The 72,089-nt window shown below is 37.2% G+C and overlaps 2 protein-coding genes across 3 annotated transcripts; one reads left to right on the top strand and one right to left on the bottom strand.

Moving 5' to 3' along the window:
* Positions 1–20,592: 20,592 nt before the first annotated feature.
* Positions 20,593–36,800, bottom strand: LOC133288098 (protein PAT1 homolog). 2 transcript variants are annotated; one of them, XM_061485796.1, is made up of 5 exons: positions 36,439–36,800; positions 35,695–35,837; positions 35,470–35,526; positions 26,478–26,541; positions 20,593–23,435 (listed from the first exon to the last, which is right to left on the bottom strand). In XM_061485796.1, exons 1-5 carry the CDS (start codon positions 36,527–36,529, stop codon positions 21,154–21,156), a joined length of 2,637 nt encoding a protein of 878 aa, XP_061341780.1. In that variant the 5' UTR covers positions 36,530–36,800; the 3' UTR covers positions 20,593–21,153. The 2 variants fall into 2 exon arrangements, with proteins under 2 accessions (XP_061341780.1, XP_061341781.1); XM_061485797.1 differs by lacking the exon at positions 26,478–26,541.
* Positions 36,801–41,998: 5,198 nt separating this feature from the next.
* LOC133288097 (uncharacterized) lies at positions 41,999–42,697 on the top strand. The gene is made up of 2 exons (XM_061485795.1): positions 41,999–42,156; positions 42,268–42,697. The coding sequence occupies exons 1-2, from the start codon at positions 41,999–42,001 to the stop codon at positions 42,695–42,697; spliced, it is 588 nt and encodes a 195-aa protein (XP_061341779.1).
* Positions 42,698–72,089: the final 29,392 nt, after the last annotated feature.

Raw genomic sequence — 72,089 nt, 5'->3', positions numbered from 1 at the left:
TACCATTACTCAGGAGACAAGCTTTTGTTAAATGGTGGATAGAATTTGATGCTTCAAGAGCTTACCCAGAAAATGTCAAGCTCTGGTTTAAAAAACATCCAAAAAGCATCAAGCCAGCTGATCCAGAAACCTCCCTTTTCTTGAATCAAAAGGCTCAGATCACAGCAGCATTAGCAGCATCAACCAGCAAAGAAAATTTTGCAAAGAATTTGCAAGGTATTCTTCAATTACTCCAAGAAGAAGCTGAGAGTTCTAAACAGAAGACAGGTTCTTCATCTCCTTCTATCTCTTCTTCAACAGAAGACTTCTACCAAAATGAGGATGATTGTTTTGGAATCAACTTAGCAGAAGACTGTTGAAGAAAACCACTGTAGTAACGCTGATGGCAAAATGACATGAGCATGATGTCAGCATAAGGTGACGCATACAGTGACGTAATCAAAGTGTCGGCAGAAACTGTAGCATCACGAGTCAGTTACTGTTCACTTAACCTACACTGTTCAAACAGTACCGGTCATGTAACTTGTACTGTAGCAATAGTGATTTTTCAATCTATTTAAAGGGTTGCTTCAGTATGTTGAAGGCATCCTTTTATTAGCTGAGTTTAGAGAGATAGTCTAGAGAGAGAGACTGCGAGGTACTTCTGAGTTTTCTCTTCTTCTCTGTTTTCTCTTTAATCTTTCAATCTGTAACTGTAATCTCAATCTTTATGTTTTGAATAAAAGTTTTATTTCATATCTGCTTATGTAATGAACTCTTCTCTTCTCCATCCTTCCACCCAAGTTTGACTTCGGCCTACCGTATACAGCTTGGGTTCTCACCTTAAATTTATTTTATGTTTTAATTTCTGCATTTTAATTTCAGTCATTTATTTCATATAGTAGTCCGTCTACTTTCCTGCTTTCCATTTCTGCTCTAGTTACTTTCATTTCCCTCCTCACACTTCCGGAACCCACTGGTATCAAAGCCTGATGGGGAAATATATTGGATATTTTGCTAAAGTAAATTAACCATGAATGTTTGTTTTCTTTGGTCCATCATAGCATTTTTTATATATGTTTTGAATATTCTATACAGCATTTTTAAATTTTTTATTTTTGTTAATTTCTGCATTTTAATTTCAGTCATTTATTTCATATAGTAGTCCGTCTACTTTCCTGCTTTCCATTTCTGCTCTAGTTTACTTCATTTCCCTCCTCACACTTCCGGAACCCACTGGTATCAGAGCCTGATGGGGAAGTAGGAATATATGGATAGATCTAAATTATCTGTTATTTATCTGAGCTTTATGTTAACATTTTAACATGTGTTAGAAGCATGTATGATTGTAGGATGAGAAATGAAAGTCTTGAGAACTTGTTCAGCTGTTGCAGTAAGTCCCATATGAAGGGCAGTAAGTCAAATTTGCCGATGTTGAACAAAGGATCAAGAAGATCTCTGACAATCTGTTGTTTATTTACGTTAAAATCTTAATCTAATGCTCAGTTGATAAAAGTTAATTTACATCTATCTCTGTATTACTATGGATCCAAATGATGGTTCAGATATCTGGGAAATACATCTGTTTTATTATCATGTTTAAATCTTTCTCTTCTAAGCTCTCTTTCAAATCATCTCAGCCATCTTCTTCTTCCATCCATAAAGATCAAGTTAAAAATCATACAAAAAATATTTTTAAAGAAGAAATCTCCTTTGAAGATATCAATCAAGATCTGGATAACTGGGAAATTCCCAGAATTCCAACTAATGAACCGTACAAACCCGAAGGAAACTTCTTTCGGAAATCTGACTATATCATCAGAACAGTTGAAAGAAATATCCCTTTAAATAAGGAATTTGAAGAATTTCAACTACTTTCAAAATCGTCTATACAAACTCATAAACAAAGTTATAACTATCTGCACATCGGATGTGTCCAAGTGGCTATTAAACCTCTTGGAATTGAAGGTCTAAATGCTTCTGTTCTTCTATGCCTTCGTGATACAAGGCATAACAAATTTACAGATTCTATACTTGGAACTGTTGAAACAAGCCTAAGCAATGGACCAATCTTTTTCAATTGTTATCCTGATCGTATGGTTAGTCTTCAAGATAAAAATATCTTGGATGTCTTAACTTTGAACATTGAGACAAGTGGTCTGGACATGAAATCCGGATCTATTCCAGCAGCTTTGCTTTTTAGGATTCAATATAAAGTATTGAATTCTTCCATCTCTAGGGTTCTTAAACCCAAGAAAACTGGGGAAACTACTTTGTTCCTTACTGACATGTCTAGAGCAAATGTCACTGTTCCCAAAACCATCCGTTGGACTGACATAGTCCTACCAGATAAATGGAGACTTGAGAAGGCAACACCTGCTCAACCTAGAGATACTCCAAACTTTAGAGAAATCAAGCAGTTCCCAAGTGGTGCTGTTGAAATAATCTTCGATAGAAGAAACTCTTTCAGTTCTGCAAGTTCTTCCAGGTCTGTTCAAACTCAAGATTTTCGTTCTGAAGATTTTCAATCTGCTCTTTCAAGGAGATCTTTCTCTACAATCTCTGAACCTAGTAGGTTCAATCTCCATCTCCAAGGTTTGGACACTTCTTCTTCTATTCCTAAACCTTCATATACCCAAAAAGAAGAAGAAAATGAACAAAGTATCATCCAATCCCCAAAATCTATTCAATCTCCAACCTATTCCTCTATGCATAATTCTTATGATGTTATATAAGTTCATTATAGATAAGGAAACCCTTAGGAAAGACTTTAATTCTGAGGAACGGTCTCCTCAAAAAGAATGGTTCTTCCAAAATTATAAGGGAATTAAAAGACAACTAATTCAAGAAGAATTTTATAACTTTCTTGACAAGGTAGAGTTAAATATTCCTTTCTTTGATTGGTTTCAAGCTTATTCTGTCCAACAGGACATTGATTATCCATTCAAGACTCCTCAATCTGCTAATGTCATCACTGATTGGCACCTGAAAGAAGGAGAGATTATCAAGTCTGAATTTCCTCCCACAACTTCTTTCTATCTCCCAAAAGTTTGTGATAACAAAAGTAGGTCTGTTCTTGCTTCACCTTTTAAATTAAAAGATGAAAATGAACAAGTCTCTCCAATGGATTTTAAAAATCTTATTGAGCAATCTAATTACACCAACAAATATCTTCAAGTTTTGGGTGAAAAACTTATCAAAACTATTGAACCTTCATCCTCTGCATCTTCTTCTAAAAACTTAGAAAAACCTTTGTTCAAACCTTTCAAAATGAATGATCAACTTAGAAAAGAGTTTGCAAAGTTAAAACCTGCTCAATCTCAGTCTCAGGATGAATTTCTTAAAAAAATTGATGAGAAGTTAAGTACATTAACCATTCCTGATACCCCACAACATTCTGATCAAGAGACTCAACAGTCATATGGTGCATTATATTGAGTATGTTATAATGCACCATATGACTATTGAGTCTCTTGATCAGAATGTTGTGGGGTATCAGGAATGGTTAATGTACTTAACTTCTCATCAATTTTTTTAAGAAATTCATCCTGAGACTGAGATTGAGCAGGTTTTAACTTTGCAAACTCTTTTCTAAGTTGATCATTCATTTTGAAAGGTTTGAACAAAGGTTTTTCTAAGTTTTTAGAAGAAGATGCAGAGGATGAAGGTTCAATAGTTTTGATAAGTTTTTCACCCAAAACTTGAAGATATTTGTTTGTGTAATTAGATTGCTCAATAAGATTTTTAAAATCCATTGGAGAGACTTGTTCATTTTCATCTTTTAATTTAAAAGGTGAAGCAAGAACAGACCTACTTTTGAGATAGAAAGAAGTTGTGGGAGGAAATTCAGACTTGATAATCTCTCCTTCTTTCAGGTGCCAATCCGTGATGACATTAGCAGATTGAGGAATCTTGAATGGATAATCAATGTCCTGTTGGACAGAATAAGCTTGAAACCAATCAAAGAAAGGAATATTTAACTCTACCTTGTCAAGAAAGTTATAAAATTCTTCTTGAATTAGTTGTCTTTTAATTCCCTTATAATTTTGGAAGAACCATTCTTTTTGAGGAGACCGTTCCTCAGAATTAAAGTCTTTCCTAAGGGTTTCCTTATCTATAATGAACTTATATAACATCATAAGAATTATGCATAGAGGAATAGGTTGGAGATTGAATAGATTTTGGGGATTGGATGATACTTTGTTCATTTTCTTCTTCCTTTTGGGTATATGAAGGTTTAGGAATAGAAGAAGAAGTGTCCAAACCTTGGAGATGGAGATTGAACCTACTAGGTTCAGAGATTGTAGAGAAAGATCTCCTTGAAAGAGCAGATTGAAAATCTTCAGAACGAAAATCTTGAGTTTGAACAGACCTGGAAGAACTTGCAGAACTGAAAGAGTTTCTTCTATCGAAGATTATTTCAACAGCACCACTTGGGAACTGCTTGATTTCTCTAAAGTTTGGAGTATCTCTAGGTTGAGCAGGTGTTGCCTTCTCAAGCCTCCATTTATCTGGTAGGACTATGTCAGTCCAACGGATGGTTTTGGGAACAGTGACATTTGCTCTAGACATGTCAGTAAGGAACAAAGTAGTTTCCCCAGTTTTCTTGGGTTTAAGAACCCTAGAGATGGAAGAATAACTTATCATAATATATATATATATATATATATATATATAGTATTTAAACTTTTTTTTATACAAGATTTAAACTTTTCTTCTTTTAAGATTTTAAAAAAATTATACATGTTATTTTTTCAAGAAGTATAATAAAAATCAACTTGCTTTTAAATAAATATTATTCAACTTGATATACAAAGATGAATTAATTCTTACATTATATTTGGATTTTTTTTGGGATATTATTAAGTTTGGATTAAAATAAGTAGAGATGGACTATAAATGAAAGAAATAGAATGGGATAAATCACATTTCAGCTTGTTCTAAAATTTAATAAAGAAATCGAATGAAATTCCACTAGTCTTATTTATTTATTTATCGGTAAATTCCACTATTCTTATTTAAAAGTTTAATTGTAAAGGAATGAAACCTAATTATAACTTTTACATTTTTAAATGGTTTTTAATTTATCAATTTTTATATTATATTAAAATTTACTCTATTAAGATTAATTAAATTTTTAGTCCATTCTTCTTTTAAAATGAAATTTATTATTTTAAACTTAAAATTCAATTTTTTTGAATTATTATGCATATTTTTTTATAATATTAAACTTTTTCTAGTAATGTTACTTTTTAGATATTATTTGAATTATTATTATTATTGTTTATACTCTTTATGGTAATTAACCACAACATTAGATGTTAATAATTGTTACAAGAACTTTTTAATTTGTCACTTACACTTAGTGACTTAGCAAATTGTTAATAATACAAAAGTGTAAGTTAACATTTTATTTTTTCCTTAGAATGGTATTTCACAATTAACTCAAGCTTGAAAGCATTAGATATTAAGTTTAATTAGGTTGGAAGACCATACAATTGTTTCCTCCACTAATCTAAGTAGTTCATACTAGTTTGTAGATGGAATAAGGGGGGATGAGACTGTTTCCATCATACTCCTTTTTACCAAACTATAATTTGGGTTATTTTATTCACCATATGCTTTAACAATCTAACAATCATTCAATACAATAACCACCACTCTAAAGAAGTATGGTGGAACAATAAGTAAGACTAATCCTAAGGTCCAAGAGTTTATCTCTTGATGTAAAGCTCTCGAACACTTTTTCTTTGTCCACACAAGCCAACAAATAAAACTTTAACCAACAATCACCTATTATGGGTATAAAAACCCAAAATATATTTTCATGAAAGGGATATTATAGGTTATTTGGAAGGCTAAATTATGTGAAAAATCTAATTTTTAGTAAAATCCTAATTAGGGACAAAAGTGCAAATATTAAAAGTTTATGGGCAAAAATACAATTATGCAAAAGTTGTCAGGACCCTAGGATTAATTAAGATATACTCCACTTAAGTCATAGCACCTATGGAATTACAATTAAGTGATCTAAGTTGGTTTAAGTTCATGTACTGCAGAAGAAGGAAAATTATAAAGGGGCAAAATGGTCATTTTGTTAGGGTTAAACATTTCTAAACCCTAAGATCTCTCCCCACCACTCATTTTCTTCCCCTTCCAGCCGCACAAGCTCTCTTTCCCTCTTCCTCTGATTTTCGCCCAGTCCCTCACCAAGCCCCACCCCCACATCTATTCCCATCAAAACCCCATGAAAACTCAAGCTTACATTCCCCTCTAACACTTGCCTAGTCTTAGGATTTTGGGAGAAACATGAAGATGCACTCTCCAACCTTTGGGGTGCCACTTTTGGAGAAGCCAAGGACCCTCCTCTAAGCTTTCATTTTTGTGGTTCTCATCCTTTTGGTGGTCTTGATTTATAGTTTTTTTTGGAGAAACATAAAGGGTTAGGGTTAAGGTTTCGGTTTAAAAAGAGAGATTTTATGTTTTAGTGTGTGGATATTGTTGTTAATGCCTTATTATTATGGAAATAATGTAAGTGTGTGGTTGATTGTGAGGTGAGACCACCATTGGAGCCACTTTAGAGCTAGTATTGCTCTTAAGGAAATCAACATTTGAGGGTAAGTTGTTTAACCCTAACTTTTAATAAATTGGAGCCTTTGATGTGTTGAATCTATGTTAGGGATTGATTGTGAATTGTTGTTTTGCCTTTACATAGGGTATCAATGTAGGAATCGTATATTATTGGCTTGATTGGACAAAGGAAAGGTTAGAGAAGCTTTTCTCCAAGCAAGGTAATTCCTTGGAACCTTGAGACTTATCCTTAATTGGATTCCACCATGATTTAGAGAAATTATGATTTGTATCTTGCATTTAAAGTGGTTATGTCATTTGTGAAAGGAGTTTCATTATGTATGTATGCATGAGCAAAGAGCAAGATGGTAAGTAATGCATTACACCATGAAAGTAAAGCATGATATGCCATGAAGGCAAAGTATATGAGATATGACACTTTCATTATGTGAGTTTTATGAGCAATCATTTACTTATTATGACTCATTGTGATTACAAAGAGACCTTGGCCAAGGTGCGGGGCTTCTCTTGGGGGATTAAGCCTAAGAGCGACGACTTTTGGAAGTCCTGGGTTAAATTATGAAATTCTCTGAAGAGTTGGGCTCTGGGAGTTATCTGGGGTTGAGACACCCTTAAGATGTGATGTTTGCCATTTGTTTGTGATTGGCATGAGATATATGTAAATATTGCATAATGGTATTTGTTTCAAGAAATACTTAATTCTTTTATGTAGGAAAGTGAACCAAGGTAAGGAAAGGTCCTCAAGAGCCTTGGAATTATGGAGATTGTTATCTCACCGTATTTAGGGATATATTTTCAGGTCCTCAAGAAGAAGGAGGAATTAGCCCCTCAAGGGAAGGAGCATTATAACTCATGAGAAGATTATTTACATAGAATGATAGCTTTTTGACATGCCAGTATCTGAAGGCTTGTAATCTTTGTAGAAGCATTGGAAATGCTATTATGATGTACTTATGCCACTTTGTCTTAGTATGGCTAATTTTGGAGCATGTTGTAATCAATTATTGTTAATGAACCTGTTTGGATTGTATGCTAAGTTAGGGATGTATTGATTATAGATTTAATGGTATAGACGCCTAAACTTGTTAATTCATGAATGAATTTCACATAGAATGCTAGAAGATGAAAGAATATATGTGTGAGCTATGGTCAATTAGGTACCAAAGGAGAACATTGGAAGCACCCAAGTAGCTTTATGAAAGCATTTAGTTGTCATAAATATTGTCATAGGTTGCTAGTGTAGCATGCTAAAATGCGCTAATTAGCACCCTAGACCAGTAGGGAACGCCCTATACTATTGTAGGAGCGCGTTAATAATCCCCTGGGATAGCAACAGGGTGTTGTTCTGCGCACTATAGTGTACTATGTGGTATTCTAGCACGCGTTTCTAAAACCATTTCCCTCTTAATTCACCTCTAAACAAGTTTGAATCACACAGACTAAGTGAAAAAACAAGGTTATAAACTTCTGACCTTAATAATACTAAGTTTCCATGTTTGTAAACCCAAGTTAAGAGCATGACATCAATGTAAAGGAAAGTGAAAATTTACTTACATCTTTTGTATCTTCAACAACCAGCTAAGTCCTTAATTAGAAGTGGTGAGGTTAAAGAGTTAGTGTCACTAATTAACTAAATGTAAGTGGCGAGTATTAAGAATTGATGTATCAATCTTTAATTAATCTAAGCTACGCTAAAGTACCATAATGAATAAACGCACCAGATGCAAATGAGGTGTTACAATGAGCAATTAAATCAATCAATAAAATATTCATTACATGCATTCACCAAATCAATACTTCAATTCCTCAATACACAAGGAATAGACATTTATCCCTAAATCTTAAAATATCAAGATTGGAACCCTAGCTCAATGTTGAGTCCAATAGTTGTTCCAACACAATCCCTTACCAACAACACTTCTTGCACACATTTTCTAAAGAAACAAAGCATTAATTTTAGATAACCAAGCACTATAACACAAAGCCCTCTTTCACAGCACAAACCTTAACTCAATAAACTCATGAAACCTAAAAGTATTCATGATTTCTTACCTCAAATGCCCCAAAGACAAGTAGAAGGTAGAGTTGCTAAGCTTCAAAGGCAAAAGAATCTCACCTCTTCTCAAGCCCTAGGTGGCGCCTCAATGGGTTCTAAGAGACGAGATGGTTTTCTCCAACTCCTTAGCTCCTAGTTTGCCTTTAATGGTGAAAAGGCTTGGGTTTCCATGAAGGTTTGAGTGTAGAAGATGAAGAATGGTGGCTTTCTTAGGTGTTTGGTTGAAAGGTTCTTTGGAGAGGAAGAAAGGGGAAAGTTTCGTGAGAACGAGAAGAGAGAGGAGAGTGAACAGATGAAAAAAGAGAAATGAAGAGAGAGTGTCTTGGGCGTAGATATTTTCTAAATCTATATATAAAGACCCTTTTGCCCCTGAAGTTTCCATCTTCTTTAACTATTAACTCAAATCGCTTAGTTATGATTTTTGAGCTAAATGAACTTAGGTGGAATGTATCATATAATTAATTCTAGGGTCTTAACAATTTTTTTATAATTCCAATTTTGCCCTAAAACTTATAAAATTTACAATTATGTCCTAAATTGAAACTTAAATAAAATTAGATTCTTTTAACCTAATTTAGTCTCTTAATTAACTCATTAATTCCTTTTTTACCATAATATAATTCAAATTATTAAAGGAAGAAAGTCATCTAAAATTCTTTTGATTGATTTAACTAAAGCGAGATTGATTGACTTTTAGTGATTCTATAACAATGTAAATCATAATTTTGGTGTTAATAAGGTAAGTTGATTTAATATAAACTTTCTTGATAATGTGGTTCTAAGTAAAATGCATATAGGGAAATAAATCCTTTAAAATTTTAAATAATTTTATCACGTAAAAATTTATGTTTATTTATTTCTTCATATATATTCACAATTAAAAATTTTGTTTGTTTCATTCTATATATATATATATATATATATATATATATATATATATATATATAAGAAAAATATTTCTACAGCCACTTTAGATAAGGTTATCTACAGTTATCCCAAAATCTACGTCATTTTTGATTAATGAAGGGTGTTTCTGTAATTTTAGGTGAATTAATGAAGGGTGTTTCAGTAAAATATATATGATAAAAAATAAACAAAATTACGGAAATACCCTTCATTAATTCACCTAAAATTACAGAAACACCCTTCATTAATCAAAACGACGTAGTTTTTAGGATAGCTGGAGATAACCTTATCTAAAGTGGCTGTAGAAATATATATATATATATATATATATATATATAATTTTATAAGACACCACATATCAAGGTTTAATATATTTGAGCTATGGACTTGTGTAAGATTAGGTGTAGATTCCATTAATTTGGAAGGGAGCTCTTTCAATTTCCATTGGATGAACATCAGCTTCTAATAGAAGGAAAGGATCCTGACACAACACAATGTCTAGAAACTTCATTTCATAAAAATCCAAAGTCATATTGTTCTGTCACAAAGATAGAGATGTCTAGTCAAGAGACTAGTATGTTAATATTGAATCTAAGTGCCTTATCAAATATCTATGAATTGGATATCTTTGAGTGTAGCAGATCACTGTGCACGAATAATAATAACTTTAGCCAAAGGGTGGTGTGTGTACACAGTGACAACATAACAGTAGAGAGGGGAAAAAGGGGTCACATACTTGTATGCTTTACCTCTTATTTATAGGATTTACCTGTGGGTAGTGGAATTTTGGAACTTTGAAAGCTCGTGTCCAGGTTCATTGCTGTCGTATTAGGATTAATATCTTAGATTAATACTTTCCTTTAATTATATTAATTTCCTCTTTCTATTGCCTATTGTTGGGCTTTATACAACATGGGCTTCTTATATGGGTCCATAACAATTTCCCTTAGCCCGATAGTCTGGGTGTCCGGGCTACCATGGTGTATTTTATGTTATATCTACGACTTTAAGATCCCGAATTAGGCTCCAGACTATTGATGAGACTGATTGGGTATCCATGTTGTTGTTGTTTGCTGCAAACTTTACTATAATATTGTCTTCTTTCATTTAAATTTGGCTATTGTTATTATATCTCGGCCATATTGACTTCTTTATCTTATGTTGGTTCCGAGAAATAATTTATTTGCCTTCATCCTGGTAGGTTAAGAATCCAAACTACCGAGGTGCAATACATTTTAATTTCTTAAATGTCTGGAATTTTCTTCAATTCAAGTTATAATAAACATCAGTTCTTGACCGTTACGGGGTCTCTGACTCCCTGGCCTGTGTAAACTGGGTGATTAACCCATCATAATATTTTATCATACTTCATTTCTACCCGAGATCATGTATATGGCGTATAATTTTGTGTTCTTTATACTTCCTGTATGGTGATGGAACCTTTATAAATGGTGGTTTTTGATTGGTGGGTCGTGCTTAAGACAATCGTATGTCGTCTTTGCACTCCGTGCGCATTAAATGTGCATGTCCTATCAATTTCAATTTTCAAATCATTATATGAATAATAAATTTACTTTTTTGCCCCGGTCTCTTGCACTTTACACGATTTGGCCGTTACATTTCATTTTTGCTTTACCTCTTGTTCATTTTGCATTTCTCCATCAGTCTCAGTTTTTCTCTCTTCCAACGTCTCTAAAATTCGCGAGTCCTATTGCTTCATCTTCTTCGTTCAAATTTTCTCTATCCAGGTACCTCTTCTGATCCTTTAAACCTGGATTCTTTTTCATTTTTGTCATGCTTTGAGTATTTCAAGTATTATATTTTTCGTTCTTGAATCTACGCATTTAGCAATATCGCTTAGGGCTTCGATCTTGAATCTTATGATTCTCTTTACCCACTGCTTGTTCTGTACTCTTTGGATTTGTTAAATTTCTTTGACATTTCTGTATAAATAAATCATATTCTCCTTCCATCCTTTTTATCAAACACTTGAGAGTTTGTTATATTCAAGTTTCTGTTGACGATGAGAGGGAAAGAGAATCCACGTCATACTGGCCGTGATGATGAGGCAGAAGAAGATGAGGCCAAATTCCTTCAAAATATTCCCCCTAGACCTAAGTATTGGTTTTGGAGGATACCTCTGTCAGAAGAGGAGAAACAAAAAGCATCTCTCCGAGGTTACCACAACGTGAGTAACAAAAAGAGACTAGTATGTTAATATTGGATCTAAGTGCCCTCTTAGATATATATGGATTGGATATGTTTGAGTATAGCAGATCACTGTGCACGGATAATAACAGCTTTAGCCAAAAGGGAAGTATGTATGTACATTGACAACATAACAATACATAGGGAAAAAAAGCAATGGTTCATTTTTTAAAGTAGTTGCTGAAGTCGGGGAATGACCATGGTTTGTTTCTGAGGATGGGGAAGGACGATTTTCACTTTACTGGTCCTAAGAGCATCATCTGCTTAGATCAGCCGAATTCAAACTAAAGTTGTCTAAGGAAGATAAATTACTGCCAAAGCTCTGCTTAACCATGTGAATTCCCACGGCCATGTTAGCGCTGCTTCTCTTGTAGCTAGGCTGCAAGCCAGCTCGGACCAACCCTATAGTATGCTTAGCTATTTTTCTTTGTTGTTACATGATTTATCTGATATACATTGAATTTTACTAACCTTCTGGTTTTTTGCAGATTCAGAGATGGATGACGAGCCGAGTTACATATTGGCCTTAAAGAAGAAGTCGACTGCCCGCTTTGACAGAAGGCCAAAAGGCAAAAGACTTCAGCTACCCCTGCTGCCACTACCTCTTCTATCCCCATATCAATCATGGATCTCACAGATGATCCTGAAAATTTAATGGAGTCTAATTTCAACCCTATTTCCCAAACCAAGATTTCAGTTGGGACCACAAGAGCAGTGGTGTCAGTGGATAGAGGAACAACTATTCTCCCTCTTCTAGTAGGGTTAAGGAGAGGGGCTCTATGGGAGACTGGCGTTGCCACTGAATTACGTGGTGTAACCCACTCTCCTCATTCTATTTTCGATATCGGGGTCATGACCAAAGTTGAAATTGAGGAGCTCCAAAAATTGAGTTGTATGCGTACAAGGCGGTAAGGTATCTCTGTTGACGGTGTATTCACTTTTGCTGAAAAAGCATACAGAGCTCCAGGCTGAATGTGACGCTCTTCGTGCTGATCATGACAAGGCGGTAGGAGAGAGTTAAGATTTAATCAATTCTGCTACTGAGCTAAAATCAAGCTTAGAGTAATCCAAGGATGAATTGAAATTTGTAGCTGACACCTTCAATCTTGAAGTTGACAAGGATGTTATAGTTAACTACTTCAAAGAGAGGTCAGCGGTGATCAATAAGAAAGAGTCGGCAATGAATAACTTGACTTTGGAGAATGGAAAACTAAAATCTGATCTCCATAATTTACAAGCTGATTATGACTATAGTCAAGCCGTATTGGAGAAGGCGGTAAATAGCGCATTTACAAATGCTGTGAATCATATGAAAATTTTCAACCCAGATGTAATGTTGAAGACTGATCAACTTAATTAATTCAGTTACATCCGGAATGGAGCTTATGACCCTACCAGAATCAATGAAGATCTGGATACGAATGAAGATGTAGAAATTACCCGGGAGGCTGAGGCTATTGGTCAAAACTTTTTTGCCGAGGTAACAGAGATGTTGCGGGATGATCATTCATGACTTGCATTCTTGAAGGACCAGGATGTCGGTTTTTTTTTTGTAATTTCAATTCTTTTTCTTGGGGCCTACGAGCCTCTTTTGGTATTGTAATGAATATTTCCGAGTTTTATTCTCGGTCTTTAAAATTTGTTTTTAACTTCAACCTTTCTTTTAGGTCGACTTAATATTCATGCTCTGCTGTAAATCCATTCATTGTTTTTATCCCGGCTTACATAGCGGGGTATTCGGATTTTTTAATCCAAACGTGACCTTTGCCTATATACAAAGGTATTAGAACTTTTTCATAGTCCAAATGTTGACTTGGACAAGGTCTTTTTGTGTGGATTCCGCTATGTTAGCAACCCGGCTTTCTTTAACCCGGTTTATATATTTTTAGGGCAGCATATTGACCTGATCAAGGATGTTTCAATTCACCCTTTTTAATTTTACAAGCCTGATTTCTTTTATAAGAGCTCGCATTTTATGTTGCATTTTTAACAACGATTGGATTCCAAGGGCGTCCCCCCATTTTCCAATGCCTCGGTTAGGAGCCACTGCCTTACATTGTGGTAACCCATTTATTATCTGCGTTTACCACTTTGTCGAGCGGGTTCCAATACCTCAGTTTCTTTTAATTCAAATGATAAGCACAATGAGTAACTCTTCTTTTACTGAAAATTGAAGAATCTTTACATAGCTCTATCATAGTAAGCTTTGAAATTACAATGAAGACAAGATGACTTTTAATTGTAGTATTTCTTCAATTTATCTGTATTCTAAGTTCTTTTTACAATCTTTTCATCCAAAGTTTCCAGCATGTTAGCTCATTTCTCAAGTTTTTCTTTCATTCGATATGGTCCTTCCCATTTCCAGGATAATTTTCCTTCTCTTGCATTTCGTCCTCCAACATCTACTCGTCGGAGAACCAAGTCATTTATTTCAAATGATCGGGGTTTCACTTTCTTATTATACCGGTTTACTACTAGTTATTTTGCCGCAATATCTCGGCAATGCTCTATAACTTGAACTTCATCAATCAAGTCCAATTCAACGACCATCTTTTCGTTGTTTTCTTCGTCTGTCTGTGAGAGGGCCTTGACTCTCCCCCAAGACGGCTCACCTAGCTCCGCCGAGATCATAGCTTCGCTTCCATAAGTCAATCTGAAAGGTGTATCCCCTATTAAGGTTTGGGTTGCTGTCCTATATCCCCAGGGAACATAGTACAACTCTTCAACCCATTTACCTCTTGCGACTTCTTCTAATCTATTTCATAACCCGTCAACAATCACTTTATTTGTCGCTTCAGCTTGGCCATTTGACTTTGGGTGTTCCATAGAGGCAAAATGATGTCGGATGTGTAGGTTGGCCATCAACTCTTGAAAATTCCTATTTGCAAACTGGGTTCTATTGTTTGTCACAATCTCAACTGGGATACCAAACCTGCAAATCAGATTTCTTTCAAAGAACCTTTGTATTCTAGCCGAGGTGATAGTAGTCACTGGTTCGAATGACCAAGGAGCAGTAATAACACTAAGCTATTCTAGGGAAGCCATCAAATTTTCCCATGTTTCTGACATTGGTCACCTTTCCTAACATGTTCCTTAGCATCCTCATTCATTGACGGCCAAAAATAACCAGCCCGAAGTGCCTTCCGAGCTAGAGCTTTGTCTTCTACATGTTGACCATTGATGCCCTTATGGATCTCGGAAAAAACATATTGTGCCCTATCTGAGTTCAAACACTTCATCAAGGGTGAATATAACCTTTTTTTGTAAATTTGCCCCTCTACCACAATATATAGAACTGCATCTCGGATTAAATTCCTTGCTTCTTCTTTTTATAGAGGTAAAACTCCTTTTTTAGATATACCACTATTGGAGACTGCCAATTTGCAATTGTTGTAATCATCATTATGCAAGTCGGCTCTGGAATATTTTGTTCTATCACTGTCCTGTGATTCCTACTACTCTTCGTGCTTGCCAACTTTGATAATATGTCAGCTCTACTATTCTCATTTCCGGGTATATGGTTCACATCCACTTTTTCAAACTCAGCCATCAGTTGTCGGGCTGTATCCAGGTATTTAGCCATCAATGGCCATCTGGTTTGATAACTGCCTCCAATTTGAGATGTAACCAGCTGAGAATCACTGAATATCCGAACTTTCTGTGCGCCAAGCTCCCTTGCTTGTTGTAACCCGGCTATGAAGACTTCATATTCAACCTGATTGTTTGACGTTATGAAATTTAACTAGAGTGAGTATTCCACCGATATTTCGTCAGGGCTTTTAACAATTATCCCGGCTCCACTGCCTTTTGTGTTAGAGGAACCATCAACATAAATCTTCCAAACATCTTGATTTGGCAAGTCCTCATCCCGAACTGAGGTAAATTCTCTAATAAAATCAGCTAAAGCCTGGGATTTTATTGCTTTTCTAGCGTCAAAAACAATATCAATTTCAGACAACTCAATAGCCTAATTCTTCATTCATCTTGCTAAGTCTGGTTTGTGAACAATGATTTTTCCTTACCACCACCTTATGACCTTGGAATTATGCCTTGAGCCTTCTAGCCGAGATCAGCAAATCGAAAGCCACCCTTTCCAACTTCTGGTATCTAAGCTCAGCTCCTTGGAGAGATCTGCTCGTGAAATAGACCAATTGTTGACTTTTTCATATCTTCTTGGATTAGGGCTGCACTAACTGCTGTTTCCCCTACCGAGAAATATATTATTAGTATTTCGCCTGGTCTTAGTTTTGATAGAACCAATGGTGAAGCTAGATGTCTTTTTACTTCTTGGAACGTTGTTTCACATTCCGGGGTCCACCTATAATGCATTTCTTTCCTCAACAATTTGAAGAAAGATAATGTCGTTTCTGCTTGTAGATATAAGGTATGTTTTGATGATAACAAAATGGCAACAACAAAAAGAGAAGAGCTTTGATCAAGAGCAAAAAAATCAACCGTATGTGTATATTGAAGATGTATGATGTAGCCACACAAGAAGATTGATGTCATATCAAAGTGGCAAGATTATTGAGTCAAGAGCAACAAGGAATAATTAGAAGAGCAACACCAAGATCAAAGACAACTAACCATGGACAACATCTAAGAGAAGCTCAATATCATAACCATGGTGAAAAATGATCAAAACCAACAAAGAGTCAGGCATTGTCATATCCAACAAGTCAAAGCATCAAGTTCAAGAAAAGATACAAGACACAAGACATACAGCTAAGTCTAAAATCATATTTGGAATATATCTTTAGGACTTAGAATATATGTGAGGGTATATGGTAGATTGCATTGCATGAGCTCAAAGTTTTTCTCAAAGTAAACATGTTTTTCAAATTGCATAATCATAATCTTTATATACTTGAAAGAAATTTGAAAAATCCATGGAAAAGATCCTTGACATATCTTATAACTTCAAAACATATTTATAAAGTCAAGATCTTTCACAAAAAGTGGTTGGAAGCAAGCTAGAACACATTTGAACTTAAAATTTGTTGCTTAAATTTTGCTGCTTCCTTCCATACAATTTTTCGTATCTAATATGATGGATTTGGATCTTGTGGTTTTCATAAAAGTTGTATATCTTTCTTTTCTCTTTCCAACGAGACCAAGATCATATCAATCCAACAAGTATAACTCAAGTTATGCCCAAAATACAAAACAATGTTCTTGTTGTCAATAAAGTATTCGAACACCTGATGCAGTATTCGAATACCTGATTAAGTATTCGAATACCACACGAAAAGTATTCAAATACTTACTGGGCAGAAGGTCTATAACAGCTATAAAGGGCTATAAATGAAGTATTCGAATACCACACGAAAAGTATTCGAATACTTATTGAGCATAATGCATAAAACGGCTATAAACGACTATAAACGACTAGTTTTCAATGGAAACACTATAAATACATTCCTTATGACCCTAAAACATATTGATCACTGTTCCTACACATCTTAAGGATGATTTGAGAGCTTCTACACTATCATTTGCATATTCTTTCATATCTTTCAAAGATCAAATACATTTGAGCTCATATCTTGAAAATCCATATACCCATAGTGCTTCAAGTTGTATATCCACACTTTGAGAGTGTATATTCATTTCCTAATATTTCCCTTCTAGTATTCTTGAGTTGAAAGGGTTGTGAGATTCATTATTTGAGAGGTAGCCAAAAACCTAAGTAAATTTGGAGTGAATTGTAAGGTTACCAAGTACCTATTGAAAGGCTTCCAAGAACCCGAAATCTTGGAAGATTGTAAAAGTTTGTCAAACACCCGTGAAGCTTGACCATTAGTGAAAGAGTTGATCGAGCGGCTTCAGTCTGGACGTAGGTCACAAGTGGTGGTGACCGAACCAGGATATATTGTGTTAAACACTTTTCCCATACTTCAAGGTAAGTTTTTCTTAAGGATTTAAGCACTTTTTATTTTCAGAATTTTATTTAATTATTTTTCACTTTAATATTTCATTTTAAATATTATGATTGTATTGGCGCAATAGATGGCACTCATGTAAGTGCTACGCTACTTGAGAATAAGCAAATACAATTTAAAGGCAGGAAACAAATTACAACTCACAATGTCATGTGTGCATGTTCCTTTGACATGAAGTTCACTTTTGTGTATGTCGAATGGGAAGGATCTATAAATGATGGTCGTATTTTTACTACTGCGTTTGAAACTCCTCGGTTGGAATTCCCTCATCCCCCACCAGGTATGATGAGTTTGTACAAAAATGTGAATGACATTTTTTCTTTAGTTTCACTTTTAATTGTCCTTATTATTATTGCAATTTATATATTGGCAAATTCTTGTCAACATGTAGGCAAATTTTATGTCGTTTATTCTAGATACCCAACTAGGGATGGTTATTTGACACCATCAAAGGAGAGCGCTACCATTTGAATGACTATAGAGGAAGACGAAATCAACCCAGATCAACTAAGGAGTTGTTCAACCATAGGGACTCTTCTTTGAGAAATGTAATTGAACGATCATTTGGAAATTTGAAGAATAGGTTCCCAATTTTGTGTACAATGCCTCCATTTTCATTTCAAAAGCAAGCTCTCATTGTGATTGCAAGTTGTGCAGTACATAACTTTATCAAGGATCATTAGATAGCAGAAAAAAATCTAGCACATTATGTGAATCCCAACATTGCAGCATCAACCCATACATCTACAACTATAGATGATGAGGGCCTCACAAATCAAGTGACCGAAGTAGACATTATTAAGAAAAATATTGCAAACCAATTAGCCAGAGACAATCACTTGCCCTTAATATGATGTTGACGAATTAAGAGACATTCAAAATACATTGGAGACTTATCCTATTTTTTGTTCAACGTAACATCAATTATTTTTGCTTTAAATTATTGTGATATCATAAAAATTTAGTTGAGTAATGTGACTTATGAATATGTATTTATTTATTCATTTGTATCATTAATATTAAGGTAATAATATGGTATTAAAAAATGAAATGGTCAAGAAAATGAGAAATAAAAAAAATGAATTGAGAAGAGGATGAAAAATAATGGTTAAAACTATATCTTAGCATTTGTTGTAAAAAAAATTACGCAATAAAATATTATAATTTTTTTGATAAATTTTTTTAAAATGAAATGTTGGCATTTTAGTTAAATTATGTAAACAAAAAGTAAAGAAATAGATTTGTATTGTGTTATCAAACATAATTCTGATTCTCGAAATAAAAAAAATGAGTTAACAAACGTAATTTTCATTCTCGGATTTAAAACATAACATGTTATCAAATGTATTTTTTTCTCAAAAACTGTTTCAAGGTACAAAAATATAAAAGAATTGTTTCTTTTCAGAAACAATATCAGAAAACAGAAGGGTTCTCATGCCCACCCTTAATATTTTAGATTAATACTTTCCTTTATTAAGGCTATTTCCTCTTTCTATTGCTCATTATTAAGACTTTATACAATATTATATGGATCCATAACACATACTTTAGGAAAATATCTTCGTTGGTGATAATATGGACATTCAATACATCACTTCTTAAAGATGAGAAAAAATAGCATATTCGACACTATTTATTCTATCCACCAATGATTAATGTTATTTGAATTCCACAGGAATACTTAATATGCACTGTGTAGAACTTAAAATATGCTATTTTTTAGGGATGCAGCTTTGAAGACCCACTCGCTAGAATCATTTAATAAAGGTTCCACTTTAATTTTCTTACGTCTAAAATTGGCAATGTTGTGGAAGTGCCAGGTGTTCTTGTCGCCATGTTTTATTCACAAGCTAAAAATAACAAATCAAACTTCAACAAATTGAATCGCAAACAAAGCCCGACATAATTACTAAATAGCTAGATTTTTTAAGTATGTTGACAAAAATTCGAGTATGAAAAAAACTTTATTTATAAAGGTAAAACTCACTTTGATGATTTCTACACCTCGAAAGAATTAGTCTTTAACTGTCAGCTCGAAAAATATTTTGAGAAAACTAATAATAAAAACAAAAAAACTGAATCGCAAGTTAACCAAACTCATTAACACGAGTTAACTCAGCTCCTTTTCTTTTCTTTTTTTCTTTTTGGTAAAGAGTTAGCTGTTTACCAACATTAATTGTTACTCACTTTTTCAAAACTGATTGCCCCATAAAAGGGAAGGGGGAAAATACACTGCTCAAATACCCCAAATTGGATTACCATCGTCTCTCTCTCTTTCATGCATTACAAGGCTTTGATAAAAATTATGTTGATATTCGATCAACGGGTGAAGAAATTAAAAATTTAAAAAAAAAAAATTCAACAAATTTCCAAAGAAAATCAAGCCAAAGTCAAAGAGAAACGGTAGAAAAAACTAAAAATATCATCAAACATTTGGATCAACTAACAAAAAAGTATTCCAATTTAACCAGTGCAAGTCTAGAAGTGCATCTATCTTAAAACTTGTTAAAAAAACTTTGACATCTCTATAATTCTATCCGGCTCAAATTGAACTAGTCGAGTAATATATATATATATATATATATATATATATATATATATATATATATGAGATAGGATCCTTTGACACCGGTGTCAAATTTAAATTTTGACACCTCATCTGAGAGCCGTTAGATCAAAAAAGATCAACGACTCTAATTTGTAAGCATGTGACACCATTGATCTTTTTTGATTTAACGCCTCTCAGATGAGGTGTCAAATTTCAAATTTGACACCGGTGTCAAAGAATCCTACCTCTATATATATATATATATATATATATATATATATATATATATATACAAATTGACAACTAAAAAACAAGTGAAAAAGATAAAATTATGCAGCAAGTTCTATATAACTTATTCTTCAGTACATTGTTCCTTTGAATTTCAGCATACCACCAACATGTCAACCTTTTTCCCAGCTAAGTTTGCAAACCCCCAGTTGCCCATACCATTTCCAGTAGAATGGTTCAATCTTAGATACTATGTGAGTACAACCCACACCCAACTTTTTATATATAACAATAAGGAAACATGGGAACCAAATATGTACCTAGAACCTGTACATGCTAACAGCTACTTTGTTGCTACCAGCCACACATAGTAACAAAATAAGATCCCTTGTCAAGAGAAAAAGAAAAGACAAGAGGAACAACAGATCAAGCCGAGTCCATCATAAAGGGCCTGATTGCAAAGTTATAACAATGCTATACATTGTTACTGCATCATTACAAGTAGACAATGAAGGATGAGCCAGAAGCCTCCATCATAGATGTAACTCAGCACTTTCATGTAAGATTGCTGCTCTAGATGTACTTGAATAATACCAAAGGCACTTGAGCATATGCAAGGTTGTCCTTAACATATTTGATGTGATCTTCAACCCCAAAACCATTATCAGTAGGCAAATTTTTCATGTCGCTATCCATCAACTTAGCACTGTCTCTGAGTTCACATGACCACCACTTCCCCCAGCATTACTGTTGAATCCAACCGCAGGAACAGAGCGCTGAGCAAAATCCAGTAATAACTTCCTCTGGCGGTCATCGGTATGAGGAAGACTCGCGCGCAAGAGTTCAACAGGCATTTCCCTACTAATAGCTTTAGCAGCATCTGGTCCAATGTCATCCACATTCGGTGTACTTTGTATAAGCAAGGATTGCATGATGCTCGAGTATTTATTCATGCAATACTTAGTGACAAGGCCAAAGAATTCATCAAATGAGGCCTGCCAAAATGAACGGTTACCGACATTGAAGTTACAAGCAGCATGCGGATCAGTTAGAAGTTCAGTAGCCCTCTCAAGAACAGATACTAAAATAAGGGAAGCACCATCTCCAGCAGTGCTTCCAAGGGGACGTAGAGGAGGCTGCTCTGCAGAACAAACAACTGCTGCAAGACAGGCACTAAGAGCACCGAGATCCATTCCTCGGACACTTTGGCAAACAACCTTAGCAAGGTTACTTGTAGTATCTGAAGCTGCTGAATCTGAGGGAAGACCACCAAATAAGAATCTTAAATGACGAAAGACAGCCATGCAGACAATCCGCAGAAGCTCGCTGCCAGGAAGAAGCAACTGAAGATATTTTGTGAGGAGCTTACGTCCCTTAGGGAGAGATACTAACCGTAAAAAAACAAGGTCATCCTTAGCAGCAAGCCCAACTTTGTTTCCATTCTTTCCCAGTGGGTCAACAAGTTGAAGTGAAGTTGCTAGTCCTTCCAACAGGACCTGCCTTCTTCGTCTTAATTGGCTTCCACCATCTTGCAGCTGATTAACCTGTAGGTAACGATCAATATCTTCTACATCAAGAAGAAGGCAAAGACCATCCTCAATTGTGACCCTGGCAGCAAACATAGCCTCCTGTTCAAGGGGCTTCTCTGAAATATTTTGCTCAGAGCTACCGGTACCAGAAGAGTTTGGAGGATCAACCTCAAGAAGAGGGCGAGGCCTCCGAATAGACGAGAATGAAACCCTCCCTAGGGCATCCACGTGAAGAAAAGCATGTGGCTCCGTGTTAGCACGGGCTCGTGGTGGAAGTTCCCTTATTTGGGTTGGGCAAAATGGATGTTTCAACTTAGCCACAGAAGGTTTTTTCGCAAGACAAGCTTGGTGATAATAGTCATCTACATATGGGTCGTTACTATGAGTCACAGCAAGCTGCATTCTAAGAATACTCTCAATTTCATCACTTGTCATATACTTGGATCGAAACTGTAATGAACCACTATCACTCTTCTGGCTACTGGCATCAGAACCCTGTTGGGAGAAACGAAGACTATGTTTACCTTTCTGAGTTGATTTCGGTCTGTGATCTCTAGCATCAGCCAGACTAAGCATATGTTCATATTTTCTAATTGCAGCTGAGCCAGAAGGGAAGTGGGGATTAAATAAATGGGACTGGAAACCTGATAAGTAGCCTGAAGATTGCTGAACAGGATGATGCAGTCTATGCTGCTGCTGTTGCAATTGAAGGTGTAACTGTTGCTGCAACATATTATTGAGGAGGTTCGAATGATCTCCAGGATATAACCCTGTTTGGTTGACCAATTGATTCTGTATTCGCTGATTAAGAGTGGAACCGGTAGGAACTTGACGCATGTTTCCACCAAAGTGTGACCTAAGGTTTAATCCACTCAACTGTAGTGCAGAATTGGAGAAATGAGAACGATCTTGAGATGATAGTGCCATCTGAGCTGCTCCAGCATGATAAGGAATATTTAAGTGGCCTGTACTATGACTTGGAGAAGCCTGCAGAGATAAACCACCTGGGGGAGGATAAGAAGTAAATGAAGACTTTGGTACTAAAATTGGTTCACTAGAAAAACGAGGAAGCTCCTGTGGTTTGTCAGGATATGAAGATGTTCGGTACAAGGGCTTTGATTCTTGTAAGTGAGCAATGGAGGAATGTGGCTGTGATGACCATCGTTTGCCATCATGATCAGTTTCTGTATCATAAAAATGCTGATCAAGAAGCCAGTTAGGAACTGGTTCACTAGACCGATGCTGAAGGTGGTGTTGGTGTTGCTCCTGCATTTGCTGCTCAGGATATGAAGAGGCTCTGTACAAGGACTTCGAATTGTGTAAATGGGCTAGAGAAGAATGGGGATGTGACGACCATCTTTTGCCATCCATTGAACCTTCACTATCATAAGCATTCTGTTCAAACCAGTTAACAGCATCATCCCTTTGTGCCCATTCAGAAGTAGAGCCTGGATAGAATATAAAAATATAAATAAATTAGTCAACTGAAAAAAGATTGCATACACTGAAAAGGCAGGAATACAGCTGCTAAAAACCCAGGATTATATAGTCACTTTTTGAACTTAAGACACACACAACCTTCTCTTAAAGCATCTACTTTCTGAAGTGGATTTTACACACAAACAACACTAGACCTTCTGAAAAATCACGATATTAGAGGCAATTCCTCTGATAAAATATCATACATAACATACAACCACATGGGTTACCTCAACCATTAGTGTGATAACTACATGACACAAGGAAATTGATGGTACCCGAAAAGAACTGATATCAATTTTACTGCAAATGAAACTGGGACAAGCCCTTACAGACCCAAATCAAAGACAATAACTGCTATAAGCAATACCCAAAGCTATTTACAGTGAACTCCAAGTTACAACTATACAGACTCGATGTAAACACTCCTCAATTACACTAACAGAGACAATACACAGTGATGACACTAGTAGTACCCAGCTCCCTCCACGAGACAAACACCCCTTTCTCATTGAGTTCCCTCCACCTATGAAGCACCGACACTTCAAAAATCCTAACGTGTCGTGTCCGACACTTCCCGATACTCTCCGACACTCCAACACGCGTTATAGAAATTCAAAAAAAGTTCAAAGGTTGCGTTGCGTTGAGTTTTTAGTTCCAACTATTAGATTTGTTGAATTACGATTACCATTTAATATAAATATTTGGGATATCTTATGTTTCTTTGCAAAATTGATGAATATTTTAAGTTTAGTTTCATTTTTTTGTTAAAATATTGAATATTAAATATAATATACACTACATAAATTAAAAATATTATTTAATATCAAAACGTGTCCTAACGTGTCAAAATCTAATATTTTTTAGAATTAACGTGTCGGAGTGTCATGTCGTATCGTGTCATGTGTCCCGTATCGGTATCGGTGCTACATAGCCCTCCACTACCATTAGCTACTCAATTCTCAGACGTCCCCATCCCCCTTTCTTTCTCCACTTCTTCCGTTTGTAACAAATGCTAATAGCCCATCAGAAACACAGTAAAGTTTCAACACATTCAAGTTACCATCACTTTGTCAGACCCCGTTTCTTAGTCAAAGGAAGTTTTCTACTTAAAAACCATCAAGTTATAGATAAAGTCATAGTAGAAACCCCATCCCCCTTTTCCATTAGCACAGATGAGTGTATGCAAGTTATTACAGGTTCCTAGACTATGCTTGTGATACACTCTTTTTATTCAAAGAATTAGAACAGAAAATTAGAGAAGGATTTCTATACCAAGGGATACACCCTTTCATAGTGCCTACTCACAGTTTACAAGATAATTGCTCAAGATCCCATCTCCTCTCTTTAAATCATCCTACTTATTATTGGAAACAATCCTTCATTTTTAAAATTGACGCACTCAATGCCTCCCCCTTATTTAACATTTCCTTAATTCACTCAACATAACTTCGGAATATTCTCCTCCCCCAAATTGCATTTATTTCTACTGTTATAAATTCTGCAAATAGTGGCCTGACTGTTGGATATCCTTGGCTCCCCAACCGCTACATTTGTATCAATCCCGCCCTCTTATGAAACAACCTTGACCTCAAGGTTGAAAGCTGGAAATTGTCCCAGCATCGTAGGAACATCTTCCCAAGAAGCTTCCCCATTAGAGGATCCTTGCTTCAGGACAAGGCGTTGGGAATCTTCCAGTGACAAGTCTTGTCCTGAAGCTAGGAGCCTCTACTGGGGAAGCTTCTTGGGAGGATGTTCCTTCGATGTTGGGACAATTTCCAGCTTTCAAGCTTGAGGACATGGTTGTTTCACAGGAGGGCAATATTGATACAACTGTAACGGTTGTGAAGCCAAGGATATCCAACAGTCAGGCCACTATTTGGAGAATTTATGGCAGAAGAAATAAACGGAGGAATGCTCTTTTTATTCAAAGAATTAGAACAGAAAATTAGAGAAAGATTTCCCTACCAAGGAAAACACCCTTTCAGTGTGCCTACTCAAGGATTTCTCTACCAAGAGATACACCATTTTACTGTGCCTACTCACAGTTTACAAGATAATTGCTCAAGATCCCCTCTCCTCTCTTTGAATCATCATATTTATTATTAGAAAAAATCCCTCATTTTTGAAATTGACGCACTCAATGCCTCCCACTTATTTAACATTTTTTTTATTCACTCAATGTAACTTCGGACTATTCTCCACCCCCTAATTGCATTTATTTCGTCTGCTATAAATTCTCCAAATAGTGTTCTGACTGTTGGATATCCTTGGCTCCCCAATCTTTACATTCGTATCAGCTTGTGTGCACAGTTTTATATATCTAAATGCATATGCAAGTTAGGTTCTTGCTTATAAGCCACACCCTCATTGTCCGGTAACTTAAGGTGCTATACTCGCCTAGTTGAAAATTAATATAAATTGTGTGTGTGTTTGCATGTTTGTGTATGCCAAACTAAATCACTCATTAGAAGCAACATATAACCACAAGAACAGTAGCATTGACAATGCAATTCTTACAAAAAAAGATAGATAAGATTTCTTACAAGCACCAACATTTTACGCAGCAAATGATGATGAAAAATGTAATAAAAATCTATAAAATAATTAAAAGAAATTTATTAATCACAATTATTATTTAAGACAGAAACACTTGATTTACTGAATCACGGCTTTCCCACAACTCATGGATAACTATTTCCCTGGGGAGAACTAAAGGGTAACAAATAATTTATAGTTACATATAAATGATGTCACACGCTTCCCTGCCACATAACTATTCCATATAAAAAAGGCCTAGTCCAGATTAACAGTTCCAACCTTCAAATATTATATCCAAACAGCTAGTTTATAGTTGTACACTTTAGAGAAACATCATTAAGCAAAAGTTGGCATCAGAGTATAATGGAAAAATATCTATTAAAAAGATAAATGCAAAAAAAGTGACATTATTTATAGTTTAGATAAAAGAAAAAGCAAATTGGTGAATTCTTTACAATTGTTTTACTCACTTTCTCTTGATCCCCGTTCACCAATAACACCTGCGCTTCTTGGTCCACTGACAACCTTGTTCAACTGAAATTAAATTTTAGAATGAAAAAGAAGCTTAATCTTCATATCGATATGCATGAAGCAGAACTAATGACCATGCATGGAGATAACAAGACAAGCAGTATGATCAAAATCATAACAGAAACTGAATCATAAAATCGAGCACAAGTGGAGCACATATCAAGAAAAGATCAAACAGCTAACTTTTGTGTTTGAGACAGAACTTGTTACTTGAAGCCAAAAACATCCAAAGAAATTTGAAATGCCAGAGGAAGCAAGCTAATCAGATTAACATTTCATTTAACTATCTCTTCTAATTTTTCTTCTTTTATTTTCCTTTTTCTTTTGTGAATGAGATAATGGCTACATTGTCAAAATTAATGGACTTACAAACTGTAGGAAATAAGCTGCACGAAGGGTAAAATGGATACAGGAAAAACTAACATTCTGCACTGAGAAAATTGGTAATATAGTAGTATATTGACAAGCTGAGGACAAGCCTAGAGCAGTGGTAATGTTTGTCCTTTGTGATCAAAAGGTCACGAGTTCAAACTTAGGAAATAGTCTCCTTGCAAATATGTAAGGGTAAGACTGCATACAAGGATTCCTTCATCCCCACCATTGCTAGTCAAGGTTTAAGGGTGAGTAGTTTTAGTAGTGTACTGAAAAGCTCCACTAATGCAGTATCAAATATACCTTTTGATGAATACCCCCTACCATTGCTAGTCAAAGTTTGTTAAAACTTGGTAGAGAGAGTTCCGCCACTCGTGGTCCTGCTCGGCTCGAATCTGGATTAGTCGACGCCCCATTAGCGACCAGATACCGGATGGCTTATACCAAAAAAAAGTACCTTTTATCAACGAACTTCAGAAACTAAAAGTCTAGAATCCCAATCTACATAGTTGCATATCATAATTTTCTCCCACATTTCTCGATTACCAACAACATGATTGACGACTTCCTTGGTTCATACTAAGTCCAAAGAGAAACACAGATAAGCCATAACTTCAATAGAAAGTGTAAAGAACCAATTCAACCCAAAAGCTTAAGCTGTTGGATGAGGTTACATTAATGGTTTTTATATATCTTAACACGCCCCCTCACACGAGAGCCCACTGGGCTTGAAGGGTGGACAATGCACAGGCCTACCTACCTGTGCGAAGAAAGAAATTCCACTAGAAAGAAAGTGGGGGGCGGTGAGGATTGAACCCGGTACACCGAGGCTCTGATACCATGTAAAGAACCAATTCAACCCAAAAGCTTAAGCTGTTGGATGAGGCTACATTAATGGTTTTTATATACCTCAACAGAAAGAATGATTTTGAAAGCTTTGTTTGTACATCCTGCTCAGACTAAGAAAACAAACCAGGGAAGGGAAACTTGATAACCTGCCAAGTTTCTGCAAAGATTCTAAAGTTGCATGATCCATGCGGTATTTATTCATAGGTATAACAAGCGATATGGATTTAACATTAGAAGACTGATACAGCTCTGGATTCTTAAGAGATTGAGACTTTGAAAATAGAAAGGAAGAATGAAAGAAAAATGGGGAATGGAAGAAAAATATTTGTTCATTGATGAGAAAAACAAATGAATATACAAGAAATGCTTCTCTTGCCAAGGGGCACATTCCCCTTCAAACTAAGAGAACTCAGCCAATATTCAGAAAACAGTCAAATACCAACATATATCCAATAGAGAGGACAAAACCAACCCAGCTTACTAACTACACACCTCCCAACTAAGTTTCTAAACACTAAGTATAGTCTCTGAGAATATCCTTTCCCTCTTAATGCTATATTCCTTGAAGAATACTCTTCCCCTCTTGATGCTAATCGTATCAAAGACAGTTGCCAATAATTTATAATGATCTCGTTTTCATTTGCCAAGAAAACATATGTTGTAACCAGGAAACAGAAAATAGGGATTAGAAAATAAATTAGAAACAATATTTGACATGACAGCAAACTGTAGGCCTAAATCCACAGGCACAATAAAGAAAATTCATGATCAATGAAAATTACAAAGAGTTGTCTCTCAACACTGCTGAGATTTAGTAAATTTTGTGGCCTCACTCTTCTTAATTGTTCATCCAGTCCCTCCACTTTTTCCACAAATCTTAATTAAAAATCCTTGTTGCATCGCAAAGAACTTTTTGGCTCAGGTCAGGCCAAGCTCAAGATTAAGTACAAACCACTTTATATTTTAATAGCATACAACAGGAATTACCATGTTGTCTAGCCAATACAAAATCAGAATATTAATCTCATTGATAGTTCCCCCTATCATCACCTGAATAATTTTCCCAATTTTTTCTCTGCTTCATTGTAAATTCCAGAGATTTTTCCTAGTACATTCCCAAAATGTTTTCTAGAATATAACCTAGCTAGGTAATTCCCTTTCCCACTTCCATCATGCATGAGCATGATTATGTAAAATATATATACCACACAAAAATGGTCTTAAATTCTATACATACTATCAATGTCTATTGTCCAGTCAAGGTATCATCAATATTTAAATTTTGGATTTAACAATAGAAGAAGAAGCTAATCTCAAGAACGCTTGTGGAAGAGCACAAATTACAAAATGTACCAACTTTTAGCATAAGAAAGTAATCTAGAAGCATAATGCAACAAGAAGAAAAAATACACTCAAGCTAGGGATGAACTAACTTAAAAGCATGATTCTCTTTCACAGTTTTTGTTTTCATAGGAATTTGGGTATAGATATTGAAAAGAAGTTTCTGTATATTGATATTGAATAATTTACATGAGTAAGTATTTATACAAGAAAGAATCGCTAAGAATGACAAAGCGATGACTAAGCGATGACTAATCAATCCTAATCACAATCAATTCTAATCAATCACAATCAATCCTAATCAATCATAATCAATCCTAATTAATAGGAAATAAAAACGGAAACATGTTTGGATTCTGATTTTCTACACTCCCCCTCAAGTTGGGAGGTAAATATTGATCATTCCCAACTTGCCAATCAAGTCTTCGAATGCTGGACGGTGTAGGCCCTTGGTAAGGATATCTGCCATTTGCTCTTTGGTTAGAACATATATCAAACGCACACTTCCATCATCTAATTTTTCTTTGATGAAGTGACGATCAACTTCCACGTGCTTTGTTCGATCATGATGCACAGGATTTTGAGCAATGCTAACAGCTGCCTTGTTGTCACAATATAGTTTTATTGGTAGGGAATATGAAATCTTCAACTCTTGAAGAAGTCTTCTCAACCAGATTCCTTCACAAACTCCATGAGATAAAGCTCGAAATTCTGCTTCAGCACTACTTCTTGCAACCACTGTTTGCTTTTTGCTTCTCCAAGTAACAAGATTTCCCCACACATAGGTGCAATAGCCTGATGTAGATCTCCTGTCTACTGATGAGCCTGCCCAATCTGCATCAGTGTAGATTTCAATTGTCCTTTTATACCCCTTTTTAAAGAATAATCCTCTTCCTGGAGTATTCTTGAGGTATCTAAGCACCCTATAGACTGCACTAAGATGCTTCTCCTTGGGTGAGTGCATGAATTGACTAATCATACTCACCGCAAAGGCAATGTCAGGACGCGTATGAGATAAGTAGATTAGTTTACCAACCAATCGCTGATATTGTTCTTTATCCACCTCATTCCCATCTTCAATACCTAACTTGGTATTAGGTTCCACAGGTGTCTCAGCAGGTTTACACCCTAACATTCCTGTTTCCAACAAAAGATCTAGAACATATTTTTTTTGTGTTAGAGTGATGCCTGTTTTGCTCCTAGCAACTTCCATACCAAGGAAATATTTGAGAGTGCCAAGGTCTTTGAGTTCAAATTGAGCTGCTAGAAATTTCTTCAAGGTGTTCAATTCCTCAATATCATCACCTGTAAGAGTTATATCATCTACGTATACAATAAGAATAGCGATTTTACCATCCTTAGAGTGTTTGTGGAAGAGAGTATGATCAGTCTGTGCTTGAATGAAGCCTCTTCTTTTGACTGCTTGTGTGAATTTGTCGAACCATTCTCTGGGAGACTGTTTCAATCCATATAGAGACTTTTTTAGTTTACACACTGATCCATTTCCCTTTTCAAAACCAGGTGGAGGATCCATATAGACTTCTTCATGTAAGTCACCATTTAGGAATGCATTCTTCACATCTAACTGTTGCAGAGGCCAATCTAGATTGGCAGCAAGAGATAAGAGAACTCGGATGGTATTGACTTTAGCAACCGGAGCAAAAGTCTCATGATAATCTATCCCATGAGTCTGAGTGAAACCCTTTGCAACCAATCTTGCCTTGTATCTGTTGATGCTATTATCTGCATTGAATTTTATTGTAAACACCCATTTGCATCCTACTGCCTGTTTTCCTTTGGGTAGGGTCACTATCTCCCAAGTTCCATTTCTTTTTAAAGCATTCATTTCTTCAAAGACAGCATCCCTCCATTTTTGATCATTGAGAGCCTCATGTATATTTCTCGGTATCTTTGTACTATCCAACATAGTATTGAAAGCACGAAACCCTGGGGACAACTTTCCATATGAAATATGATTAGAAATAGGATGAGTAGTACAAGATCGAGTACCTTTTCTGAGAGCAATGGGCAAGTGTAGATCATTTTCACCATGACACTCAAGTATTGGGGTGCTGGAACTAGAACATGGTTCAGAATCCTGGCAGTGTAGAGGCTCTGGGTTATTCACACTTTGAGGAGGCTTTCGCCTGCTATAAACTTGTCCCCATTTTGAGGAGGCTCCTGATGGTGAGGATTCTGTAGCTCCCCCTGTTTCCAAAATTAGAGGTAATACCGTGGCATCAGTAGGTTCCCATGGCTGATCTTCATCTACTCCTATCTCCCCCTGAAGAGAAGTCGAGGGGAAGAAAAGGGTCATTTTCAGAAAAAGTGACATCCATAGAGACAAAGACCTTACGAAGAGAGGGTGAATAACATTTATAGCCACGTTGAGTAGGAGAATAACCAATAAAGACACACTGGAGAGACTTAGGATCAAGCTTAGACCGTTGATGGGAGGGAATATGGACAAATGCAACGCAACCAAATAACTTGAGAGGTAAGGAGGAGACACCTCGGAAGGAAAGGAAGATACGAACAAGACTAGAAAGAGGAGACTGAAATTTCAGAATGCGAGATGGCATTCGATTTATCAGATACGAGGCAGTGAGAACTGCCTCTCCCCAAAGATATTTAGGAACACTCGTGGTAAACATAAGAGCCCGAGCAACTTCAAGGAGATGTCGGTTTTTTCTTTCCGCAACTCCGTTTTGTTGGGGTGTGTCAGGACACGAGCTTTGGTGAAGGATGCCATGTTGGGAAAGATATTCTCCAAGAATAGAGTTAAAATACTCTTTGCCATTATCTGTACGAAGAATTTGTATAGCAACTTAGAATTGGGTTTGAACCATGGCATGAAATTTTTTAAACACGGATGCAGCATCGGACTTATCCTTTAGAAGATACACCCAACAGACTCGAGAATGGTCATCAATGAAGGTAATGAACCATCGAGTACCTGAAATATTTTTAACACGGGCTGGACCCCATATGTCACTATGAATTAAGGAAAATGGGGAAGAGTCATGGTGAACTTTAGAAGGATAATGAGCACGAGTATGCTTGGCAAGTTGACAAATATCACAAGAAAACAAACTTGGACTTCTCTGAATAAATAAGTTTGGCAACAACTTCTGAAGATAAATAAAATTTGGATGGCCTAGCCTACGATGCCACATCATAACATCATTACATGAATCAAAAGGAAACATAGAGTTTTTTTCTACGAAAACAGCTTCATGAGTCACATAGCAGACTCCAGAAGTAAAGAAACAAATCATGAAATATAAGGAAATATAGTAATCAATCCTATGAGAACATATAAAATACTCTAAACTAATTTAAAATATAAGTATATAACCATTATATTTTAAGATATCTTTTAGATATTCTAACACCCCCTTCAAGCTAGAGTGATAGAATCCAAATAACAAAAATGGGAAGAAATAGTAAAGAAAGGAAACTACAGGTATAATATTGATAGAGAAATGGAAGGTTACGGCCAAGCATACAACAATGGCAGATTACAGAGAAAAACAACAAAAGTGCAGAAAAGAAAAGATAAACCCAGGAGAATTATAGAGCCCGAGGACTCTCCCAATTCCCAAGTCCCAAGATATCCTATATGCCTCTGCAACCATTCCCTACCCTCTATATAACAACTTCAGCCTTAACTCACAAAACACACCCATAACAGAAAGAGAGAATATTATTCCCATAGCTAACCACATGCTATTATTCCCATAACTACCTACATACTGACTCAACACCTTACTGTTATTAGGGATCGTAACATAGAGCTTACTAAGATTTTAGCTTGCTACCAATGAATCTTTTAAAAAGAAAGAATAACCAAATAATATAATATGGACTCCACAAAACATGGCTGGAGAGACAACTCACGAATGTTGGGAGTTATCTATGAGATGAGCATTACTGAAATGACAACACATCAAAAATTAAAACTTCTACAAGTTCATCAAGCACAACATTTGGAAGCTACAAACCACAAGAAAACATAGGAGACCCAAAATGAAAATTGAAATTTATTAGAGGTGGCAACCGTTGAGTCAACCTATTCAACCCCTCAAATTTGACAGGTTCGGTCACTAAACATAGCCCACCAACCCTACTCAACCCACCCAGCATAAAAATGGGTTACAACGGGTCGGGTGAGTGGTGCGAGACAGGTTGATTCGTTGGGTTGGATTGTTTCTATTTTATGTTGGGTTAGGGTATTTTACCCACTTTGATTTTTTTCTAAGCCTAATCCTCCTTTCTGTTTCCCTTCCTTCTTGCTACGACAATACGACCCTTCCTTCATGCTATGACCCTTTGTTCTTATTGCGTACCCTACCTTCTATTACGTACCCAAAAAAGAAGGGACACTGTCTGCAACCCTTCTTTCCTACCACACAGAGACGGCAACCATCAAGCGCACAACATAGCCAAACACAATAGCACCACCAGAAGTTGACTCTAGCTAACAGAATATGCATGATGTTAGAAATGTTTCTCTCACATCATATGTCCAAATGGCATCATCAGCTTCCATTAGGGTTGTGTCAAAGAGAGATGAGTCAAATCCTTGGGTGGCCGGCCGAAAAATGCACGGAGCACTGGCCGCCATGGCCCAAACGAAAGTCAAAAGACCTCTAGCTCATAGTTCAATTGGACATGTAGGTTATATTCGTACTGGAACGGCTAGCTGCCGGAACGATGACGCGGTAGCGGTGGCTTAAAAAGTTGACAATGCGCAAATAAAGCAGATTTCTAGGATCTGGACAGCGGCAGACGGTGGTGCCATGGCCTAAGAAGACTGTGCTAGTAGCCGGAAAGAGAACATGCTAGTAGATATCAAAAACCAACGAGGCAACATGGTCATGAAATTAAAGTAGAGCTCTATTTTAAGGAAGGCAGGTAACAGTAACAGGCTATGATGCACCGAAACGGGAAACGAAACACAACATGATACGACACGCCGACACGTTAATTCTAAAAAATGTCATATTTCGACACGTTAGGACACGTTTTGATATTAAATAATATTTTTAATATATATAATATAATTTATAATTAATACATAAAACAGTCCATAATAAGTCATATAACCAATCAAATATTCAAATTCCATAACATAAATATAAAGCAAAAGTAAATTTTCGTACCTTGTTAATTTTTTATGTCAAATTCCATAACAAAAAAAATTGACATATAAATTAATTTTTCATTTTTAGTTAATAAAATAAAATTTAGACCTTAAAAAAAAAATGTCCGAGCGTTGACTGCGTGTCCCAAAATATTGACCGCGTGTCGGTGTCCGACACACAAATTTTTTTTGAAAAGGCGTGTCTGTGCATTCTAGGTAACAGGAAAAGTCATGGAGGATGGTACTGGTACCAGTCTGATACCATGTTGAAAATATAGGAATTGAGGTATAGATATTGTTGTGAAGGATATGATACAAATTATACTAATAGCAGACTCCTAATAAAGAAACAAATCATAAAATATAAGGAAATATGAAAGTCAAACCTAAGAGATCATCTAAGATACTCTAAATGATTTTAAAATATAATCATAATATTACAAGATGTCTTCTATATATTCTAACAATAGTTAATAAATCTGGACCAAAACCCTTGCTTTTTTCAAATCCACCTCATAGAAACATTGGGAAATTTTAAAGAAAACAAATCAAACAGAACTATCAAGAAAACCAGAGGTTCAGCAATATTAATTACTGTTGACTATTCACTTTTCTCGTCTTTCTCCGACTCAAGTATCAACTCATATATTTGAAGCATTACATCAATCATATTACATAAATGCATATTGTGTCTAAAATATTTATAAATTACTCCCCTATATCTCCCTTTATTTCTTTCTTTACCTCTCCTTTTTTTCCCTCTCTATTTTTCTTTTTCTCTAACGTATTTTTCTCTCTTATTTATGTTTATTTTCACTTTATTTAATTTTCTTTTTCTTTTTAATTGTTTATTGCTACTTTTTAATTTCTACTGTTATTTATATATTTTTATTTTTTATTTTATTTTTAACCTATTTTTTGATTTTCTTTTTCCCAATTTTATTTCTACTTTTATTTATATATTTTTCTTTTTTATTTTATTTTTAACCTATTTTTTGATTTTCTTTTTCCCTCAATATTTCCATACTTTTCATTTGGGTTCACCTACCACTTACCCCAATTAGTTTGGGATAAAGGTAATGTTCATGTTGATATAATTTTCTATTTTTAAATGAATGCATGCAAATTAAGAAATTATCTTCATCCCAATTACTCAGTCACTTATCTAATAACAATCTCAAGCATTCAAAGAAAGCATGATAATAATAGTTTAACAACCTTACCTTCCAAAAAGTAGTAGTAAGATCATCAATATCGGAAAGAGATCTTACATCATCAGCCTGCAAAGTGAAAGTAGTAGTGAGTTGATATCGAATTCTAGCATCATATTTTGGGGAGATTCTGCTAAACTGAAAGCATAAGCTTAACATGTCCACATTTCATGAACCTTTTAGCAAAAGAAAATTTGAAATTAAGAAAAAATTGTCATAAGAAGATTGAAAATTAACCTCTTCTTTATTGAGAAAGAATTCCTCCTCGTTAGATTCAACAGTAGGCAAATGGTCATCCTCTTCTAACCCTCCCAACTCAACTTCCTGGACAACATCTTTACCGAAGAATGCATATTGTGATGCATCAAAAACTGCACCTTCTGCATAACAAATAATTTTAGTCAAAGAACTTCTACCAATTTCTTAAAACTATTTAACATAAAAAGCAAAGGCTTCTGTGTTGCACGTAGCTGAGAATTCCTATGTGATCGAGCAACCAAAAAAAAAAAAAAAAAAACTAGATAAGCTCCGAGTGACAAAAAAAAATGCTATTTCAATATGCAAAGTCAAGAAAAATGGCATTATAATTTTAATTTTGAATAGTATGCAAATATCATTGGAAGTGCAACAACAAGTCTTTTACTCTAAAAAATGGAGAAGATGGCAACAAAAATTCACAAACAGAGAAGCTTTTAGTTCAGCTAATCTTCAAACCATGCAAGAACTTATCACCTAAAACTTAAATGGTTGATCATTGAGCTTCTGTGAAGTGAAGATAACAACCAAAGAAACACCTTGAAATGCAGAACTAACAATTACACACTTAATCATGCACCAATTTTCACACAAATCAAATTAAATTACTGACAAAAACAGACCAGATCTACATGAACAAGCTGAATCAATGAACACAAAATCGAATACCCATTAAAGACAAAGGTTAGAAAAAAACAGAATTGAATCCCAGAAGATGAAGCAAACCTGTGGGAACGTCTCTCAATTTCCTAAGATCCTCTGTGTTAGGAACTCCCCCAACATCACCCACAGCTCCAAACCCATCCATATCCACCATAAAAACTAAGGCAGAAGAAAACCCAGAAAGAGAAAAACGAAAAAGATCAAAGATTTAAAGAGAAAACAGAACCCAATGTGAAAAAGGTTGGAACTTGAAACACTGTTTTTTCTTATAGTGTTTCAGCTAAAACGGTAAAACGAATGAAAAATGGGGAGAAGAAGAAGATCCATGCTACGAATTAAGTACATGAAAATAAAAAAATAAAAACAAAACAAAACACAAAAAAAAGGGTTCGATTTGGATCAAAGAGAAACAGAAGAGAGACAAAGAGGAGGAAGAGAGAGAGAGAAACCCTACAGTGGAGATATTGATCGAAATTTAATACATAAATGATAAATTGTTCTTTTTTTTTTTAAGAAAAAAATTAAGGGAAAAGTGTCTATACATTTAAATTACACAACTTACATCCTTTCACTCTCATAAAGAGGTGGGACCCACAACTTTATTTTTTTTGTCAACTCTCTCTCCTCCTTTATCTATCTCTTTCTCTCTCTTAAAATGACACAATTTTACATCCTTCAAAATTATACACACTTTTCCCAAAAATTAATGTATAAAAAAAACGAGACACCTTCGCAAAACAATAAAGGAATATTTTATAAACAGATTTAAAATTATGAGATAGATTATAGTTATTATCATTTTTTTATTATTTATTATCATCAAATTTTAATCGTTAATTTTTATTATCTAATAAATAAAATTTATTGAAAATTAATAATTAATTAATAAGTATGATCTAATAAAATATAATTATTGACAAAAATTAACGATTAAAATTTAATGATAATAAATATAACCTCCCTATTAAATTATTAACAAACATTACACAAAGTTTACTAAAAGCGATGGATTATTATATTTTATTTAATAGATAACAAATTAAATGAAAATAATAGTTATTTAATGAAAGTAAAAAATTATTTATTGATAAGTAACAGTTACTGTAAAAAAAAAAATAATTATATGTATTTCTAGAAAAGAGACTTTTTTATTATTATTAACCAAATTATCAGAAAAAATACATATAATTTATTAATAAGTAATTTTTTGTAATTTTTTTATTGATTTGATAGATCTAGCATTATTATTAATTTCTCAAAGAGAATAAACAATCGTACACCAAGAAATAATAAATATTTATAAAAAAAATCATAACATCAAGTATTTTTTTCTTAAAAAAGTATTTGTAACAAAAATAAAGGAGCACTCATTATCAACAATAATCATTTATAAACTTCTTCTTAATTTTATGCATATAAAACTTGATAATTTTATTTTATAGCTATTAGTTGTTTAGTAGAAACAAGGAAGTATTGGGTTCAATATTTCTGTTTTTATCAATACTTAGGTAAGTGGATCTCATTATATTTCATTAGTTTTATTTGTCTCTTCTTATTGTATTAGGACTCATTCATTTTTATATGGGTGTGAAAGAATAATTTGATGCTTTTAACCATTAATAGAGATAATTGTCATCCAATAACAAGCAATAATCATTTGAGCTTTTTCTTAATTCCTTGAATTTGATATATAGCATTATTTGCAAGTCATTAAGTGAAATCACTTAACAAAAAATAATAATCATTCGTGAATGTTTTCATAATTTATTTATTATTTTGAACCATTTAGTAAAAACACATAATCACTTATTAATAAGTAATAGCCATTTACAATTTTTTATAATTATGTTTTTGTTTAATAGGTATAATCTAATTATTATTATCTCTAAAAAAAATTATATGTAGTCCTTTTCAAATATTTCTTCTTAATGATCTTTAACATTAATTTTTCCTTTTTGCATTGTCAAGTGTCAACTTATAAGTTACATCTTATAGCACTACAATGACCATTGTTGTCAAAAATTAGTGTACAAAAATAGAAACGTAGAAACCTTAAAAATAGATTGTAAAAACATGTCAAAGTAAAAATGGTTCTTAATAAAAACACAGGTAAAAACAGTAGAGACGCAAGCTTTTACGCTTTTATTTAAACCTAATCTTTTTTTAATTTTTTTTAAAAAATCCTATTTCTCATTTTCTCAAATCAGAATACGAATTTGACTATATTTTTTTAGCTATCTAATTCAAATTAAACTCTTCAGTGAACTCACATCCACAACAACTCTTGGCGTCGCTCGTCTTCTCCCCCTTACGATGCCAGTGATGCGACCACCAAACCCTTCTAATCAGCAACAATAGTAATGATAAGTGTGTGTCTTTGATATTTTGCTCATTTTTCGTTTTGGAACTTGATTGTAAGAGTTGTTAAACTCTTCTTGTATTTGTAGATTTATGTCTTATACAGTTATGTGACTTATATCTTAAAAAATATGAAGTTATTAATTGAATTTTGAGCTATAATTTATGTTTTTTTTACCTGCATATATATATAATTTTGTATCTTGGCCTTAAGTAGTATAAACTTTATGTTTTGTGTCGTTTTTATGATTTACGTTTCTACCACCCCTTTTCGTTTCTACTAGAAACTCAATTTTGACAACATTTGTAATGACCAACTTAACCTTAATTATTGTTGCTTTATTATTTATTCTTTGTTGCGTGATATAAAATTAATTAGTGATCCAATTGAATTTCCTCTTTTATGAATAATGTCTCAAATGTGATAGGTAGTGTCTCCAAAGCACAGACACTCACTTTTTTAAATTTGTGCATGTCGGACACTGACACGCGTTCGACACGTGGTCAACATTTTGAGACACGCGGTCAACGTTTCGACACGTTCCGACACGCTTTTTCGACATGCAGTCAACTTTTTCGACACGCGGTCAACGTTCCGACACGTTTTTTTTTAAGTCTAAATTTTATTTATTTATTGGTATCCTATTTTATTTTATTAACAAAACATAAAAAAATAATTTATAAATCAAATTTCTCTGTTATGAAATTTGACATGAAAAATTAACAAGGTACGAAAATTTAATTTTGTTTATATTTATGTTATGAAATTTGAATATTTGATTGTTTATATGACTTATTGTGGGCAGTTATATGTATTAAATATAAATTATGTTATATATTTTAAAAGTATTATTTAATATCAAAATGTGTCCCGACGTGTCAAAATATGACATTTTTTATAATTAACGTGTCAGCGTGTCGTGTCGTGTCCCGTGTTCTGTGTCAGTATCGGTGCATCATAGGGTAGTGTAGCCTATTTAGGCTTGAATTAAAAAAAAATGGCAAAATTGAATTAAAATGTCAAAACCTAAAAGTGGCTTTAGTAAGTTAAAGTAATAGATATTATTCATTAACTTAGGATTAATAACAATACCAACTTTTCTTAACAGTTTTTTTTTAAAAAAAGTTCAATTATTTTTCTTCATTTATACAAAAAATAAAAATGTTATAAAAAGGCTAATACATGTCTAAATAAAGAATTCAAAATTACTCACAAAAGCCACATTTCTAAGTTTCTGAAGCAGAATACTTTTATTTTTTATTAGATGGCCCTCTTGGTAAGTATTAATTTTTTCATTTTTGATTAGATTATTATAATTTTTGTACATGTCTGTTATGGACCCATATAATGGGCCCATTAAGTGGTAAGCCCAACCAGAGGCAATCTAAGATACAGATTGATATTAACAAAGGATAGATATCCATCAAGGATACTAATCCTAATACGATAGCATAGCAAACAGGCCTAGGCCCTCATCAGAGGTACCAAAGGCTCATCCACACTACCAACAGGTAACCTCTATAAATACAAGGTAAACCCTAAAGGTACGTTACACTCTCTCTCTTACTGTTATATTGTCACTGTGCGCACACACACACCCTATTGGCTAACGCCGTTACAATATTCTGTGCACAGTGATCTGCTTGACTCAAGGATATCTCATTCATAGATACCTTGGAGAGGGCACTAGATCCAAGATCAACGTACCAGCCTACTGGGCTGGACATCTCTGTCTTAAGGACAGAACATTGGCGCCGTCTGTGGGGAACTTCGTCTTAGAGTTTGAAGTTCCCATCAATCTGACAAATGATGGCAATACAGACAAGGAGCAGTAGCCAACAACTACCCCAAAATCAGAACAACCGCTGGATCCAGTCCTGGAGGAGGTAAATCAACCTCAGAACCAGATTGGAAACAACGTGGATTATGACCATGTCCAGGTCGAGGACGACATCTCAGGCACCGCGTCTACTCCAGCACGTCGAGATAGGGGGCAGCGGCGAACATGGCTCCAATAAGAAATAATCCTTCCCAGCATCCAGGGGATCTTGCTACGCGTATCGCTCAATCGGCCGATCCGGATACTCGATTGGCTAATAATGCATTCGCTGCGATCATGGAACGAATCGTAGAATTGGAAACTCGTAGTAACCTGCAATGGCGGCAGGATTTTCGGGCAATACGGGATGAAAATAACAGGAGAATGCGAGACCTGGAGCAGCGCTTAACACAGCTGACTGGACCAGGAGCAACAGAAGTTGGAGGCCAACCTGCCAATGGCTGGGAAGGAGCTTGGAACCTAGTTCTACCTAACCGGGTTCCCCATGTAGAAAGTCATAAAAGGCCCAACCCCGTGAACGCAGGAAACCCGAACCAGGCTACTGATGGCCAAAATGCTCAAAACCGTCAGGCACAAGCTAACGGCCAGGAAGACCGGGTTAGGACTCATCCTGACCAGAATGCTCAAAACATCCAAGGACGAGTGGAACCCGGTGGATACAGAAGGAAATATAGCAGGGGGAAGTATAACAACAGCCCCTTTATTGGGAAGATTTTGAACGCACCTTTCCCCGAGGATTTTGATTCGGCACGACTGCCGAAGTATGATAGGAGTCAGGACCCACAGGTCCACATTGACGCTTTTGATACGGACATGTACATACGAGGCATAGACGAGCCTCTCATATCTTGGATATTTGCCATAACCCTGACTGGGGCTGCGCAGGCATGGTTATCTACCTTACCTGCCAACTCCATATGGTCTTTTGAGGATTTCAGAGAGAAGTTCCTCTTAAACTTTGCGACAAGCAAGAAACATCCGAAGTTCGAGTTCTCACTTGGGAATATACGCCAACAACCTGGAGAAACCCTCCAAGGATATCTCAATCGATTCAAGGATGCCGCGTTGTAGGTACCGGGATTGCAAGAAAATGTCCACGTGCATCTCATTGTGTCCGGCTTGGACGGTGCATCCAGGTTGGCCAAGTCAGACTATAAAGACCCAGGGAAGACATTGGAGGAGTTCAGAACCCGTTCGAAGAAATACCTTGAACTCGAACAGATGGAGATTGCAAATGCACAACCCAAAAGGGTAAGAGAAATAGCCCGCGAAGGAGAAGTCTGGTCTTGAAGGGAAAAGAACGAGTTGACAATAAGAAAAAAGATCCTAAGGCTAGAATCCCAGATACCAGAGATTGAGTTGGAAGGTTCAACATGTATACGCCGTTGAACGCTTCACGCTCTTAACTCTGGAGAAAAGTGGCAATGACGGAAACGAAGAAGGTGGAACGACCCCTGCCCATATTCGGCAGAGGAGGTTTGGACAAATCGAAGTACTGTGCATTCCATAACGGACCGGGACATACTACTGATCAATGCTGGGACCTCCGAGATGCGGTGGAGAAATTTGTTCGAGATGGAAGGTTATGTCAATACGTGATAAAAACCTAATGTTCCAGAAACAACAAAAGGAAGTTGGGAAACAGAAATCGGAGCCAAAGCCCCGTTCCTTAAAAGAAGAACAAACATGATAGGAATCAGAAAAGTGATCCCAACTATGACGAATTCCCAGAAGTGGAGTTTGATTGTAATGTAATTAGTGGAGCCCTGGGGGGGGGGGGAGATATTGTAAATGCTAGAAGAAAATACCTGAAAGAGGTACTCTCTATTCGAGATCGTCCCAAGTTCAAAGAAGACCCAACCAAGCTAGACCCTCTTCTTTTGTACTTTACCAAAGAGGATATGCACGGCGTATTATCGGGTCATGTTTATGGACTGGTCATTGCTGGGACCCTAGTAAATTGTCGGGTTCGGAAGATTTTTGTGGATGCTGGGAGCTGTGCCAACATCATACTCTGGGACGTTTTCAAAAAGATGAACCTGGATGAGGAAGACCTCAAACCTTGCAAAACGACGCTGGTAGCCTTTAAAGGAGAGCATACACCTCCTAAAAGGCTACATTGATCTCAGATTAACCTTGGGAACAAAGGAAGCGTTCAGATCTGAACGGGTTAGGTTCATAGTGGCCGATTTCCCATTAGAATATAATATAATTCTGGGAAGACCGACCATACATCAGTGGGACATGCTGGTCTCTACAAAACACCAGAAGATAAAAATGGTGAGCAATAAGAATGAAATAATCATTGTTTGTGGAGATCAGAAGGAATCTAGGGGTTGCTACTTTGATACGGTCAAAGAAAATGAAGGGGGACGTTCGAGCCCACCCCGAATTCACCCAGGGGATAAAATCGGTAAGAATGTAACTCTTCAACACTCTAAGAAGCCGGTCAACATGGTTGAACTCGACATGAGAGAAGAAATAATGCCGAGACCCGAACCTGATGGAGAGCTAGAAGATCTCACACTGGGGAAAGAGCCTGGTCAATTTACCCGAATTGATAAGACTATTGATCCTCAAATTAAACAAGTATTGGTTGACTTCCTCAAAAGCAACACAAATGTGTTTGTCTGGAATTCGTCTGCGATCACAGGCATCGACCCCGCTTTCTGCTGCCACAAGTTGTCAGTTTATCCGGGATCCACGCCCGTGTCCCAGAAGAAAAGAAAGTTGGGGCCATAAAGGAAGCAAGTTCTGCAAGAACACATCAAGGAGCTTTTGGATGCCGGATTCATTCGGGAGATATAGTACACGACATGGCTTGCAAATGTGGTGATAGTGAAAAAACTGAATGGGAAATGGAGAATCTGCACTGATTACACAGACTTGAATAAGGTTTGCCCAAAGGATTCTTATCCTATGCATAACATAGACCAGCTAGTAGATAACTCGGCTGGGTTTCGTCTGCTATCCTTCATGGATGCCTATTCAGGATACAACCAGATCCCAATGTACCCGGCGGGTCAAGAAAAGACCGCCTTTATTGCTGAAAAGGAAAATTATTGCTACAATGTGATGCCATTTGGGCTTAAAAATTCAGGGGCAACCTATCAGAGGATAATGAATAAAGCCTTTGAAGATCAGCTGGGCAAGAATGTAGAAGTATACATTGACGATATGATCGTATAGTCGTTTGATTTGACGAAGCATGTCCAGGATCTAGAGCAGACATTTCAAAAGCTCAGGAAGTACCGCATCTGTCTCAACCCAATAAAATGTGCGTTTGGGGTACCGGCTGGGAAATTTTTGGGTTTCATGCTAACCCATAAAGGAATTGAAGCGAACCCTGACAAATGCAAGGCAGTACTGGATATGAAATTACCCGAAAACAAAAAGGAAATTCAGCAGTTAACCGGTCGATTAGCTGCCCTAACCCAGTTTCTGCCAAAGTCTGCTGAAAATTCCCTTCCTTTCTTTAAACTATTAAAGAAGCAGGCAATTGAAGGATGGAACCCAGCGTGCCAAGCCGCGTTTGAGAAAGTAAAGAAATGCTTAGCAACTCCCCCAGTGCTCTCAAAGCCAAATCCAGGAGACATTCTAATCCTGTATTTGGTTGTGGGGGAGGAAGCAATAAGTGTTGTGCTGATCAAAGAAACTAGTGAAGGCCAAGAACCGATTTACTTCATAAGCAGAGCCGTACAAGGTGCGGAAGTCAGGTATCAAAAACTAGAAAAAGTGGCTTTCGCGTTGCTGATCGCGGCCAGAAGATTGCGGCCATATTTTCAAGGACACCAAATAATAGTCAGGACTAATCAGCCCATACGACAGGTCTTGCACAAGTCGGACTTGGCAGGAAGAATGACCAATTGGGGTGATTGAGCTTAGTGAGTATGAAATAGCATATGAAAGTCGGAAAGCCATCAAGTCGCAAGCTTTGGTCGACTTCGTAATGGAGCTGACTCCATTAAACCCGGAACATGAGGAGTCCGGGGGCGCATGGAAGGTCTACGTGGATGGATCCTCCAACAGTAAAGGAAGTGGAGCTGGGATTGTAACACCACGTGTATACCCGGTTTGTTAACATTACATCGTATTAAGCTTTGCTTAATTAAAAATGCGGAATATCTTTTTCTTTTCAATTATGACGTCATTATACTTAGCCAAGTTGATTACTTAATCATTTTCATAAAATATCGCCTGTATGTAAATTGCAAATAGACATAAAAACCTCGTAAAATAGATAAAGTGAGTAGCACTACCAACGTGACTCAGGGTCTCATCCTGAACACTAGGTGGAGGCGGCGGTGGTGGTGGCGGTGGAGGTGGTGGCGGTGGGAACTGACCAACAGCAGGACTCGCTCTCATCTCCTCCAACATGACCCTCATCATAGTCATGTTTGCCAACCTGTTCGCCTCAAGAGCATCCCCCGTGGCCTTCTGGTTCGCTTCTCTAACAGCGTCCATCATTGCCACGTTGGCCAATCTAGTGGCCTCTTGCATCTTAGCCAATGCAGTAAGGATTGGGTCGGGTTGACCCTCAGCAGTCTCACGTGTTCTCCTGGATACTATAATGACTCTGCACAAGTTACACAAATTATGAGTTGATCAGGCCCACGCAATGTGATCACATATGCATCATCATAATAAAACTTAATGGAGTAAACACACAAGACAAACACAACCAAACATCTTAAGTTATGCAATACATACAGGCTTTTCCCTAGAACCATTGCTCTGATACCATAAAATGTAACACCCCGTGTATACCCGATTTTTTAACATTACATCGTATTAAGCTTTGCTTAATTAAAAATGCGGAATATCTTTTTCTTTTCAATTATGACGTCATTATACTTAGCCAAGTTGATTACTTAATCATTTTCATAAAATATTGCCTGTATGTAAATTGCAAATAGACATCTAACTGAAATACCTCGTAAAATTAATAAAGTGAGTATCTATGTCACGGATCTACTACACGTAGTCCGGACAATAATCCTGATACATTATTACAACTCCAACATAAAACAAGACATAAACAAGTCTATGCGGCATGGACAATCCCCATGCTCACCAAATCAACAATATAACCAACAGATTCTCAACAGAGAAATCCATAAACTGAAGCTAAAAGCATAAGACAATAAAGAGGATCCAGCATCCAAACATAACAGCATATCAGCATAAGCAGCATAAACATGTAACATCTATCAGCTAAGCTCTGGCCTCCTGCCACTAGAGGTCTCAACCCCCACATTACCTGAACCTGAAATAAGCATTCCCCAAACGTGGGGTGAGATCTCTAAACCAGAAATCTCAGTAAGACAAGGGGTCCTCAAGGATCTTCCACCCCAAGCTGACTTACATGTTCACTATAAGTTCCAAAAGCAGTAATTCAATATAAGTTCCAAAACTCAATGCAGTGCAACATATATTCATGCCATGTGTGTTTAACTATTCTATTGGCCAGAGAAATGCAGGAATACGTCTATTACCTACATATAGTACAAGGAACTCCGCTTGCACCTCACCCGCAGCCTCACTATATTGTATGTACCACATACTCAGGCTTACCGTATAGGTGGAACACCACATGCATATCAACAAGGCACTAGCATATAACAGCTCAATAGCATTTCCAAAACATCAAAAGCATGTAACACAACATGCATATAACCATACCCCCATGGAACATGGTGGAACCACAACATGGCTAAATCGAGGACACAAAAGCTTACCTTGCAAGCTAACTATCCAAGCCAAGAATCCGTACAAGCTCAAGACCCACAAACAGCACAATCACAATCTGTTTATATGAGAAATATCATCAATAACCATACTTTAAAGGTTCATTTCATTATGACAACATTTCCTTATTCGATTACGTCTTTTCTAGATCATAATTATCAAGCACTGAGTCCCTTAATTATAGGTATCACTGTTTCCCAACAGTAACACCAACTTCCTAGGCCATCAAGCCCACATGGGAACTGTCCCACGCACAACAAACTGATTTCTGGTCATTTCACAGGTGGTAATCGATTACCAAGGGCTGGTAATCGATTACTGCACATGGTAATCGATTACCACCAGCAAGGTAATCGATTACCACACATGGTAACCGATTACCAATCAAAAGTAATTGATTACCACGCGGGCAGAACAGCATTATGCAGATTTTTTCTGCATAATTCGAAGCCAAATTGCCACGCCATGACCCAAGGTCCGATTTTGACCCAAAACAGAAGTTCAATACCACATTTTAGACTTAGATTAACAACCTTAAGCTTGAATGATTAAAGTTAACTCATTTCATAACAAAAAACAAGCCATTATCAAGGAAATTCAAAGGAAAGTTCAAGGTATACCAATGGAGGTTCAAACTCACCAAAAAGAAGGCTCTTGGAGCTCTCCAACAAGGCTCAAAGATTCTGACTTTGCAAGAGCACGAAAATACAACACAAGGTTGGACCTTCTCTTCAAAGATGGCTCTTTTAAGCACCAAATGTCATAACCATGGCTTTCCCAAAGAACACTCACCAACTCAGCCCACTAACACCCAAAACCAGAAGTTAAACTCAGCAAATTAGGATCTTTAACTCACACAAGGCTTGTCCTCACAATATTCAACCATTTTGGTGAAGGAACCATGACCAAAGGTGATCACTTTGGTGAAATAAGTGAAGGAGAAGCTATAGAGTGGAGAATGGAAGGTGGCAGCTGAAAGGAACCAGAAAAATCACGTAGCACAAATGTAATTCTGACCTAGGGCATTGTGCCAAAAGCTTATATAGGCCTACTTAAACATTAAACACACAGATATAAAATTAATTGCTACACTTAGTATTTTACTCCCAAACTCAGGATTCTTAACCTACTCAATTTTACAATAATTATCATATTTTTATTTTATTTTTCGGAGTACCTTTTCGGTACACGCTTTTCCATAGCCAGTATTAGTTCTGGCACCCAATTCTCATTATTTTGACTTGAAACTTATTTTACCAGTCCTACATAATATTCTAAGAATATTCATGCACTTATTTTAATTTTCCGAGATACTTTTTCGGTACGCATTTATACTGACTAGCAGAACCGGTATCTGCACTTTTCTTCCGAAAAGCGACTTTCAGCATTCTTAATCACTTACTATACTTATTAAAGCCTCATAATAATTATTAGGGTCAATTTAGAATTATTTCCTATTTTCACATAATTAATTAATTAACTTCATTAATTAACGGTGCGGGTTCTTACATTCACCCCATTTTTTTAGGATTTTGTCCTCAAAATCAGAAACACACATGTCTCGAAACTCAGGGTACTGCCGGAGAAGGTCGTCCTCACGCTCCCAAGTACACTCCTCAGGAGTTCTTCCAGTCCACTGCACTTTGACTATCGGAATGATCTTGCTCCTCAGCTGTTTCTCGCCACGATCGAGAATCTTGAGTGGTCCGACGGGAGTTTTCAAGTTCTCCTGAACTTCCACATCATCAAGTTGCACCACGTGCGAAGGATCTGCTATGTACTTCCGAAGCTGAGACACGTGAAACACGTCGTGGATGTTGGCCAAGTTCGGAGGTAAGGCAAGCCGGTAGGCAACAGATCATACTCTACCAAGGATCTGGTATGACCCAATATATCGCGGGCTTAGCTTCCTCACTCCGAGTGCCCGTCCAACACTTGTGACAGGTGAAAGTCTCATAAACACGTGCTCACCCTCACTGAACTCCAGTGGACGATGCTTGACATCATAATAGCTCTTCTGGTGATTCTGCGCCTGCTTCAACTTCTCTCTGATCATCTGGATCTGCTGGGAGGTATCTTGGACAAAGTCTAAGCCAAAAAGCTCCTTGTCTCCAACCTCAGACCAACAGGTAGGAGTCCGACACCTCCTACCATACAGTGCTTCGTAGGGCGCCATGCCCAGGCTAGCATGAAAGTTGTTGTTGTACGAAAACTCAACCAACGGAAGGTACCTATCCCATGCCGAGCCCTACTCCAACGTGCAAGCCCATAACATGTCCTCCAAGGACTGGATGGTCCTCTCAGTCTGTCCATCAGTCTGAGGGTGATAGGCGGTACTCAATCTCAACTGCGTACCAAAAGACTCATGCAGCGCCTCCCAGAACCGAGATGTGAACTTCGTGTCCCTATCACTGATGATACTCTCGGGCACCCCGTGAAGCCTCACGATCTCGCGAACATACAGTTTGGCCAACTGCTCTGTAGTGAAGCTCACCTTCACAGAAAGAAAATGCGCAGACTTCGTCAGTCTTTCCATAATGACCCAGATAGAGTCACAACTCGCCTGACTCTTAGGCAATCCCACCACGAAATCCATGGAAATACTTTCCCACTTCCACTGCGGTACCTCAAGAGGTTGAAGCTTACCAGACGGCTTCTGATGTTCAATCTTCACCTTCTGGCAAACCAAACACTTGGATACAAAAACAACAACATCTTTCTTCATGCCCGGTCACTAGAAGTTCTTCTTCAGGTCTTGATACATCTTAGTAGCACCAGGGTGGATAGAAAACTGGCCCTTATGGGCCTCTGCCATAACCTCTTCGGTCAACGGACCTCAAGGAACCACGATCCTCTTCTGAAACAACAGAAGTCCATCATCATTCCAAGACACACCGTCTTGATTCTTCACATAATCCAAGCACTCTCTCTGAACTTGCGCCTCTTTGATCTTTTCCAACAGCTCATTCACAACATCTGCTGCTTCCATCTCGAGAAGTGCACCCTCACACGGAGAGGTCACTGTCAAGTTTCGGAACTTCTCAACCACATCAAAATTACCAAGTAACAAACTGGATTAGCTCCCAGGTTTCCGGCTCAAAGCATCAGCTACCATATTGGCCTTGCCAGGATGGTACTTCAACTCGAAGTCATAATCCTTTAGGAACTTCATCCATCTCCTCTGCCTCATGTTCAGCTCTTTTTGGTCGAAAAGATACTTCAAACTATTGTGGTCACTGAACACCACGAACTTCAAACCAAAAAGATAATGCCTCCAAATCTTGAAAGCAAACACAATAGCAGCCAACTCCAAGTCATGAGTAAAGTAGTTCTCTTCATGAGGCTTCAAATGCCTCGAAGCATAGGTAATCACTTTACCCAACTACATCAACACACAACCTAACCCCTTTCCGGAGGCGTCGGTGTAAAGCTCAATCTCAAGCGCAAGATCAGGAAGGACCAACACAGGTGCAGTAGTCAGTCTCCCCTTCAACTCCGGAAAGCAATCCTCACAATCATGAGTCCACACAAATGGAGTCTACTTACGGGTAAGGCGAGTCAATGGAAGAACCATGGTGGAGAATTCCTTAATGAATCTTCGATAGTAACTTGCCAAACCCAAGAAACTCCTTACTTCAGTAATCGTCTTGGGCCTCTCTCAATCTAGCACAGCCTCGATCTTGTTCGGATCCACTGTAACTCTTTCAGCAGAAATAACATGCCCAAGAAACTGCAAAAAATTGAGCCAAAACTCACACTTTGAAGGTTTAGTATACAGCTTCTTCTTCTTCAACACTTGCAAAACAATCCTCAAATGCTCCGCATGCTCCTCCTCCGTCTTGGAGTAAATCAAAATATCGTCAATGAAGACGATCACAAACTGATCCAGGTACGGCTGGAAGATCTGGTTCATGTAATCCATGAACACAGCAGGTGCATTGGTGAATCTGAACGGAATCACCAAATACTCAAAGTGACCGTATCTCGAGCAAAACACGGTCTCAGGGACATCCTCCGGCTTCACCCGAATCTGATGTATCCGGACCGGAGATCAATCTTAGAATACACGCAAGCACCCCTTAGCTGACCCAACAGATCATCAATTCGAGGATGGGGATACTTGTTCTTGATCGTCACCTTGTTCAGCTGCCTGTAGTCGGTGCACAATCGCATTGTCCCGTCCTTCTTCTTCACAAAGATGACCGGTGCTCCCCACGGAGACACACTCGGTCGAATGAAATCTTTCGTTGAAAAGTCCTCAATGTGCTTATTCAGCTCTGCCAACTCTGGTAGCGACATCCGGTATGGAGATAATGAAATAGGCCCCACACCAGGCAACAAATCGATGGAGAACTTTATCTGCCTCTATGGCGGAAACTCAGGAATCTCCTCAGGAAACACCTCAAGGAATTCCCTCACCACAAGAATGCTAGTGATATCCTCCTGTGTCCCGCTCACCAAACCTCCAAACATAACATAGCCAAATGCCCCTGCTCTCAAGGCTCTCCTAGCCTGCAGAACTGAAATATATGGCGAGGAACTGGCTGTGGAATCACACTGAGACATCACCACGCTCTTAGCACAACAGTCAATCAATGCACAGTTCCTAGACAACCAATCCATGCCCAGAATAATCTCCAAGTTGGTCATCGGTAATCCTATCATATCCACCGAGATGTCACGGCCTTCCCACTGAAACGCCACATCGCGATGAACAGTGGTAGAATCACACCTTTCTCCGGTGGCGGTGGGCACCCGCAACGGTGGAGAAAGCACAGACATGGGCAACTCAAGCCCCACAGCAATCGGGGTTGCAACAAAAGAATGCGTAGCCCCAGAGTCAAACAAGGCATCAACAGATGATGCACCAATAGTAATAGTACCTCTGACAAGGTTCAGAGCTCGATCCGACTGCTGACGATCCAGGGTATACACTCTCCCAGTAGACGGTGGCACTGCCGGTGCTGAAGTAGGTAGAAGGGGAACCATCCGAAGTGGCACTGCCTGAATTGTAGTAGCTCTCACCGTCGACGACGGACAGTCTCTGGAGAAGTGGTTCTCCTTGCCACACTGGAAACAAATCAACTGGCCGGTAGAACACGACCCAAAATGAGTCTTCCCGCATCCTGAACACCTGGGAGCAGGAGGTCTCGCTGCACTCCCCTGAGCAGAAGTCCTCTTAAACTGATTCGGCGCTTGCCGAGCCGCCATATGCTTTCCCTTGCCCTTGTTCCCAAACTTCTTGTCTCTCCAAGAAGTGGAACTACCAGCTACCTTCGTCACCTCAGCAACCTTGGCCCTCTTTGCCTTACTCGAGTCGTAAAAGTCCTCGATATCCCGACACTGCTAAACCAGTGTCTCAAAGTCTCTCGAAGCAGAACTAACAAGGTAACCAGCAATATCCTCACTAAGTCCCCTACGAAACTTAGCAGCCAAGAATGTCGGAGTAGGCCTCGCCATTCGAAAGTGTGCAAACTTCACCAGCTGATTGAACTTGGCCAGGTACTCATCAACAGACAACGAGCCCTGAACCAACCTGTCGAACTCCCCTTGCTTCCTCTCCTGTGCATCATACGGGAAGTACTGGCCCAGAAAGCAATCCTCGAAGAATGGCCATGTCATCCTATGGCCCTGCATCTCGTAGACATGAGGAATGTTTGTCCACCACTCATGGGCATCATCCTCCAGCATATAAGTAGCGAACATCAGCTTCTGCGGATTCGTACACTGCATGACCCGGAAGATCTTGTCCAGCGCTTGTAACCATCGCGCCGCAGAAATAGGGTCATAAGACCCATGTAAGGTAGGTGGCTTATGCTTACGGAAAGCATTCAGACGGCAATCAATCGCATCTTTGACCTCAGCAGGCTCCACAAAGGGTTCCAACACTCCAGTGACATGAGTAGCACTACCAACGTGACTCAGGGTCTCATCCTGAACACTAGGTGGAGGCGGCGGCGGCGGTGGAGGTGGTGGCGGTGGGAACTGACCAACAGCAGGACTCACTCTCATCTCCTCCAACATGACCCTCATCATAGTCATGTTCGCCAACCTGTTCGCCTCAAGAGCATCCTCCGTGGCCTTCTGGTTCGCTTCTCTAACAACGTCCATCATTGCCACGTTGGCCAATCTAGTGGCCTCTTGCATCTTAGCCAATGCAGTCAGGATTGGGTCGGGTTGACCCTCAGCAGTCTCACGTGTTCTCCTGGATCCTACAATGACTCTGCACAAGTTACACAAATTATGAGTTGATCACGCCCACGCAATGTGAACACATATGCATCATCATAATAAAACCTAATGGAGTAAACACACAAGACAAACACAACCAAACATCTTAAGTTATGCAATACATACAGGCTTTTCCCTAGAACCATTGCTCTGATACCATAAAATGTAACACCCCGTGTATACCCGATTTTTTAACATTACATCGTATTAAGCTTTGCTTAATTAAAAATGCGGAATATCTTTTTCTTTTCAATTATGACGTCATTATACTTAGCCAAGTTGATTACTTAATCATTTTCATAAAATATTGCCTGTATTTAAATTGCAAATAGACATCTAACTGAAATACCTTGTAAAATTAATAAAGTAAGTATCTATGTCACGGATCTACTACACGTAGTCCGGACAATAATCTTGATACATCAATAGGCAACTCAAGCCCCACAACAATCGGGGTTGCAACAAAAGAATGCGTAGCCCCAGAGTCAAACAAGACATCCACAGGTGAACCACCAATGGTAACAGTACCTCTAACAAGGTTCGGAGCTCGATCCGACTGCTGACGATCCAGAGTATAAACTCTCCCAGAAGATGGTGGCACTGCCGGTGCCGAAGTAGGTGGAAGGGGAACCATCTGAAGTGGCACTGCCTGCACTGCAGTAGCCCTCGCCGTCGTCGACGGACAGTCTCTGGAGAAGTGGCCCTTCTTGCCACACTAGAAGCAAATCAACTGACCGGTAGAACACGGCCCAAAATGAGTCTTCCCGCATCCCGAGCACCTCGGAGCAGGAGGTCTCGCTGCACTCCCTTGAGCAGAAGTCCTCTTGAACTGATTCGGCGCTTGTCGAGTTGCCATCTGCTTTCATTTACCCTTGTTCCCAAACTTCCTGTCTCTCCAAGAAGTGGAACTACCAGCTACAACCTTCGTCGTCTCTGCAACCTTGGCATTCTTGGCCTTACTTGTGCTGTAGAAATCCTCAATATCACGACAATGCTGAACCAGTGTCCCAAAGTCTCTAGAAGCAGAACCAGCAAGGTAACCAACAATATCCTCACTAAGTCCCTTGCGGAACTTAGCAGCCAAGAATGTAGGAGTAGGCCTTGCCATCCTGAAGTGTGCAAACTTCACCAACTGGTTGAACTTGGCCAGGTACTCGTCCACAGACAACGAGCCCTGAACCAATCTGCCAAACTCTCCCTGCTGCCTCTCCTGAGCGTCATATGGAAAGTACTGACCCAAGAAGAAATCCTCGAACAATGGCCACGTCATCTGATGGCCTCGCATCTTGTAAATGTGAGAGGTGTTCGTCCACCACTCGTGGGCATCGCCCTCCAGCATGTAAGTAGCGAACATCATCTTCTGCGGATCTGTGCACTACATGACCCGAAATATCTTGTCCAACGTTGTAGCCAACGCGCCGCAGCAACAGGATCAAAGGATCCATCGAAGGCAGGTGACTTATGCTTATGAAAAGCGTTCAGCCGGCGATCGATCTCATCTCGATCCTCAACAAGAACAGGGACGGTCTGCATGGCCCCCGTAAGGTGACTGCCATCACCCATCTGACTCTAAGAGTCATCCTGCAGACTGGGTGGAGGTGGTGGTGGCGGCGGTGGAGGTGGTGCGGAGGAACATGGCCAACAACAGGACCATTCCTCATCTCCTCCAACATGACTCTAAACATCGTCATGTTCGCCAGACGGTTGGCCTCCAACACGTCCTCAGTGGCCTTCCTGTTCGCCTCTCTGACGGCGTCCAACATGGCCTGGTTTGCCATTCTCATGGCCTACTGGTCGGCTTGTCGGGCCGCCTGAATCTCAGCAAATGCAGCCAAGACAGGATCGGTCTGATCTTCCGAAGTCTCGCGGTTCTCCCGGGTCTTACCATAACTCTGCACAAGTTACACAAATTATGAGTTGATCAGGCCCACGCAATGAGATCACATATGCATTATCATAATAATACTCGACGGAGCAAACACACAAAATAGATACAACCAAACATCTTAATCATTGCAATACATACAGGCTTTTTCCGTGAACCGTTGCTCTGATACCATAAAATATAACACCCCGTATATATCCAGTAGTGTTATCATTACATCGTATTAAGCTACGCTTAATTAAAAATACAGAATATTCTTTTTCTTTTCAATTATGACGTCATTATCAATTACTAACTTGATTGCTTAATCAATTTCATAAAATATCGCCTCAATGTAAATTGCAATAAGACATCTACTGAAATACCTCAATATAACATATAAAGTGAGTATCTGAGTCACGACATTACATCACGTAATCCGGACAACATCCTGATACATTAATACAACTCTAATAAAAGCAAGACATAACAAGTCTACGTGGCATGGACAATCCCCATGCTCACCAAATCAACAGCGTCTCAACAAGATAATCCAAAATCATAACATGAAGCAAAAGCATACAAACAGCAAGCATATCTAGCATCCAACATGTCAGCATATAATGTCATCACTATCTACTCAGCTCCGGCCTCCTGCCGCCTGAGGTCTCAACATTACCTGACCCAGAAATAAGCATTGCCCAAACGTGGGGTGAGATCTCTAAACCAGAAATCTCAGTAAGATAAGGGGTCCTCAAGGATCTTCCACCCCAAGCTCACTTACATGTGCAATATAAGTTCTAAAAGCATTTATATCAATATAAGTTCCAAAACTATGCAGTGCAATAGATATTCATGCCATGTATGTTTAAACTATTCTACTGGCCAGAGAAATGCAGGAATACGTCTATACCTACATGTAGTACAAGGAACACCGCTTGCACCTCACCCACAGCCTCACCATCTTGTATGTACCACATACTCAGGCTTACCGTATAGGTGGAACACCACATGCATATCATAAAGACACTGACATATAACAGCTCAATAGCATTTCCAAAACATCAAAAGCATGTAACACAACATGCATATAACCATACCCCCATGGGACATGGTGGAATCACAACATGGCTAAACCGAGGACACAAAAGCTTACCTTGCAAGCTCACTATCCAATGCCAAGAGTCTTCACATCTCAAGTCCAACACATAACAGATCACAATCTGATTTAGGACCAGCAAGTATATCAATATACATAGCTCAAAAGCGTTAACATAAAGACTACGTTCTCCTTTAACGATTTACATCTTAAGGCTTCCAACAAAGCCACAAGCCCTTAATCACAATATTCTGACTTAGTTCATTGATTACAGAAGTTCAACTTCATCAATCTAGGGTCCACCAACCCCCAATAGCCTACTGTACACACAACACAACTACTGCTCTTCGAAATCCCAGAATATCCGGATATTCCTCGGGGCATATCTGGATATGCAATATCCAGATATCTCACTGACCAAATCCGGATATACAATATCCGGATATCAAGATTCCCATATTCGGATATCCCATATTCGGATATCCAAATCCCATATCCGGATATCAAATATCCAAATATTTCACGGGCAGATATCCAGATATTTCACGACAGAATGCAGAAACTGCATTTCGTGAAGATATCCTTCCAAGGTTGGGGTTTTACCGATTATAAACACTTAAACATGCATTTCTAGGTGTGTTTGACATTACCCAACGTTAAGTTATCATCTTTTAGCCTTTAGATGCATCAAGGTTCCATTTTTAAGCATAAAACTCAAGTTAAAGTGTGATGATCATACCACAAGCCCTAAACAGAGGATGAAGATGCTCTTGGAGCTCACCAACAGCCCCTCAACTACTGACCACACAGGGTGTGCGAAAATGGAAGACAAGCAATTCTCTTCCTCACAAAAAGTGGCTCCTTGAACCTCAAAAATGAAGCACAAGGTTCACTCACTTCACCAACCCAAAGTCAGCCCCCAACACTCCCTCAAGCTGACCTCCTTACTCAGAAACAGCCCCACAAACCCCTTCCCAAAGGTGACTCTCCCTCACACAAGTGTTTAAGAGAAGCTTTCAAGGAAGAGAAAGCCTCAAAGCTCAAGAAATGGTGAATAAAGGGATGAAACAGTGACACAATCAGACCAGCCACCAAAACCCACGAAGAAGAGGCAGTTTTCTAGGGCATTGTGCCCTTAGTAAGTGTATATATAGCCACTTAACAATTAAACATGTAGTATTAACTTTAATTGCTACACTTAGCATTTTAATCCCAAACCTTGGATTCTTAACCTACTCAATTTTACAAGAATTATCATATTTTTCTTATATTTTTCTGAGCACTTTTCCGGTACGCGTTTTTCATAGCCAGTATCAGTTTCTGACACCAGTTCTCATTATTTGGACTTGAAACTCGTTTTATAAGTCCTATATATTATTATGGTAATTATCATGCACTTATTATAATTTTCTGGGATACTTTTTTGGTACGCATTTGTACCGACTAGCAGAACCGGTATCTGCACTTTTCTTCCGAAAAGCGACTATCAGCATTCTAAATCACTTACTATAATTATTAGAGCCTTATAGTAATTATTAGGGTCAATTATGGAATTATTTCCTAATTTTGCATAATTAATTAATTAAATACCTTATTTAACGGTGCAGGTTCTTACAAAACCCCTTTTCGACTAACGTATGGCTGCGAAGCTATGATCCCAGTAGAAATCGAAGAACCTTCTTGGAGAAAGATAAATAGCAGCACGGCGAGCAGCAGAACAATAATTTACTAACTGCCAAATTAGACCTTGCTGACGAAGTTCGGGTTGCGGCCCATTGCCGGGATGTGACAGCCAAGCGACACATGGCAGTCTGGTACAACAAAAAAGTGAGGCCAAGAATCTTTGAAAAGAATGATCTGGTACTCAGACGAGCAGATGTCGGAAATTGTAAGGCATATTCTGTCATTACTTAAATCTGACATCACAATAAAAGTAAGAACAATCACACTAACATCCTTAAGCTTTTCACATATATACATGATATAGAAGATGAAGATGCACCGTTAGATCTAGATAAGCATACAAGACAATTAACACTAAAATCCAACAACTTTAAAGCTTCATTTTCATTTTTCAAATCAACAAGTTGTTCATTTTAGCAAGCTAATTGTTTTAGTAAGTCATCATTATGCTTTCTAACAAGTCTAAGTTTCTTAGCATATTCCATAGCTTCATTATATATTTCTTTAAAAGTATTTTTCAATTCATCATAGGAAGAGTCATAAGATAAACATATAGAATTTACCTCACTAGCTTCACCATCCTTTTTTTTGCCATCAAACAAAGGTTGGCTTCCTCTTCACTTGAAGAGGAACTTGAGCTTGAAGTATCTTCATCCCAAGCCATGTAGGTTTTTCTTCCTTTCTTCTTGCTTTTGCTTGACTTTTTGTCATTTTTTGGCTTTGTTTGAAGTGTAGGAAAATCACTTCTATATTGGCTTTGCTTTCCACATTCAAAGTACGTAATTTGTGAAGTAGATGGAGTATAATCTTTTTTTCCTTTGCATTGGACAACACCTAGTTTATTCCTTTGGAAGTTTCTTTTCTTAAAGAATTTACCATACTTTTTGATGAAGAGTCCCGTCTCATCCATGTCAATGTCCTCTTCATTTGATTCATCAGTTTCATGTTCCTTGGAGATAGTGGACTTGAAAGCAACTCCTTTTGTTTTCTTTTTTGCTTGATCTCTTAGAGCATGCCTTTTCATCTCAAATTCATATTCTTAGAGCATTCCAAAAAGTGTGGCAATTTGCATTGTTTCAAGATCATTTGATTCATATTTTACGGATACTTTAGCATCCCATTCTTTTGTCATATATTTCAAGATCTTGTTGATTATTTGCTCATCATTGTAGTGAATACCTAAAGCCTTTAACCTTGTAATAGTGTGAGTAAATCTTTTTTGCAAATCATAAACACTTTCATCATCAAGCATATCAAAAGTTTCAAATTCTCTAGTAAGTGCATTTTGCTTAGACCTCTTAACCTTACTAGTCCCTTCATGTGTAGTTTCTATCACTTTCTACATTTCTTTAGTGGTTTTACAAGATGAAATGTTAAAGTACTCATCTCTACCTAGGGCATTAGTTATGAGATTTTTAGCTTTAGCATTCCATTGGGCTTATCTAAGTTCAACGTCACTAAAGTCTTTAACTTTCTTGGAGATTGTTTGATTTTGATCATTTCTAGTGGTAGGAAATTCATAACCTTCTTCAATTACTGTCCAAACCTTTAAGTCTATGGATTCTAGAAAGATTTGAATCCTAGATTTTCAATATGGATAATAGGTACCATTAAAGAACGATGACTTATTGGTTGAACTACCCTCTTGAGGCAACTTATTGTTAAAACTCGTCATTTTATGGATATGTATCTCTAAGTGATAAAACCAACAAAAGAGAACCTAAGCTCTGATACTAATTGTAAAGAAAAGATGGCTAATGTAGAAACACAAAAGGGGGTGAATTGTGCAGTAACTTGTTTCGTAAGAAATCAATGAAAATTAACCTTTTTATCAAGAAAATCAACCAAAACGAGATAGAACAGAATTTAAACCTTACCTTACATAAAAATTGAATTAATACATACCAAATGTCATCCAATAACAGAGATTATGTTGTGGTATTGAAAAAGATAAAGGGATAGAAAGAATCACACCAAGATTTATCCTGGCTCACTCTCTAACCACTTGAGAGCTACGTCCAAATTGATATTGTCGTTTCCACTATGTTAATCGTCCAACCGGTGCTAGAAAAACCATTTTACAACACTCTCAACCTATCACCTATAGGATCTCTCAAATCATTCAAGAACTGTTTACAATAGTCTAATTCGTTCAAACATCAATAGAGCAATCTCTCCTTATTCAACATAAAAAAGAATCTCAAAAAAGATTAAGAAACGAAAGAGATATAGAGCATTTCCTCTACTATGTCAAAATATGGCCAGTATGGTGAATGATCTCTCAATTTTTGAAATTTGATGAGTTTTTGTGTTCTATCTTATTTGTAAATCTTCATTGATCATTTATATAGGTGTAGAAAAGATAAGATACCCAAATATAACCGTTACACCTTCAGATTTAAAGTAACTCACATGACAGTGCCAATATCTAAATATTTATCAGGCTGAAATCCAGATATTTTAGGTTCCAATATCCGGATATCCTTATCCGGATATTCAAATATCCATATCTGGATATTTCCAAACAGCAACTAGATTTTTGACCTGAATGAATTCTAAGTGATTTTCTACTCACTTATCACACGTGTATGTGTGCTTCTAGCATTGATATAACAATGTTTCATGTATAAGTGTATCATGTATGTAGGGTTCACTTTATGCAAGAGTTTATGGCTTCTATAATGCATATTTGAGAAAAAGCTCTGTAAACTCAAACCTCTAAACTCTCTAGACTTTATAATAACATAATAAACTATATAACAATGAGTCTTCAGTTGTCTTCATGTTTTGAATCTTTTATCTTTGTTTGACTTGAATCTCTAACTTTAGAGTTGACTTTGCACTTTGAAGTTAGCACTCCACTTTTGCATGTTGATTTATCTTTCTTGCTTTACTTGGGACTTATTGCACTGCATTCCATGTTGTGCAAGCTTGTTGAGCTAGCTTGTGCTTTGTTGTTCATCAAAACTTCACATCTTGGTCTTGTTTGACCTATGGTTCAACAGTAACGAGTTTTGCCAAAGTGTTACTCACTTTCGTCTTATCATTTTTGGAAAAACATTGTTCAGTTTCTGTAAGGAACTTCCTGGCATTAGTGCTCTCAATAATAGAGCCCCGAAACGCTTCTGGAATAATGCATTTCATGATCATTAGACACATGCAGTTAGAGCATTCTCACTTCCCAATCTCTCCATGTTCAAATTTTCCTCAGTGAAAGTGGGTTTCTCCTTGGCGCAAAGTCCAGATCTATACAGTCGAGAATGATTTCCATGTTCTCTTTTCACATCTTGAAGTTTTCCCCCGTTCAATATAGGGATCATGTTCACTTGAGTAGCAAAATTCGCAGCAGTAGCAGCAACTTGAATAGAGAATAACATACTCAACATTAATGTCATATCATGTATATAATCAAACAACATAATATACATACATGATATTGACCAAAAATCTGAAGAAAAATGGGTTCATCAATTAGATACTTAGCACAACATTGACATCAAGTCTTTGGACAAGAAATATCAACTTGCAAGTGGCACTCTCCGTGTAGTAATCAAACATTGTTAATCAATCGTGTCATACCATGGCCTTCCTTCGGATCGACTATTGTTCAAATGGAAATTTCTTTATGATTGTTGTAACACCCCGTGTGCACCCGATGTATTAAACATATAAATGATAATAAGCGCAGCTTAATAATTGCGGAAGCTAAAAATTCCAATTATGAATCTTATCATATAAACTCAGTGATTCTTTTTCAAAAATTACCTGTATGTAAACTGCAATAAATAACTAAACTGAATAACCTCATAACATAAATAAGTATCAAGTCATGGAACTACAACGTAGACCAGACAAATCCTGATACAATAGTACAACTCTAGTCTAAAATAAAAACAACTTATTTAATGTGGCATGGACAACCCATGCTCACCAAATCAGACAACATAGTCAAATCATGTCTCAAGTACAATAGCCATATAAAATTAACAAGGTAGAAATATATCCAAATATGGTAACACAGAAGCATGCATAATATCAGCTCAACTTCGACATCCTGCCACTAGAGGTCTCAGCCTCAATAACACCTGTACCTGAAAATGTGCCCCACACGGGGTGAGATCTCTAACTAGAAATCTCAGTAAGACAAGGGATCCTCAAGGATATCTCCACCCCAAACTCACTTACATGTGCACTATAAGTTTAAAAAGATAATAGCAATATAATGACAAATACCCATGCAATGCAGCATATGCTTATGTCATGTGTGTATGCATCCTACTAGCCAGAGAATAAAAGGTAGGGATTACGCACGTCTGCAATCCATAGTACAAGGCTCATCCCCTGTACCTCACCCACAGAGTTACCATCTTATACGTGCCTCACATACTCAGGGATTACCGTCTAGGGTGGAACACTTCACATACATAACATATGGCATTTGTACTCAAAAAATATTTCAACAGTATATCAAATATTTTTCACATATTTTTAGAATACACATCATGCATATAAATCATCCCTCCATGAGGTACGGTGGAACTATCAATGGGTAAAATCAAGGACACGAAAGCTTACATGTCAAGCTAGTAATACCAACTAGAAGTCCACATAAGATCCATGGGTCACCAAACAGCACATTCACAGTCTGTTTATACCAGAAATATCATCAATATTCATAGTCTAGAAGTTCGTTGCATTATGACAATGTTTCCTTTTTTGCTTAATGACCGTAGGCTTCTCTCAAAGCCATAAGCATTCAATATTATGGGTTCTGACTTAGTTAATTTATTACAGAGGTTCATACTTAACCAATTAAGAGTCCAGAAACCTAACCCACGCTTTTGTGTGGACAAAATAACTTAAAACATGATTTTCTTAGAATATCCTGATATTCCTCGGGGACATATCCGGATATCAATGTCCGGATATCACAGGGTCAATATCCGAATATCTATATCTGGATATCACAAACTCAATATCCGGATATTTCGTGACAGAATGCAGTTTTACATTTTTGCGAAGATATCCTTCCAAGATTCCATTTTTAATGTTACCAGACGTTCAAACTATCATTTTTAAGAACATTTAAGCTAATGATCATGTTAGTTACTTATTCTTCTCATTTAACATGCCAATGCTCAATCTTTAACATAGAAACTCAAGTGGAAAGGTTGAAGCATATACCCAAACTTCCAAAACAGAGAAAAGAAGTGATCTTGGAGCTCTCTACACCACTCTACAGTTCTGACACCACAAGGCCACAAACTTGATTCACAAGTTTGGTCCCTTCCTTCACAAAATGGCTTCTTGAAGCATAAAATGCAAGGAAAATGGCTTCCACACAACCAACCCAAGAACTTAGCCAACTAACCTCTCAAAATAGTGGCTACAACCACAAAGAATATGTCTTTCTCCCTCCCAAGGCTTCCTCTCAAGTGTTTACAAGGTAGAAGAGGAAGAATCAAGAGTAAAAATGGTGTCTTTGGGATTTTCTTTGCATAAAAGGCTAGGGAACTATAGGAGAGTATTTTGGGCAGCCATGAAGCAATGGAGAACACTATGTAGAACAACACAATCTGACCTAGGGTCTTGTGCACATTTCTACTTATATAAGTGTACCCACTAATCATCGATATTAGTTATAATAGCTTTACTAATTATTTTTCTTCCAAACTTTATATTCTTAACCTAGACATTTTTCTAGGAATTTACATATTTTTATTATAATTTTTTTGGAACACTTCACTGGTACACATTTATACCGCGAAGCAAAACTGATGTCTGCACTTTTCATCAGAAAAATGACTTTAAACATTATTCGACTTTCTAAATAATTATCTTACCATAATTATGCATAATATTCATCAAATCCATGCTCCGACATCCATAATTTTATTTTATTAATTATTTAACGGTGCAGATTCTTACAATTGTCACACATTTATCACCATAAGTGCCATTCATTGTTCGGCCAAATAATACCCTTCCTTTGGACAGACTATTAATAGATACACACATTACCACACTACATTTATTGCTCGGCCAAATAATAACCTTCCTTTGGGCTAATCATTATTTGCATGAACAATAAATATAAATGTGACCAATCATTTGGAATTAAATCAACTTTATATGATTTGAACATCTTTATGCCTAATAAATTCACCGTACTTAATTCCAAAAGCAAAAATGAGAAATAACAAACCCATTTTAGAATCATACAATCAATCTTTCTCATCAATGATATAAGATTAATAGTATCGATCCTTTAAAGTCTCTTTATCCTGACCGCCTGGGTGCCCCGCAGATGAGTGCCCAGGGGCCAGGTACCTCGCAGGAAATTATATTTTCCCTTGGTTCTAAATATATAAACATCATCATAATCAATTCCCAAAAAAAATTCATATTTGGCTTTTAACAAAGAATATCAAAACTAAAAAAACTCCAAAAGCCAAAGACCTTAAATATTTGATTTATTTTAAACCAGAAGTCCAAAATTTCCTAAAAGAATTCATTGTTCATTCAAATTTTTAATTCAAACGGAGAACCCTCATAAATTATGAAGCCAAATTCTTCCAAAGATTCTACCCTTATGCAGATTCAAAAGTTTGAATAACAACCTTTATATTAAATTATGAATCCTAGATTTCCAAAATATTCATTCTTTATGTGAATTCCAAAAGTTTAAACAATAAACTCCAATGATTCAATATGATCGAGGCTTTAATACCAATTGTTGGGATTATCCCAATATCCTACGGTGAAAACCATCACCGCAAACCCCCAGATACATCATATTGGATCATCGAGGAATCCAAAAAGAAGTTAAAGCGTACTTGATTCCATCACAATGATTGTAGTTTCTCGAATCCTTTGAATTTTGGGATTGATGGTCTTCTTTAATCAAATCACCAGAGTGCTGAATCCTTATGCGGAAGTTCTCTCTTGATGCGGAGGAGAAAATCATTTAACTGATTTGACATATTGGGACCATAACCTTTTTTTTTTCTTCAGATTCGTTATCATTGGGCCAATGTGGGTATCCGCCCATTTAACCCATATTCATTTTGAAATCTAATTGAGTTCCTTAATAGATCACTTAATTTACCCAATAATTAAATAGCATGAATTAATAATTAAATATGTAGCCCATGATAATGTAGAAAATAAAATTTTCTAACACATCCAGCCCTCCATGCATCTAGAGCAATCATCTTAATTGTCCACCTAGCCATCACATTGGCTAGAGAAAACATCGAGGTGATGGAAGTCCAAGGCAACCAAACGGTGAGAACTTGAAGATATCCAAGGTACAGCCGCACACCACATTGAGGAAATAAACTCTAACCCCAAACCTTAAAAATGGATCCAAATTTTGAAAATTACATTTGGTTTGATGCTCCATTGCTCATATATTGATTAAACCACTAATGCTCTTTAATTTGGGGTTTTTTTTTCTTGGCTTTATGCCTCCTATCACAACTATAACTAAAAAAGAACATGAAAAACCTAGGGGTTTAAACATAACAAAAGAATTAGGGATGAATGAAAAACTAAGGTATTATTGAATGGAAATAGATTACCAAAAAAAGAAAAAAAAGAATGGAAATGATATTACGTCGATTAAAATAATTCCATTTTAACTTAGGTGGTGTTTGGTTTGGAGCTTTTCAAGAGATATCTATGTTTATCAAGTATGGCTTTTAGAAACACCATGTTTGTTTCAACATATTTTCACCAAAAACTCATCTATCCAATTTGTATGGATTTATGAGAAACATAGATATTCGCACTGTTTAGAAACCCAGTTTGAAGGTGGGATTTTTTGGAAAACTGGTTATCTCACTTTTAATGCACTGTTGATTTCACAAAAGTTACATAATTTTCCCAGTAAAGTTTTTCCCAACCAAACAACTTTTTTTTACATTTTTCTACCTATCTCACTTTATCTCACTTTCCAATCATTTCTCTATCTATTACATTTCCCTACTATTTCATAAAATTTTCCTCAACCAAACGCTCCCTTAATGTCTAATAGGCTTAGCACTTCAGTTACAAGATAACACAATATTTTATGGGAGGTGTAATTAGAAACTACCAAAAAAAAATGGAATATAATTATAATGACCAAGATAAAAAAAATACAAGAACCAATCAACCAAGTACAAATACGATAAGGGGAATCATTTTCTCATGCTATATGAGAAGAATTATCTCATGTAGCAGAGATAACATTACAAGCGGAACCTACAAATAAAAGAAAAGAGAAAAAATAGACGTGGGACCTATTTCTATTTTGTGTGTATAAACTTGGTTTCTCTTATGTGAAATGAGAGAAATATAACACGTGAGATGAAGCTATAAAAACTAAGGTCATTATTTATTTATTTTTTTGGAAACTGATCTTAATTACCTTGATGCTATCCGGCAAGTATACCGTTTCGCATAAGTAGTAAAGTAGTAAGAAAGATCGTCTCCTCAGGGATTGAAAACCAAGTACTAAAATAATCAGTCACTTTAAGTTGAAAAACTTGATCTTTTGTTGGGAATATTAAATTGAATCTTAGTAACCATAAAAGTAAAGACTTATTTTTGAGTTTTTGTATTTTCAAGAATGAAAAGAAGAATAATAATGGAGTTGGTTTTGAAAATATGAGAAAGAATTGCAGTCAGGGAACACTCTCCCTATGATCCCCACTTATTACTTTGGATTGATACAAAATACTTATTTATATAATTTCTCAGATAATTATGATCTCAATATATTAATAGTTAAATCCCAATCCCTTGGTAACTTAACCCTTTAACCTCACTTAGAATCCTAATCCCTTAGTAACCCCTCATGAGAATTAAGCAATGAACACAATAATTCCAACATCTGCAATTAAATAGACATCTATCCCTAGTATGCATACCAATAGTTATCTTATCTCCTTTCGAGATCAGAAACCCCAATATCCCTATTTAAGGTTCTAACCCTCAAACTATTTTCAACTATCAAATTGATCAGGTTTAATAAAGAAAATATCAAATACGCACAAGATAAGATAAAGAAATTTATGTAAACGAGTACAATAATTTAAATCAATCCGTCATAACAAGGGTTCACATAGGGTTGTGACCCTAACTACAATAAAAGAACTTAGCCAGACATAGTCATATCCGACATAAACAAATATTCAAAAGAAAGCATAAAAACTATAATTACTAGAAAGAATGGAGAAGAATTCTTGATCTTCAGTCCTCTACTGCTTGCTCTGAGTTGTCAATTGGTTACTTGGTTGTGCTCCCAATCTCCTTATTTATAACCACCGGCATTGAGCCCATCCAAGAGTTTGTATTTGATTTAAACTTTGTTTCCTTTTTTTCATGTAACAACCTTGGAGATTTGATTGATAAATTAGAATTTCAAATCTTGATTCAATCTTACCACAAATCATCTAATCTTATCTCTAATTTGGATAGAGATCTCATTGCTGAATCAAAAACTTGATTTTTAAATCTTTTTCTTTTCCAAAATTGCCCCGTTGCAAAACACGGGGTCTGAGAATTCGCAAACTGACGCTCTCAGCGTCAACTTCACGCTTCAAGCGTGAACGCTTCTGTCTGAAAAATTTCTTCCACGCTGCCAGCGTGAGATCCACGCTTTGAGCGTGGATTTTGATTTTGCAAAATCCTCGTTTTGCTCCAGTTTGTTTGCTTTTTCCTACAAAATTAGCATAAAATCAGTATTCAATCCTTGATTAAGATTCTGACAAATTAACAGTGATTCTTGCTCTTTTTCTCAAGATTTCATCAACATTCTTTCTCTTTTTGGCTCAGATTTCCTTATATGCTAGGCGCATATCAAACAATTCCCAGATTAGGACTTTGCTGTCCTCAGCAATGTAATATATTCAAGTTATCAGCAAAGAATAATTCAGTGAAAACATGGAACACAACATCTTAAGAATTCAGACTGCTATGCATGTATAACTCTTTGTTAAAAACTCCCAACAATGCTTTTCAGTTATGTCAAGAATTAAAACTCCAGCATGAATATTCCTCATCAGTTATAAATATACTCTCATCACGCTCAGTGTTTGAGGGTTTCACACTTATTTCATCAGTGTAGCAGTAATTCCATAGGCTTGAACTTATTCTCAATTCCTAAGAATGAGGAATCCATTTGTCATGCACAGACTGATCAAAAGGTCTTTGATAGGTTGTAACTTGGCCTGGTTTGGGGGTGAGAATCATTTGGTCGGAAGCTTTATTGGAAAGATTGAAATATTGATTTTAACAATACTTCCTTCTCTTCTTCATTATGCCTCATTTTACAAACTTGGGATTCTTTTCCTTTATTTGCTACCTTTTCCTTTCCTTGTTTAACTACTTAACTTTTCCTTTTGAGAAGTACTTTGATTTTTCTTCTTTTGTTCAGCATTCAATCTCTCAAGGTGTGTCAAGAGGAACAAGATTAAGTAATTTTTATCAGGTTGAAATGAACTGGTTTAAGGCTCAAAGGGGCTTAACAATGGAAATTCTTATGGGTAGGCTATTTGGCTCTAAGTTAATAAGAATAAAAATGCCCTTATCATTTTAGTTATGCATGACAAGCCAAAGAAACAGTTCAAGTTCTAGAATCTACTACAGTGAGGCCTCTCTGAAATAAAATTATGTTTAGGCTCAAATCCTCACGGTTAAAATCCAAACTAGAATCTCGATTCATTGTTTCACATCAAGCATTATCAAACATTTTAGCAAAACAGTTATAAAAACGAGCAGTCATCATTCTCAGATTAAAACAAGTAATTGCTCACAGTTATAATGCTTCATCCAACTCAATCTAATTACTTACTGAGTAAGCTCAGAACATTCTGGAACTGCTTTTTTTTTAGGAATAATCTAATTTTTTTTTTTTTTTTTTGAAAATAAAGATTGAATCTAACTCAAAACAGCAAATAAAACAAAAATAACAATTGAAGGTTAAAATATCTCCCCTTTTTAGAAAATTTTCTGTTTAGACCGTTCTTTCCGTGGTGTAGTTCTTAACAGGTCTCGCATACAACATGCCATGCGACAATTCCCAGATTAGAATGTTGCTGTCCTCAGCAACAACTATACTAGTCGGAAAGTAATGAAGTGCATAATCATCAGTAGTCCTCCATAGCAGCGTCATCATCCTCATCATCAGCAACAACATCATCCGGAACGGCCTGTGATGCTGCCGCTGCTGGAGATGGAGGTGGTTGAAACTGTGGTCTGAAACTCGCAGTGTCAATCCCGCGATCACTGCATAGCCTCTCCATCATCTCCCTCAGGTACCTCTGCTCGATCCTCATCTCTTGTATCTGAACCATAAGGGAATCTGCAGGAGGTGCAGCTACGGGCTCTGCATCATGCTCAGGTGCAGGTGGTGATGCTAGAGGTGCTCCACCTGCTGCACGGGCTGCCTTCCAAAGAGCATTCCGACTAGATTCTGCGCTCATAGTAGCAAAATTTGTCTGTGTGAGGTCTGTTTTAACCTGCACATCATGGGGCTCATCATCAGGAATCTCCACTCCAGCCGCTTGACAGAGCTTCTATATCAAAGAACTGTGAGCAAGGTGGATCTCAGCCTTCTTCTGAGTTATGATGTATACTATTCTGTCAGACAAAGTATCAGCAATATGGAGATTTTCTGTACCCATAAGGGTATATAACAGCACTGCTCTCTCAACATTGACATCACTTAAATTAGTAGATGCAATGATTGTGGAATTGATGAAAGTGTGCCAGAACATTGCTTCTGGATTTAGATCCTCCCTTTTTAACTTTTCTGGCACGTGTGGCTGCCCACCCTTTGATTTCCACTTAGAATGAGGATGAGTGATAGCAGCTCGGACTCTCTCTGCAATTTCAGGCATGTCTTCCCAGTACAAATCTTTTTCAGCCGTAGGTTGCAATCTATTAAATGTCCGTATAGAGTGGCATGGCTTGCTACGGTCATATGTGGTCCCCAGGAATTGCTCTATTGCGTCAGAGGAGAAAGAGATCTCATGTCCTCTCACCCAGCTCTTCCTAGTTTCATCCACTGTCTCTTGGTCAGCATTGGCACAAAATTCTTTCAGAATTGTGCTGGAGCTTGGTGCAGCAAATCCCACTAACTTCCCCCATTTTCTCCTCTTCACTGTTCGTTTGACTGGGCAATCATCATTTAGGAAGGAACTGATTCGCCTTTCTGGTATGATTTTCTTGGGGCCAAACCATTTGTAAAACCTGTCTTGAGCCTCATGTGATAAGAACCTGGTACTATCAAAAACAGATGAAGAAGAGGTCCGAGCCCTTTTTGTGCCAGCAGCACGACTTGCTCCAGTTTTCTTGCCAGAACTAGTTCCTTTTGTGGTGATCTGCTTGCCTTTCTTTCCCTGCACTCAGAAAAGTAACACAAAAACAGGGAAACTCATGCATGTCAAGATTTAACAATGAAAACCAGTCATGAAATTCCCAGAATTATTTTTCACAATGGTTCTTTTGGTATCTTTGATCATCAGAATACTTATCCAAAATAGAAGTGCACTGGATCAATAGAGTATGCTAAAAAAAATATTACATGCTTACACAGAATATCATAAGCATGGCCTGTAATTTGAACATTTGAATTCCAATGATCATCAATCAGACTTAAAGCATTGCTGACATGAATATTTTCAAACTACTGAAATAATCTAATAAAACCCAATTTAGCATTTAATGCACTCATGATTAGGCCAACTCAGATAAAAAAAATGTGATGCTCCCAATTTCAGATTTGTCTTGGCAATGAAAACAACACAAGTAATATGTAATATGCTCAATATGAGAGGCATACACTGATAATAAGAAACTGTAACAATCACTCAATCGAATGCATGGCAGACATTTGTCTAAGCAAATTTTTCACACAAAAATCATCATGACAATCGATTACCTGTGGCACAATTTTTAGCTCGACAAGCACATAGGCATTCCTTACCATCATATCGTACTTCTTTATCAGGCAAATCATCGAACAAGTAGAGTGCATGTACGTAACTAATATTTGACCCTTATATGCTACTCTAAATAAATTTCTATCATGAGTATTTTCAGAACAAGCAACAATATTCAAGACCCAATCTGCACCTTCTTTTTGTATTTTCTCTGTTTTCTTGACTTAAATAAAAACAAAAATTTAAAAACTACTAAAATGAAAATTCTTCCACTGGGTTGCCTCCCATCTAGCGCTTGTTTAACGTCACGAGCCTGACAGTAACTGTTTAAGGTTCAGGTGCAACTAAAGAGACAGAAATTGTGTCTCTAGGTGTTTGTTCTCCATAATAGATTTTCAATCTATTTCCATTGACCTTGAAAGGTCTGTCCTCTTTGAGAGGGGAGATTTCTACTGTCCCATATGGGAAGACTGTCTTCACAATAAAAGGACCAGACCAACGTGATTTAAGTTTACCTGGAAACAACCTCAGTCGAGAGTTGTACAATAATACCTGTTGTCCTGGTTCAAACTCTTTGTGCTTGATTTTGCTATCATGCCACAGCTTAGTCTTCTCCTTGTAAATCCTTGCACTTTCATATGCAGTTCTTCTGAACTCATCTAGCTCATTTAACTGAAGTAATCTTTTCTCCCGAGCTCCTGATGGTTCAAAATTCAAAAACTTTGTGGCCCATAAGGCCTTGTACTCCAACTCCACAGGCAAATGACAAGCTTTGCCATACACCAATTGATACGGTGACATGCCTATGGGGGTTTTGAATGCAGTTCTGTATGCCCACAGTGCATCGTCAAGCTTCTTAGCCCAATCCTTCCGAGAGTTTCCCACTGTCTTTTCTAAGATTCTCTTTATTTCTCTGTTTGAAACTTCAACTTGTCCACTGGTTTGTGGATGGTATGGTGTAGTAACTCTGTGTTTGACTCCATATTTAGCAAGTAAGCTCTCAAAGTGCCTGTTACAGAAGTGAGTACCTCCGTCACTGATAATGGCTCGGGGTACTCCAAACCTTGTGAAAATGTTCTTCCTCAAGAAATTTACCACTGATATAGCATCATTAGTAGGAAGGGCAATTGCCTCAACCCACTTGGATACATAGTCAACAGCCACCAGTATGTACAGGTTGGAATAAGACGAGGGAAATGGGCCCATGAAATCAATGCCCCACACGTCAAACAACTCTACCTCCAATATACTATTCAGAGGCATCTCATCCTTGCGAGATATGTTGCCTGCTCGCTGACACTTGTCACATTTTTCGACAAATTCTCTGGCGTCTTTGATCAGTGTTGGCCAGTAGTAACCGCTTTGCAGGACTTTCTGAGCAGTCCTATTGCCTCCAAAATGACCTCCATATTCAGAAGAGTGGCAGTGCCACAAGATCTGGGTCGTCTCAAACTCAGGAACACATCTACGAATGATTCCGTCAGCACATTGAAAGTATAGATATGGATCATCCCAGAAGTACCTCTTTAAATCCCGCAGAAATTTCTTTTGTTGTTGCCCAGTAAGATTAGCAGGTAACTCCTTCACAACTTTGTAATTGGCAAAGTCTGCGAACCATGGAGGGACGTGAATAGACATCACTTTTTCATCAGGAAAATAGTCGTTGATTTCTTTGTCAGGACTATCTTGAAGCTCTTTCTCCTGGATTCTTGACAGATGATCTGCCACTTTGTTCTCCACCCCAATCTTGTCTCGGATCTCCAAATCAAACTCTTGAAAGAGTAACATCCACCTCAGCAATCGTGGTTTAGCATCCTGCTTAGCTATCAGATACTTAATAGCAGAATGATCAGTAAAAACAATTATTTTGGATCCTAACAAGTAAGGTCTAAATTTATCCAGTGCATAAACTACTGCTAACATCTCTTTCTCAGTTGTGGCATAATTAACTTGAGCTT

Source organism: Gastrolobium bilobum, unplaced genomic scaffold (genome assembly GCF_033153095.1).
Source record: "Gastrolobium bilobum isolate Gb01-03AN ecotype WA unplaced genomic scaffold, APGP_CSIRO_Gbil_v1 utg12989, whole genome shotgun sequence".
Classification (NCBI taxonomy): Eukaryota; Viridiplantae; Streptophyta; class Magnoliopsida; order Fabales; family Fabaceae; genus Gastrolobium; species Gastrolobium bilobum.
Note: the sequence above shows the minus strand (reverse complement) of the source record. Positions and strands in the feature narration are given on the sequence as shown.

Excerpts from the sequence above, each read along its gene's own strand:
- LOC133288098 (XM_061485796.1), bottom strand. The coding sequence starts at position 36,529 with ATGGTGGATATGGATGGGTTTGGAGCTGTGGGTGATGTTGGGGGAGTT. Across the intron at positions 35,527-35,694 it reads TCTTTCTCAATAAAGAAGAG|GCTGATGATGTAAGATCTCT; the intron begins GTTAATTTTCAA and ends TTCACTTTGCAG. Across the intron at positions 23,436-26,477 it reads TGAACGGGGATCAAGAGAAA|GCTCTACTTCTGAATGGGCA; the intron begins GTGAGTAAAACA and ends TATTCTATCCAG.
- LOC133288097 (XM_061485795.1), top strand. The coding sequence starts at position 41,999 with ATGACGGAAACGAAGAAGGTGGAACGACCCCTGCCCATATTCGGCAGA. Across the intron at positions 42,157-42,267 it reads AAATTTGTTCGAGATGGAAG|GAATCAGAAAAGTGATCCCA; the intron begins GTTATGTCAATA and ends CAAACATGATAG.